General features: G+C 39.1%; 1 protein-coding gene across 5 annotated transcripts; it reads right to left on the bottom strand.

Moving 5' to 3' along the window:
* Positions 1–11,922: 11,922 nt before the first annotated feature.
* On the bottom strand, positions 11,923–69,957 carry LOC117814570 (coiled-coil domain-containing protein 73-like). 5 transcript variants are annotated; one of them, XM_034685970.1, is made up of 20 exons: positions 69,683–69,949; positions 64,639–64,725; positions 61,879–62,019; positions 54,847–54,918; positions 54,689–54,760; positions 54,568–54,603; positions 54,335–54,409; positions 46,952–46,990; positions 45,925–46,060; positions 44,096–44,175; positions 43,830–43,952; positions 43,633–43,692; positions 43,307–43,411; positions 39,222–39,332; positions 23,542–23,734; positions 21,103–22,015; positions 19,243–19,336; positions 19,024–19,133; positions 17,875–17,951; positions 11,923–13,346 (listed from the first exon to the last, which is right to left on the bottom strand). In XM_034685970.1, the coding sequence occupies exons 2-15, from the start codon at positions 64,681–64,683 to the stop codon at positions 23,618–23,620; spliced, it is 1,212 nt and encodes a 403-aa protein (XP_034541861.1). In that variant the 5' UTR covers positions 64,684–64,725; positions 69,683–69,949; the 3' UTR covers positions 11,923–13,346; positions 17,875–17,951; positions 19,024–19,133; positions 19,243–19,336; positions 21,103–22,015; positions 23,542–23,617. The 5 variants fall into 5 exon arrangements, with proteins under 5 accessions (XP_034541861.1, XP_034541862.1, XP_034541864.1 ...); XM_034685971.1 differs by having other exon boundaries at positions 64,639–64,722; positions 69,683–69,893; XM_034685973.1 differs by lacking the exon at positions 39,222–39,332 and having other exon boundaries at positions 64,639–64,722; positions 69,683–69,957.
* Positions 69,958–72,089: the final 2,132 nt, after the last annotated feature.

Genomic DNA, 72,089 nt, shown 5'->3' with positions numbered 1-72,089 from the left:
TAATAAATAGGGGGAGACAACTCAATTTACACGTTTGATAGCAGCTAAAGAAACAATGAACCCTCTCTGCATGGAGATTAACTCTCGTGGCCGCGATTTGTTCAAATGTCACTGAAGGGGCTCCGTAGATCCACTTCTGCCTTCTTTTCACTTCTTTCAGCATGATGTAGGATGCTATATTAGCATTTCCTTGACTATTGGTACTAGGGTTGCAAAGAGGTGGAAAGTTTCCAGTAAACTTCCATGGGAAGTTAAGCTGGGAATTTTGGAAATATTCCAAATTGGACACTTTCCATGGGAATTATGTGAGTGAACTGTGAATTGAGGGTAATTTAATGTAAAGGTATCATATCCAGGCATAAATATTTGCTTTGTTATAAGCAGACATCCATCCACAATAACACAATTTAAACAGATTTATTTGTAAGTAGAACTTTATCAAGTGTTAAATATTTTATTGAACAATCAATTCTTTTATTGAAGAACAAAAACATGAATGTTGAGTTAAATATTACTCATCCCCCCCGACCCATCGCATTCAAAAATTAATAAAAATGCAATCCCAACAAAGTTCCATTCAAAATGTTAAATGTAAAGAGCCACTCTCCCTCCAACAAAGTCCCATTCAACATGCAAATCAAAAAGCATCTCTTCTCAAGCTCCTCAAGCCTCTGCAGGATTCTAGAAATCATGTGTGCATGTGATGGAGGAATGCACAGTGCATGTAGGGGGCGTGGTCTCAATAGCCCTGCAGTAAGCAGTGTGCTATGTGCATGTGATTGAGGAATAGCAGAGATATTCAACTGTACTTGCATGAAATCTGGTTGTTTTAGTCAGGATTATGCTCAAATATAGTTTCCACAACTATATTTAAGTTTCCTATTAAGAGCCAACCTTCAATTTAGTCAATTCCTGCTTTATTCACGTTAATTCCCATAAATTCCTGTTAATTCCCATGGAAAGTTTCCATATTCCAGGAATTTTGCAACCTAATTGGTACACAACAGTTCACCAGGAGTTCGTGCACAGGAGTATCTATGTAGCACCGGCGTCCAGTATCGTGTCCTTTGTTTTGCCGTTCAGGCGGGGATGGGTGGACAGTGTGACTTCAGATAGAGAAGGTCTATACCTTGTGTCTTTGAGGGGGGTCTGATGACTTGACTGAGTGCTGCAGATTCCTGCTGCAGAGTGACCGCGCTGCTCTGCTCACCATGATGGAGATCTAAACACATTCCAACACTTTAATGATAAATGGACTGACAGGGAATATTAATGGCAGGGTATTGGACAACTAATTAAGACTGAAATAGTTTAACTTTGGGGGTTTGTGCTTCAGCCTGACAGAATCTCTATCAAAGAGGAGCTCTGATGTTGGTAAAAAAAAAAAAACCACTTCACTTGAGGGTGTTTTATTCATACACTATTCAAACTGTGGTCCCTGATAAACTTTAAATGAGCTCATTTAAAGAGTCCATGAGACTGTTGGAGGTTGTTTTACCCTCGTCATTTTTTAAAACTGTTTTTTTTCCCCTGTTTTCTTTCCACCAGGACTTTCTTGTGATTCTCAACTTTCTATTTGTAGCTCAACATGAAGGATTGGTGGTGACCTTTGACCTCATTCTCCCTGCTATCTCACAGGTCATTAAAGGCTATACTGAACACCATCAATCAGCAACCAACAGATTACCATCATCCTGCATTATTGCTTCCTGCCAAATAGTTATTCAAAAACAAAAACACGATCTGTCATTCATCAGCCATGGAAACACAACATCCATGTTTATTTTATTGTCTAGATACAACCCTGAAATAGTTCATAAATAAACTTTGGTTGAATGAAGAGGAAAAAAGTTATCTAAAGAATAAATGTTCAATGGCGGCCATGTGGAGGAAAAATAAAGATGAGAAAAGAACAGGTCCAGATTCAAAACACAAACAAGCTGTGAACAAAAGGATCTGAAACGACATCTGAAGCAGCTGAGACAGACCTTTGAAGCATTCATGAACCATATGAGGAGGCAGAGGCCAGAGACGGAGCCACCCGAGACAGAGCTTTTATTCAACGATAGAAATACACAATGCTAACAGCTTTCTGCCCTGACAGACTAACCACACTTAAAGACACAGGCTGTTTCTGAAACCCTCCTACTATACTAGCAGTATGCACCGATTCAGCCAAGATAGAATATGTGAACAAGAGTGAAATGTCTGCCAAAACTCCCCGAGTGTCGTACTGATTCAGACTGTTGTTGAAACCACCTGCATTGCTGGATTTCAGGTTTTCAGAAAGCTGAAGTAAACTATGACCAAGCTGATATATAAACTGCTTCTTTAGCATCACTTCTGATTTAAAAAGTTAAGAAGTGGTTTATATGGAGTTTAATCATTTTCACAGCACATAAAAACCAAGTGCCCCCGTCATAATCAGACAAAAGAAGAAGAAGAATGTTACCAGCTAGCAGGGAATGTTCTCACCACATTGGCTAACATTCCCTATATGTTCTGATTATGTTTCAAGACAAGGTTCTAAGTGCAATATTCAAAAAACACCTCAGGGAAGCTATTGATTTAAATAATGTTCCTTTTTTGTTAACTTTTAATGAAAGAAGAACATTTCATCTTTAACATTCAGAGGATGTTTTGATAATATTCTTTAGGTAACAGACAAAGTTTTGAGTTTAAAGGTGACATATCATGCAAAATGGACTTTTTAATGGTTCTCTACCTGAAATATGTGTCCCTGGCATGTCTACAAACCCCCCAAGAATGAAAAGAATCCATTCTGCCCCGTTCTGATTTCTCCACCTTTCTGTAAATGTGTGTGAAACGAGCCGTTTCAGACTTCAGTGTTTTTGTTACGTAACAACAATATCCGGTCTGTCACGGAGTCAGAGCTCGGAGCTTGTTCAGCCCATAGACTGTATAAAATACAACTCAACCCCTCCTCTGTTTTTCATTACCTGCACAAATGTGTGCTAACAAGGAGCTTAGGAGGGAGGCATGCTAGTTGTAGGCTGTCTTAATAAACACAAAGGTCGGTTTTACTCCCCACGTCTGCAGATTTGAAGATCTAGTGGATGATTTTTATTTTCCATGGAAAAGTGCTAGCGCTAGTTAGCATAGCTACATAGCTACATGTCGTAGCTGTAGCTGTAGCTGTAGCTGTAGCTGTAGCTGTAGCTGTAGCTGTAGCTGTAGCTGTAGCTGTAGCTGTAGCTGTAGCTGTGTACCAAGACACACATCTACTAACAAATAAAACAACAAGAAACACAGAATCTGTGACCAATCCTTCAGAAAGGTCCTGCTGCCTTTCTGGTAGAGGTCGGTTTTACTCCCCACGTCTGCAGATTTGAAGATCTAGTGGATGATTTTTATTTATCATGGATAAGTGCTAGCGCTAGTTAGCATAGCCACATAGCTACATGTTGTAGCTTTAGCTGTGTACCAAGACACACGTCGACATACTGATAAATAAAACAACAAGAAACACTAAATCTGTGACCAATGGTTCAGAAAGGTCCTGCTGCAGGCGCCTCTCCGTCAGGTTCAGATTCTGGATCAGATTCAGAGGGTTGAAGTAACGCGATCTCTGAGCAGCCGTGTATATTCAGCCAACATGTAAACATTAGATCAACGTGCTGGAGAGACCACTTCCTGAGGGGGCGTGGTCAGAGAGAAAACAGAGTGTTCTGAGGAGGACTGAAGAAGAGGGTTTTTTTAGGCAGGCCAAAATCTGATTTCAAAGTGTTTTTTTGAGCATAAACTTTAAAGACATGTTTTGGGGACCTCTTAGACCAATATATATTGATGAAAAAAGCGTGATACGTCACCTTTAATATTCAAAGAACATCTTAAGGATGTTTATCGGTTTAAAAATGTTCCTTTTTTAACTATTAATGAAAGAAGAACATTTCATCTTTAACGTTCAGAGGATGTTTTGATAATATTCTTTAGGAAAAAGATTATTGAATGTTTTCTATAAAGTGTTCCCATGATGTTACTTAATAACAAAGAAGCAACAATCTCAAAGCAACATTTAAAAAATGTTTTCATTATGTTTCTGACGCCTCAAATCACAAAATGTTTTATTTAAGCATTCTGGTGATATTTAATAAGAACTAAGATAGAATGTTTTAACTTTCACATTCAAAGGGTGTTTTGATAACATTCTTTGGGTCACAGATATTGAATGTTTTTAGAGTACGTTATCTGAGAACAAATTGTGCAAATACAGAAAACCTCCTGCTGAGAATGTTTCAAGAACATTAAGTCAATTTAGACCAAATCAGTACCAACTGCTAGGATAGTGGGAGGTTTGAAAAAAGCCCCAGTCTCCCTCGTGTACTGTTTCCCACAATGCACAGCAAGAACCTTCTCCTTCTTTTGTCTGTTTATGCTTGGTGCATTACCACCACCTATAGTTCTTAAGTTTGGACCACAGTTGTAACCAATACTACAACGTTAACATTTAACAGTCTGTTACATTTAAGGTCAAGTAATGTGAAATAAATGCCGGTGAATCTTGTAACTTCCGGTCATTACAAAAGTGATACCCATCTCGCGGGTAACTGTTCGTATTTGTTAAAATGATCAAACTCCATATAAACCACTTCTTAACTTTTTAAATCATAAGTGATGCTAAGGAAGCAGTTTATCTATCAGCTTGGTCGTTGTTTACTTCCACTTTCTGAAACCAGAAATCCAGCAACGCCTGACCCAGCATCCTGCAGACCAGATCCAACAGAACAGACAGACTACAGACTACCTACAAATGCAGTATGTAGTGCCTACTGTAAACTACATTTGAAGGTCAGTGTGGAGCAGGCGGTATCAAAAATAGCCGAAGCCTCCTTTATATAAACCTCCTCATTTGGGTGCCGCGTACGTAACTTTCAGACCCACTGTATAGTGTTGATCAATGCCCTGATCCATATTAAGTGTCCTGAGATGACTTTTATTGAACAGAGCTATAGAACTAAAAGATGACAGACTGATGGTTGAATCAGCCTCATGATTATATTTATGTCATAATCATTGACAGTAAAAAATGAAAAGGACATTGTTCTTCACCTTTTCCCGTTGTACAGAGTTTTTGTGGAAGCCTCACTTCCAGCCAGGCGATCGGACGTCCATTTTTTTTTACAGTCTATGGTCATAATCTGTAATGTATTATTTTTATTTAGATATAAATCAAATTGATTTCAGTATTACATCATCTTTTCTAATTTGATCATGCACTCTTCCCTGTGGTGCCTCTTGTTTTCCTGCTTTTGTGTTTTTTCCAGCTTGTGTGATTGTGTTTCATCATTTCAGACGGATTTCAACCATTTGCCTCAAAGAGGTAGAACTATCCCATCTCCAGGGCTCCTTGAATTGTGTTCTTTTTCAGTACAGTCATGGCCAAAAGTTTTGAGAATGACACAACTATTAATTTTCACAAAGTCTGCTGTTTCAGTTTTTATAATGGCAATTTGCATATACTCCAGAATGTTATGAGGAGTGATCAGCTCAACTGCAATTAATTGCAAAGTCCCTCTTTGCCTTGAAAATGAACTTTATCACCAAAAACACATTTCCACTGCATTTCAGCCCTGCCACAAAAGGACCAGCTAACATCATTTCAATGACACACAGGTGTCACACACATTAACACAGGTGTGGGTGTTGATGAGGACAAGGCTGGCGATCAATCTGTCATGATTGAGTGACTGGACACTTTAAAAGGAAGATGGTGCATGACACCATTGTTCCTCATCTGTTAGCCATGGTTACCTGCAAGGAAACACGTGCAGCCATCATTGCATTGCACAAAAAGGGCCTAACAGGGAATTTTATAGCAGCGAGTAAGATTGCACCTCAGTCAACCGTCTATCCAATTATCAAGAACTTCAAGGAGAGAGGTTCAATTGTTGCCAAACAGGCTCCAGGGCGCCCAAGAAAGTCCAGCAAGCGCCAGGACCGTCTCCTGAAGGTGTTACAGCTGCGGGATCGGGCCACCACCAGTGCAGAGCTTGCTCAGGAATGGCAGCAGGCAGGTGTGAGTGCATCTGCAGGAAGGCTTGTTCGGAGAAGACGAGGTGAGCGCTACCATCAGTCCTGTCTCTTGCCAACAGTGAAGCATCCTGAGACCATTCATGTGTGGGGTTGCTTTTCGGTCAAGGGAGTGGGCTCTCTCACAATCTTGCCTAAAAACACAGCCATGAATAAAGAATGGTTCCAGAACGTCCTCCGAGAGCAACTTCCCCAACCATCCAAGGGCAGTTTGGTGATGAAGAATGCCTTTTCCAGCATGATGGAGCACCTTGCCATAAAGCAAAAGTCATAACAAAATGGCTCGGGGAACAAAACATTAAGATTTTGGGCCCTTGGTCAGGAAACTCTGCAGATCTTAATCCCATTGAGAACTTGTGGTCAATCCTCAAGAGGCGGGTGGACAATCAAAAACCCACAAATTCTGACAAACTCCAAGCATTGATTATGCAAGAATGGACTGCCATCAGTCAGGATTTGGTCCAGAAGTTGATTGACAGCATGCCAGGGAGAATTGCAGAGGTCTTGAAAAAGAAGGGTCAACACTGCAAATATTGACTTCTTGCATGAATTCTGTGTAATTCTCAATAAAAGCTTTTGATGCTTATGAAATGCTTCTAATTGTATTTCATTATACCATAGAAACATCTGACAAAAACACCTAAAAACCCTGAAGCAGCAGACTTTGTGAAAATGTAATATTTGTGTCATTCTCAAAACTTTTGGCCATGACTGTACGTCCATATTTTATACAGTCTATGCTGAGAGTGTGTGTGAGCTTAAAGAACGAGAGACAGCACAGGAGAAGTTGTTAGTTCTTTCATTTTATCATTTTGGTTTTGTTAGTGGGCGTGGTCACAGCCGACAGTGACCAGTTCATAAAGCTCTTGTGTTCACTAATCGGCTTGTCATCATTGCAGAGTCCGGACGGACGTTACAATATTATAAATCATTTTTATCGACCGCGATGAGCCATTTGTTGATTTATGAAAAAACAATGACATTTCTCAGACTGCCTCGGCCCACCTCTCCCCTCCTGCTTGACCTAGGTTATCAAATGTTGCCATTAGAGCTGACAGGAGTTGGAGAGAAGTGAGTGGAAATGGATAAACAACAAAAGCGCAAGGGGGGTGCAGAAAAGCTGCGAGAAACAAATGTCTCAAACTTACTGCTATGTTTGCCCTTGCCACCTCAAGTTGGACTGCGGCAGCAGGTGCGGCCCCTGTCCCCCAGGGGTGTTCCAGGGATGTACCTTTCATTGGTGTGGACTTCACAGGCATGCTTCACATTTGTAAGTTTACTATACTGTATACTGTTGTTATGTGTTCTTACTGACATCCACCTAGATGGTCCTAAAGCCTACTACTTTTACAGAGTGACTGTAATGAATGCAACCATCTATTATTGCATTATTTTAAAGACACCAATACTTTCAATGTAAATGTTTTGAAATAGTCTCATCCTCACTCTTGACCCACTTGTCCTCTCTTTCTCTCCCTTTGGAATGAAGGTTTGCCTTTCCCTGATGTGGAGTTTACATGTGTTCTTTTTCTTTCATTGTGACTTTATTAAATAGTTCTTATTTTAATTCTAGAAGAGACAGTATCAGATGAATCAAGCATATCTGACCTCACCTCTGCTTTCTGTCTCCCTCAGAGCACCAAGGTCCATGCAGCCTTCTGTCTCAGCATGTGTAAGTACAAAATAAGCTGTTATCTCTCTGTTCACCTAAACATTATTTAAACTATACCTTCACTGATCCCTGCTCTCTTTCTTTCCTTTGTCTGCCTGTCTCTGCATCTCTCTCTCTCTCTCTCTCTCTCTCTCTCTCTCTCTCTCTCTCTCTCCCACTTTTACTTCAAGATGGAAATGATGACACTGTGTCCATCTCTCCCAAGATGAAAGTCTCTGTGAGTAGTGAAAGAGCGTATCCATTTTTTAACATGGTTACTCTCTTCCGTGGAGGCTGCTGCGCTTTATTTTAATTTTTGAAACAACACAATGTGCACATACATCCTCTGGTATGTCTTGTGCTTTTGCATATCGTATAAATAATCATGGTGGGCCGCCATGGCCAAAAATGCCAGGGCCAATTTTTGGTCCCAGTCCAGCCCTGGGTGCTACCACATGCAGTGGTACACCTTCAAGGCCATCAACCGAGCTCCTCAGCTCCTCAGCTCCTCATTGACCTCCTCCATACCAAAATACCCACCCGTAGTCTCAGGTCCTCCTCTTCCACCAAACGCACCCTCCCACCTGCTCGCTTGGCCACCATGGGGCCCCTCGGCCCCCTGCATCTGGAACTCTCTCCCCCAGGACTTACAAAATCCCACCTCTCCCACCACCTTCAAATCCCGCCTCAAAACTGACCTTTTCCACCAAGCCTGCTCACTTTAATCTGTCTCTATAGGGGCATTTTGACCGCAGGAACTTTACCCCGGAGCTACGTTCGCTTCGACCGGTGAACCCAGGGTCTAAATTTAGTTCAGGGGTAGATAATCTCCCCCCTTAAAAAGCCCCTGCTAGGGGGGTAGTGCTTTTCAAAGGTCCCGGGACTTTCGGGGGGCAGGGCCTGCAATGCTGAACGTGTCTGATTGGTAGATTAACCGCAGTGTTTTTATTCCTCCCTCCGTCCACAATAACATCACACACATCTGTGATTCTCTTGATTTCTCTTTCTTTCATTAGTTTTATTTGTTCTATCTTTTTTGTATGTGTGTGTACTTTTCAAAAGAAGAAGCTGTGATTCTCTTGATTTAGCAGCTTGTAACAGTAGTCTTCTCTCAGCCCACCGTGAATGCGTCTCTCTCCCGGTGTTACGGTTTTAAAAGTGACCCTGTAAACTGGTGACCTTCAGCTGAACGTGTCAGTGTTTGTGGAGTTTACACAGCTGTTGAAACACAGAGGGAGTTCCTGGGAATGCAAACTAGTTTAGTTTTTATTAAGATTTCAAAATATCCTCATCAGATATTTAATGATGGTCTAAAGACGTTTATGAGGGATGCATCCGGCTGAACGTCTCCAGTTAACAGGGTCGCTGTTTAAACCAAAACACCGGCCGATCTCTGCCACGGCTTTTTGAGTTCAAAAGGATTTTAAAGGCGTGTTGAAACGTCTTTGCTACTCGCGCTTATCTCCTCTCACGTGTTGATTCAGTGAATCCATCTGTGATGAAATATAGCACCATCTAAAACAGACCAGCTGAGTCTCTTCATGCTAACAGGCTAACTGTTGTGTTGCTCATAATGATACCTGCCTGTCCGTCTGCTTCTATGGTGTCATCTGTGATGAATGGCATTCCTCTTTGTTTTACTGCCCTCTACTGGTCTGGTGGTGTAGTGCATTTACTTTTTATTTTCTCCATACGTCACTGGCCTGATTTACACAATCTACCCGGGACTTCAGCCCGCGGTCGAAACGCTGACAACAATGGGGGCACAGGAACCTTTTAGTTCAGGGGAAAGTAGTTCTGGGGGCTAAAATAACCCGGAACTCTTGGTCAAAATGCACCTTTAGTGTGCACAACTTTACAAACGGCGCCCCATACAACCATGCACTTTAAAAGGTTTTTATGTAATCTTACAAACTTGTCGTGCAACCTTTTCTAATCACTACACCGCTCTACTTTTCATCTCCGTGTACTGAGCAGGTGACAGCTGGCTGCTTTTGCATGAAGAGATGCCATTTGCTGTTGTGGACAGGATATGGAAAACTTTTCATTATTAAGCACTCTTCTACTTGGATCAGCCGTTTTTCCAGAGAAGAAGAAGAGAGGAGATATTGGAGGAGATGAAACGTACAGCTGATGTTTGGCTGACTCCTGCAGTGTTGTGAGCTTCATTGCATTCCAAGAGGGTCCTAGCACTGTGAGCCCTTATTACCAGAGTCTGATACAAGTCTTTTCTTCAGAGTTAAGGAGTTAATGGAGCCCAGCACTGATGGTTTATTTTAACATCAAATAACACCCAGTCATAATAAAGAGTGTGTGGACAGGTTGATGAAATGTGAATGTCAGCAGTCTCTTTATTTACCCTCTGTATGAAACACTGGGCATTAATTAACAGGAGGTTACCTCCCTGTGCAGGGAGTAATTGACTGTTTCAAAGCTCCAACACTTCTTAATCCACGCTGTGTAAGTGTTAGAGGAGACACAAACTGAAGGAGAAACCCAACGTGTATATTTGTGTGCATGAGTGCATAAAAAGTGACTCTTTTATAATCAACACCTCCCCCACCTCTCCACTCCTCTGCTCTGCTCCCTCCCTTCTAGATAAGGGTCAGCAATAGTAGACAGGGCCACTCAAATGCTTCAGATTTCTTTATGAGCACATTAACATTCAGGCGTATTCATAATCATTAAATATAATAAGACAGACCAAGCGGAAACCTTATGCCGCCATCAAATGTGGACTGTTAATTATATACTGTATGTGAGCAGAATGATAGGGGCGGCGAGGGAGCAGAGATCTCTATCAACAGCTTCTGATGTTTACAAGGAGAAGCATTTAGAAGCAGAGAATGAACATTTAACAAAGAATGTCTCATTCTCATACTCTCTTTGGATTTATGTTTTATTCTTTTTATTCATCTTATTTTTTTGCTGCTTTGAGTGTAGCCAGAGAAAAAAAACATAACTCATAATAATCCTTTCTTGTAATAAGAAAGATAAACCCATATGAAAAATGCTTGTCATTCAACGTTGCAGAATTTTTTTTGCAATGCTCAGTTCAAACAATCAAGGATCAGTGAAGCAGCCACATAGGTTCATTACGGAATTCTGATTTCAATCTCAGAATTATGAATTTAATCTAAAAATTCTGACCTTCATCTTAAAATTCTGACCTTCTTTCTAAAATTCTGACATTAATCTCAGAATTCTGACTTTAATCTCAGTATTCTGACTTTAATCTTAAAATTCTGACTTTAATCTCAGAAGTCTGACTTTAATCTCAGTATTCTGACTTTAATCTTAAAATTCTCACTTTAATCTCAGAAGTCTGACTTTAATCTCAGAATTCTGACTTTTATCTCAGAAGTCTGACTTTAATCTCAGTATTCTGACTTTAATCTTAAAATTCTGACTTTAATCTCAGAAGTCTGACTTTAATCTCAGTATTCTGACTTTAATCTTAAAATTCTCACTTTAATCTCAGAAGTCTGACTTTAATCTCAGAATTCTGACTTTTATCTCAGAAGTCTGACTTTAATCTCAGTATTCTGACTTTAATCTTAAAATTCTGACTTTAATCTCAGAAGTCTGACTTTAATCTTAGAATTCTGACTTTAATCTTAAAATTCTGACTTTAATCTTAAAATTCTGACTTTAATCTCAGAATTCTGACTTTAATCTCCGAAGTCTGACTTGAATCTTAGAATTCTGACTTTAGTCTCAGAAGTCTCACTTTAATCTCATAATTCTGACTTTAATCTCACAATTTTGACTTTAATCTCAGAAGTCTGACTTTAATCTCAGAATTCTGACTTTAATCTCAGTATTCTGACTTTAATCTCAGAAGTCTGACTTTAATCTCAGAAGTCTGACTTTAGTCTCAGAAGTCTGACTTTAATCTCATAATTCTGACTTTAATCTCACAATTCTGACTTTAATCTCAGAAGTCTGACTTTAATCTCAGAATTCTGACCTTAGTCTTAGAAGTCTCACTTTAATCTCATAATTCTGACTTTAATCTCAGAATTCTGACTTTAATCTCAGAATTCTGACTTTAATCTCACAATTCTGACTTTAATCTCAGAATTCTGACTTTAATCTCAGAATTCTGACTTTAATCTCAGAATTGGCCCTAATCCTCTTCTGTAATTCATAGATAATGTACACATATAGATACATGTGTACATTTAAATTATGCTAATAGGAACACACAGAAATTTAGATATTTTGAATGATTTACTCAACTGTTTATTACAAGATGTAGAAAATAAAAAAATGTTAAACATGAGAGAGAAATTGAAAAGAAACTGCAACAGAGCATCAAAGCCAACATGTCTTACACAACACATGCATTATGACTCTTCTAGTAAGGACAAGTTCACCTGAGTATATGAAGCTGGGTGTTTCAATCCCAAATTGGTGGCCTGGGTCAATATGGCTTTTCAAAATGATCTTATAATGACAGCACATGTACAAAATCTGGGTGTTTGTGTAAATTCAAATCGACACTGCTACAAAAAACAATATTTTGATGATACATTTTAAGGGATCAAGTGTTTGATGAAATAAAAAATGACAAACAGTTTTAATAAATGTTATATAAGTTACTACACACTTGATTTTTATCCATTTTAGAAGGCTGGGTTGTTGTAAAAGGCTGTTTCCACCTGACTGACTCATCAACACATGAGAGGAGTATCTGTGGTCAGACGCTCTGTCCTTTACAATCCTCTGCCAGGGAACATTAACTTAAAGAGGGGCTTGTGTTCACATGTGTTAATTACACTGCTAATTGATTTTTGTTAATTGGGACTGGGAGGGTGTTGTGATTACTGTTTCTTTAATTATATATCTCTAACGAGGGTTATGGTGTTGTTTTCTGTCCGAACTCTTAATTACTCCGACAGAAGCACCACCAGAGGTAACATGGTGTCACTCACAGTAAGAGCTCCTCTGGGACATGAAACCTAGTTATGTCAGGACTCTAATTAAGTTTAATTAGCGTGTTAACAGTTACAAGCCTTTTGAACTGACAACACTGCATGGCCTTTGATGTTTATTTACCTGGCTCAACATGTTGTGAACACATACAACAATATAAACCCAGCCTCACCTCCACATCATATCTGCTACTGCTCCTTAGGTCAGTGAGACAGAGCGGGCCAACCAGAACCAAATAAATACAAGTTAGAACACAGCGCTGACTAACATCTGCTATGTTGAACTGTTGTTAACTGTTGTTAACTTCATAAAACACTTAGGACACTGAAGCAATGAAATATGTCAAAACGTAACACCAGTCAACATTTATCACTCCTGAGCTTTTTAACTTTATCAGACTCACTGAACGGTTAGCACAGACGGATCTTTAAGGTTCTAAAGATTGATCACTTTCAGGAGTCCCAAAGGACGTGCTACAGGAGAACTATAGGAACAGAAGCTTTCCTCCACAGCACAGTAAGCTTTGGTTATTCATTTATCAGTTCTCTGTCGTTTGTGCAGATGGAGCCTGTCTGCATTCAGAAACTGTTCGATTTTGGAGATCTGGGCTCTGAAGGATAGTTTTTCTGTGCTGGCTGAGGAGCAGGAGGGTTCACAGGGTTTTACTGAACTCAGACCTGCTGTTAAGGGAGGAGCTCTGCCATGCCTGCCCGAAAGAGAGACAAAAAGGAGTTACGTCTAAAGATAGAGCTCTCGTTGGTTCACAACATATATCATGTCATATTAATGTCTTAAAACTTGTATATTAAATGTATTTTGTTACCTGTTAAATTGATATTTCAGTGTTTTCGAAGTGGGTTGAACGAGTTAACTGTCACTAGTAGGTGTACGAGAAACAACCGATGCTGCTCAGTTCGACCCCCACATTGAGAAACTGCCCAGAGAAACAGCACGCATGCTAGCCTACATATAGAGCTGGGCGATATTGAAAATGATGTTATCATGATCAAATATTTCAGATCAGTGGATATCGATAATTATCAGGGTAAATATCAAATCATTATTTCATTTAAATATAAAGTCAGATTGTTGCTCCTGAGTGAAAGTTGAAGAAAGCAGACAGTTTGTTCATTTGTATCTGGATTTAGTTTCTGATGAACTTCTTGAATCCATCATTTCTGACGGTGCTAACAGGAAGCAGGTCTTTAATGGAAGATGAGATTTTTGTGATGTTTTGAGTTGTGCTCTCCCCTTTAAGATTACTAAGGGTTACAGGCAGAGTGACATTGTTTCTCTTAGTGCAGTGAATGCATCACGGTTGTTTGGTGTTCAGTTTGCGTATAGTCGCGGTGGACATTAAACGTGTTAGAAATGCAAAGCATGGGGCGCTGGTGGCCTAGTGGTCTAAGCTCCCCAAATACAGAGGCTACAGTCCTCGTCACAGGGGTCGCCGGTTCAATTCCCAGTCAGTCGACCATTTCATGCATGTCCTCCCCCGCTCTATCCCTGTGTTCCTGTCCTTCTTCAGCTGTCCTATCAAGTAAAGGCAAAAAAAAAGAAAAGCAATGCACAGCAGAAGTTGTCTCTGTGCTCTTCCTTTACCCACATCCTGAAAGTAGATTTAATGAAGTGTATGAAGTTAATAGTTAACACAGAGTCGACTCAGTGTCAGACTAACGACTCTGCTTTGAGCTGCTAGGTTTTCAGTTTTCTTCAGTGTCGCTGTCGCTCATTTCAGCTGTGTTTACATTCTGCTCCAAACATCTTTAAGCCCCGCCTACCTCTCATCCTGCGACATGATTGGCTGTTCAATGCAGTCTTCTTCTTCTGTTAAATGTTGGGTAGTAACTAGCGTTTAAGGCTCATTAGCGCCCCCTCCATTTTAAGTGGTTGAGGTGTGTACTTACAAAAAAAGTATTTTCTGTGGTCCATTTTGGAAATGTTAACGATCAATTATCAATTAATCAATAAAAAAAACATTATTATTCTTATGTAAAAAAAAAAAAAGCCAAATACGTGTTTTCCCCCTAAATTATATTTTCTACAGCAACAAAATGCATCTAACTGACAGGATTAAATAAGTGTGCATAATCTCATAATGTGAAGGGACATAATACTAACAGAAAAGTACTTCGGACTCACAGTGTCCAGTTTTCTGTCTACTCGTTCTTACTGAGAAAAAAAAATGTGTATTCGATCAGGTGTCAACCGGGCATACAGTCCAGCTGCAGAAACACGCTCAGACGGGTCTGATGTTGCTGCTCTGCAAACATAGCGTACTAGTTATTCCCACCAGTCAGTCTGCTTTGTATCTAACGGTTGGGAACTGTTCTGTTCAAAGTTGTCAACCTTCGTGTCGTTGGTGTTGTTGGCAGTAGTTGTGCATTGATCCTCTTAAAAAAGCGCATATGGAGATCTGACGCACAGCCAGCTGAGCGTCTCTGCTGTGTGCAACACCTTTAACAGCTGATTCACTGAAACATGCTTTAAACTTCAAACACCGCCCTGATAACTGAACGTAATATGAGACCACATGATGTTTGTTCCACGTGACGAAAAATTGAAAACAAAAATGCGTGTTTTAGCAATCAATTAATCTATACTCGATGAATTGTTTACATCCCTATAACCTATACAACCACACGGCATGCTTACATGATCAAAATAAACTGTGAGAGCTGCCGAAGAGAAGACTGAGCTGATATAACAAACTCTACACACGTCACTGTCTGTCGGGTCATCGTAGGTACTTCCTGCGTCACACAATGCAGAACTGATATATACCATAATATCAAAATACACAACATTTCAGTGACATGTATATTAGCTATAAACTTAAGACTTATCTTTTTAATCTAGCTTTTAATTTGGGATAATTTATTTTTAGCCCTGGACTACATTATTATTATTTTAATCATTGCTTTAATATTTATTTATCTTATTTAATTATTTATTTATTTATTTATTGTACTCATCGGATCTTTTTAACTCTACCTTAATTTTAACTTCTCTTTCCACTCTTACTTATTTTATTAATTTTATTGTATTGATTTTATTTTATTTTTAAGTATTTTATTTATTTTATTTTTCCCACTCTTTTCCAGAGATCATTTCCCGGGACATTTTCAGGACATTTTCAGTGATGATTAAAGCTGCTGTGAGGAACTTTTGTTTTGTATCGATTCTGGCACCCCCCTTGTGGACAAAGTGATACCTCTTATCTCTTGTCCTTTACATGCAAAAGGAGTGTTTTCAACAAAAGCCTTATCCTGTTGTGTTCAACAGTCAACTTTATCAGGCCATGCGATTATTTTCCATGAAAACAGTCAAATAAAGGCTGTTTCTGAAGCAAGATGTCCATCATCTGGTCTGACACCTACCCTCCCAGGGCAGTTTCAGGCATTAAAAATTACAACAGAGAAGGTGCCAGTGTTGCTGCTGATGGACTTGTTTGCTATTGAAGGTTATAAAGAGGCATCAGTATCATTTTCAGTCTGTTTCTCAGCCAGTTCAAAACTCCTCACAGGGCCTTTAAGCTTGTATGACAGTCTAAATTGAGTTCCTAATTTAGTTCCTAAATAGTCTAATATGTTCCTCTCAGTGGAAGTCTACATTGAAAGACGTGCAGTCTGTGGCTATCCATGAAATCATCTCTTACATGCTTAAAAATTATGGTAAATTAATTATAGAACAATTCAACCACAGATGTACAGCACTTCACTTTATTAGTGCAACCAAGTAACAATGATGGGCAACTCTCATCTCAGCTTTCTCTTTTCTTAAAAAATATTAAATTAGCTAAGAAAAAAACAAAAGAGCCAGCAAAGGACTCTGGAAGCTGCCTTACTGAAATACATAATAATAAGAATAATCAGAGGATCAGTGCATAAATTGACCTAAATAGATCTGAATGACAAAAATGGCCACAAATGTGGAATGGGGCTGTGTTTTTTTTAACATTGTCAGGTCGCACGCAGTCATGTTGGAATACTTTTCCATGACAATCTGTTATTTTCCAGGACATTTGACTTTTTCTCCCATTTTCCAGGTGTTTTCCAGTACTGGAAAACTGTTCAACTGTTTTCCAGGTTTTCCAGGTTTTCCAGGATGCGTGGGAACCCTGATGATCATGCCTTTTATAATTTTACCATTGCTGTTGTTTTCTGTCTCTGTTATTTAGTGAAGCACTTTGGGCTGCATGTTTATATGTATGAAAGGTGCTTTATAAATAGAGTTGAGTTGAGCTGTTCAGAGGAGGAGCACGTCTGTGTTGCATCCACTAATAGTGCAATAACAATCAGGCTTTATGGTGTCAAAGTGAAGGGCAAAACAAAAAAAACAGTAGAGCGTACACCTAAACCGAGATGAGTTTAGGTGGAGTCTTTCAAACGTAGCTAAATTGGCAGAAATGGCTGCGTCTGAAGAAACTGTAGCCTAGCTTGCGTGCTGTTTCTCCTGCAGTTTCTCATGAGAGGGACCGATCTGAACAGCATCCGTTATGGCTAGAACATTTACTAGAGATATAAAACTCATACAACCACACTTCAAAAACACTGAAATATCCCTTTAAAGCTGGGGTTGGTAGTCAGATTTAGATCCACTTTTTGTTCTACTGGTTAAAATGATCTTTATGTCCTGATGGTAATCAATACATAATGTGTTCTTAAAAAAGAGGTAAAAAAAGCTGCTATCTACAGCCGGAGTAAACCTGGGACAACACCAACCAATCCCTGCCATCAGGAGCCAAATGATGAAACCAATCAAATCCTGTCCTGCCGTTCTGCCCGCCTCCTGCAGAGCGTACATTTCATGTTTGTTTGTGTTTTTAACTTTCACTATGAGAATGTTTTGGTGTTTTCTTACCGCTGAGTGAGACATGAGTTGATGTAGTGCAAAACACAAACCATGTGCTGAGGACCGGTTTTGAATCAGTCACCATCATATGGTCATGAATCAGCGGCGCTGGTGCATGTGAGCGGGGGGGTCGTTTTGGAGGAGCTCCGAGGGGAGGGGGGGAGGGGTTAGACGGAGTCCTGAGGAAATGCTACATTCAAATTCATGCTAGTTTTCCATGACTACCAACCCTAGCTTTAATATCTAACTCTGTCTTTCCTGATTGTGTATGTTCGTATATTGTCTGTGACTGACACTACCAGACAATTTAATGCAGAGTAGTAAAACTCTAATTCTGATCCAAAGGATGAGGTCATCAGACAAGGCTGAAAAGGACTCACAGTGGGGAGGTTTGGCATGGTAGCCTGCTGGAGGATGTAGAGACTGGAAACGACGTCGACAGAGAAGCTCTCCTCTCCTTTGAAGAAATGACAAAGAAAAAAAAAAGATAAACTGTATAATTATATATGTATGTGAGTGTGTGTTTAAATTAATAAATTAATAAATAAACGTTTATTTATACAGTGGTGGAAAAAAGTGTTGTGACACCCTTAAAATGTTGCACACTCTCAAATGTTGTCATGAAATATTTGTGAAAAAAAAATTGTGTTTCAAGCATTCGATGGACAAAAACAAATACAAACGATATATATTTTTTTGTTAATTGTTTACAAGATAAACTAACAAATCTAAATTCTTGACAGTGTCAATATGTCAGTTCTCAACATTGTCGGTATCAAAGTCAACAAATAACAGAGAATGTGTTCAAAACTGAACAAAGCATAAATCAACCTGGCTGTACTAAAAGAAGGTGCACTTGAAGACCTAAGAGTGATTCTCAATGCAATATTTGGGGTGTCCGAAAACCTTTTCCACCACTGTATGTATATAAAATAAGTGCTTTGGGCCTGACTACAATTCATGTAAAAATAAGACAAATTTTATCCCTCATGCTTTTTGTATCCATGTTGCACACTTTCTTGTAATTGCCAGCAGCTTGATCTTGCAAAACAAACAGTTTCCAGAGAGAGTGAAACAAAGGAAAGATAGAAAGTGAGAGGGAAAATGAAAACAGTCAATAAGAGCAGGACAGACAACCATGAATGTCAGTAAGAGATAGAGAGAGAAGTGACAGGGAGAGAGAGAGAGTGAGCGGATTGAAAGAGGAAGTGCACTGATAATACTAGGTATGGTTTATTCTACAGTTCATTAATTCTCTGTAGGACAACTATGAGTTAAACATACCTCAACTGTGTCATTACACTCAACACCAAACATCTGTCCCAGATTTTTATTTCTGTACAATAAACTCTGTTAATTGTGTTGTCCTGAGCTAACGTTTACTGGAACATAACCATTTAATTTGAGAGGAAAACTCCACTATACTACTTCTAACTTCCTCCTTATGTGTTAGGTGAGTTGGTGTAAACATCATTTTAAGAACCATTTGTGAGATTAAATTGTAAACTAACAGGAACGGTGTAACTGACCACGTCTGCTGTTGCTGACTCTCCCTGCTGGTGACTCTCGATGGACGCTGAAGTCCCAGAGACACAGGAAGCACTTGAAGGATCTGACCCACTGGTGATCAGCAAGGGGACTAAGAGGAATGAGTGACAATGGGAAGATGTGACAATGTAAATGATTACCAAATAATCCACAGTGCAGTAAGAGTGTAGCACATTTTTAATAGGCGACACAACCATCACCTCTGCCTTGCTTGGTTCTCATGGGTGCATGGCAGGAGAGATGTCCAAGGAGTCCACAAGGGTGACTTTTGTTTAGCTCAGACGGAGTGGATTCCTGGAGAAATATATGTTTATGTTAGTCCTACTTTTGAGGAGTGTGTAAGGAGTGTCGTCACCTGACTTTGGAGACATTTCAACACATTTTACTTTATTTTTAGCCGTATTATATCTGTGCTTTGATCAGTAAACATAACCATGAAGCTGTAAAGCTGAAACCTTGTATGTAAAATGTAAAAACCAAATAACCTTTGAGGTTAACTTATAATATGTGTATTATGTTTAATTGTGATATCTCGGCTTAACTGTTCTCAAATGATGGCCTGTAAGCCTTTTTATTATTAGTCAGAGATTACTAAATATCAAGCAGCTAGAGGACTCCTCTGTCCTAGTCTTCCAGTGGTCTTTGCATCTCCTCCTCCTCCAGCTGCCTGTCTTCACTTCAGGTTCCTTGATATTCTCACTGACATTAGGCGTTTTTCAACCGCAGGAACTTTACCCCTGAACTTTGTGTGTTTCGACCAGTGGACCCAGGGTCTAAATTTAGTTCAGGGGTAGATAATCTCCCCCCTAAAAAGCCCGTGCTAGGGGGGTAGTACTTTTCAAAGGTCCCAGGACTTTCAGGGGGCGGGGCCTGCAATCCTGAACGTGTCTGATTGGTAGATTAACCTCAGTGTTTTTATTCCTCCCTCCGTCCACAATAACATCACACACATCTGTGATTCACTTGATTTCTCTTTCTTTCATTAGTTTTTATTTGTTCTATCTTTTTTGTATGTGTGTGTACTTTTCAAAAGAAGAAGCTGTGATTCTCTTGATTTAGCAGCTTGTAACAGTAGTCTTCTCTCAGCCCACCTTGAATGCGTCTCTCCCGGTGTTCCGGTTTTAAAAGTGACCCTGTAAACTGGAGACCTTCAGCTGAACGTGTCAGTGTTTGTGGAGTTTACACAGCTGTTGAAACACAGAGGGAGTTCCTGGGAATGCAAACTAGTTTAGTTTTTATTAAGATTTCAAAATATCCTCATCAGATATTTAATGATCGTCTAAAGACGTTTATGAGGGATGCATCCGGCTGAAAGTCTCCAGTTAACAGGGCCGCTGTTTAAACCAAAACACCGGTCGATCTCTGCCACAGCTTTTTGAGTTCAAAAGGATTTTAAAGCCGTGTTGAAACGTCTTTGCTACTCGCGCTTATCTCCTCTCACGTGTTGATTCAGTGAATCCATCTGTGATGAAATATAGCACCATCTTAAACAGAGCCAGCTGAGTCTCTTCATGCTAACAGGCTAACTGTTGTGTTGCTCATAATGATACCTGCCTGTCCGTCTGCTTCTATGGTGTCATCTGTGATGAATGGCATTCCTCTTTGTTTTACTGCCCTCTACTGGTCTGGTGGTGTAGTACATTTACTTTTTTTTCTCCATAAGTCACTGGCTTGATTTACACAATCTACCCGGGACTTCAGCCCGTGGTCAAAATGCAGACAACAATGGGGGCACAGGAACCTTTTTAGTTCACGGTGAAGTAGTTCTGGGGGCTAAAAGACCCCGGGACTCTTGGTCGAAATGCACCTGTTGTGTCTGTGCATGTTCAGCTCTGTTTCCTGTTTTACACTTTCTTATCTGAGGTTTTCTGAATTTGAGGAAATGTTTGTGTTTCAACAAATACACATTCTTCTTTCAAATGTGAACCACAAATTCTGTTGCTTTGTGATGCTGGTAGAGTCAACCTTTACTAGAGTTGTGTCTGTTTCTGACTCCTGGATTCTGATGCTACTTGGACCTCTGCTGAGTTTTTTCAAAAACTCAATGACTTACACCTCACCTCTTCAGCAGAGCTTTTGACCTCATCCGGACAGAAGGTTTTCAGTTCTTGAACGACAGAATTTGTTGAATGGTTGACACACTGACTTTCATCAGAAGAAGAGATATGCTGCTCTCTGATAATCTCTGTGTTCACATGGACTTTGTCGGCATCCTTTTGGCAGTCTTTCTGAGAGAGACTCTTTAAGTCATCTGAGGGCCTAGAGGCAGTGAGGGGTGGCTCAGCATCCATGAAGTTACTCTCCTCTGTGGTTGGTTTTGTGGTCACCTGGACCACTGTTTGTTCTTTGTTTGGTTCTGTTGTGTCCCTCTGGTTTGTTCCATCTGTCCTCCCTCCCTCTCCCATGTCTCTTGTGTCTGTATCAGGCAGTTTGCTGCCCCCTGTGTCCTCTGCTGGCTGGTGGCTGCTGCCCTCTTGTCTGTCTGTAGTTTGGTTTATGATCATTCCTCTCTTTAGTTCTGAAGTCTCTTCCTCCTCCACATCGTGCTGCTCTGTTTACATTCCTCTCTGCTAGTTGTTCCTTCTTTCACATAATTGTTCATCCTCTGGTTTTCCTCCATCATTCTTCCATCTGCTTCATCCCTTTTGTCTCCGTCTGATGATTCATTGTTAGACTTCTGGTCAGAGCATGGTACAGTGGACGTGTCACTCACACAGCAGGACACAGTTTCACTAATCTGCCGAGCATCTTCAGTAACAGAGGAGCTGGTATAAAGTAAGTCTGAGACTGCATCAGGAGCGCTCTCATGTGTGCTGAAGTGATTTATATCTGTGTTTGATCTGCTGCCTGCTGTCCCATGAGGACTGCTGAGGCTGACACGGTTGTGGTTGGCAGGTTGACGGGTGGATGAGTGTTGGGGGTTCGGCTGCTGGTTCATTAGAAACTGTTGATGGTGATTTGGAACATTTTGCCCTGAAAGAGACCACAACAGAAGCATTATGAAAAATAAAGCTTTGGATCAAGGGTTCAAATTACTCCGTAGCTTCACCTATCTCTGCTTAAAGTCAGGAGCTGGGTTATATTTCTTATCAGGTTTTATATTGCAGAATTGCTGACACCATATGAGCCATCTCCATCCTTAAATCCTCAGGTGGGGAACTTCTGGTCGTTCCAAAGTCGAAGCTCAAATTTTAAGGGGGTCAAGCTTTCTCTGTCAATCAATCAATCAAGCTTTGTTTATAGAGCACCTTTCATACAAATCAAATGCAACCCAAAGAGCTTTACAGCGACTGAAAACAAGAAAGAAGCAGAAATAAAATAAGGGCAAAAAATATTGAAACAAAAATGGATTTTAAAATAGAGACTAATGCACACCAACAACAATAAAATATATGTAATTAAGTAAGTTAAAGCATCAAATTAATATTAAGACTATATAAATAGTTGAAATAAATATATTTAAAAAGGTTAACGATAAGAGTTGAATATAAACTGAGTAGATAAATTAAAATAAATAAATAAATAAAAGTAAAATAATATAAACTGTTAAAATTAATAAAATAATTAAGCAACATTTAAATCAATATAATAGTAAAAGTAAGTAATGCATTTTAAAACCCTACATAAAAGCCAGACTGAATAAATACGTTTTAGTTTATGTTAAAGTCTCAATATCAGCACTTTTTAAATTTGATTTATCTTGTTTATTTTAATCTATTTTTTAACTAATTAATTATTTTAATTGTATTTGATTATTATTATTATTATTATTTTTTTTTTTTCATTTATTATTTTAATGTTCTTAATCTTTCCTTTCTATTCTATAAACTTTTTTATTCTCCTTAAATTATTTTATTTACTTATCTTTTATTTTTCAACCCCTATAACAATGATTTACTGGTCTACTGTCTCATCACTTTATTCTTTTTAACCTATTTGTTGTAATTTGTTTTTTGCACTTTGCATTGTTTGAATTTTCACACTCCTCTCTGTCTGTTAAAGGTTTATTCCGTATCCTCCTGAATCCTGCAAATCTTTGTTTGTCAAAGCACTTTGTAAACATTTGTTTTTAAAAGGTGCTATATAAAATATATATAAAATAACTATAATTATTATTATTATTATTATTATTATTATGTATTATTATTATTAGTATTAGTATTGTTTATTATTATTACTATTATTATTATTATTATTATTAGTAGTAGTAGTAGTAGTAGTAGTAGTAGTAGTAGTATTATTATCATTATTACATACATAGCAATTCACCTTCTTCAGTTTGTTTTGTTGGCCTTTGTTAAACAGGAGCCTTGTTGTGCTTTAGCTCTTCTTATTTATTTAACTTTCTCATTTTGAAAATTATTTGTCATATAAATTTAATTTCAGCCTCTGGATTGGGAACATGTGACTCGAGTCAGTCAAACGTTGCTTAACTAGTAACTAGAAACAGTAGTATCATATATTTTACCCACTGTTTGCCGTATACTTAGCTGCCTGACCTTCAGTTTCTCCGCTGGCTGCTTGTGTTGTTTCTGTATTCTCTGAAAGGTTTCTGGTTTTGGGTCTGATCAGAGGTCAAGTGCTGCAGAGCTGGATGTTCAGAGATGGAGATGGTTTCACTAGAATTTCCTTCCCTATAATCTCCTCCATTGAAGTGGGAGAGGGCTGGTTGGGATGATTGAGGCTTCGTTTCTGTGTGGGGATAAAAAAAGTAACATTTAGGACACCATAAATTGTTTACATGTTCACCAACCAGTGGTGCAGGTCACCATGGCATGTCTCTGAGTGGTGATTAAAAGACCCAGCCAGCATGTCAATGTAGGCCCATGTGGGGTTACAGTTGGGTTACATGGGTAAGGGGTGGGCATGGGCTTCAACTGGGAAAAATGTGTGGGTCCCATATGGATTATGTAGTATAGGACCCACATGGGAAGCCTGTGTGGGCTGACCATGCAGGACCCATACAGAGCCTATGTGGGTCATGTAGGCATAGTCTAGACCTGGGCAGAATTATCTGGGACCCATATAGTTTAACACATATTGGCCTCACTTGGGCAGCCTGTGTGGGCTGCCCAAGTGAGGCCAATATGTAGCCTATGTGGGTTCAGCAGACATAGGCTAGAACTGGGTATTATTACATGGACCTATATGGGTTTTAGTTATATGGGTCCCAAATCACAAGCCCTCATGGGCTGCCCATTCAAGACACATACAGAGCCTATGTGGGTCATGTAGGCATAGGCTAGAACTGGGCAGAATTATCTGGGGACCCATATGGGTGAAGGTATATGGGTCCCAAATCACAAGCCCTCATGGGCTGCCCATTCGAGACCCATGCAGAGCCTATGTGGCGTAAGCTGACATAGGCTAGAACTTGGTTCAGTACATGGACCCATATGAGTTTAGTTATATGGGTCCCAAATCACAAGCCCTCATGGGCTGCCCATTCGAAGACCCATACAGAGCCTATGTGGCTTAAGCTGACATAGGCTAGAACTTGGTTTCAGTACATGGGACCCATATGAGTTTAGTTATATGGGTCCCAAATCACAAGCCCTCATGGGCTGCCCATTCGAGACCCATACAGAGGCCTATGTGGGTTAAGCAGACATCGGGTAGAACTTGGTTTCAGTACATGGGACCCATATGAGTTTAGTTATATGGGTCCCAAATCACAAGCCCTCATGGGCTGCCCATTCAAGACCCATACAGAGCCTATGTGGCTTAAGCAGACATAGGGTAGAACTGGGTATCATTACATGGGCCCCATATGGGCTTAGTTATATGGTCCCAAATCACAAGCCTCATGGGCTGCCTATGGGGTTAAGCAGACAAATTGCAAGCAAATTAATGGGACCAAAAAGATAGTTTAAAGACTGTGGCATCAGTCTGCAACATAACAAAATTAAAAATATGCTAAGCGAGTCTGAATAGTTTCTTAATGAACTGTACAAAAAAACTCTCACTTTTTGAATGCCCATGATCCTTTTCCTTTATCTTCCTTAGGGTGACAAATGTAGTGAAAAGTAGATTTCTGAATTAAAAAATACGTGAGTAAAACAATAAAGACTAATTTGGAACATTATAAATACAAGTATATGACCACTTCTTTTCCCCAGGCACTTCCCTGTCTCTCTCAACTGGACTGTGTGTGGCCTGAAGGTCAGATAATCCCTGCTATTCTTATCTTAGACAGACAGACAGACAGACAGACAGACAGACAGACAGACAGACAGACAGACCACAAAGTGTATGAAGACCAAATTGTAGAAAAATAAAAAGATAAATATTCTCTTAAAATCTTTGATGACTTGTATTTCTTAATTCACTCTATATGATTTTTTTAAAGGAAAAGAGTGCTTTAACTTTGTGCTTTAATTACTTATTTGCATAAACTTTATTTCTTATCTGCTTACACAAACATTTCAATTAATTGAAGTTTTTAAATGCAAGTAAATTGAAGTTAAGTTATTAAGATACATTTATGTAAGTAAATACATTTCGTGATGACCTAGATACATTTTTTTATTTTCCAGAAATGTATACCTTTTAAAAAAAATAATAGTCCAATATTTTATTCTTTCTTCTAAAGTATAGGTTTCAGTATCAGTATCAGTTTACTAACATCAAAGATACCCAAATTGTATGAAATTTAAAAAAAAATAAGAAAAAAGAAAGAAAGAAGAAAGAAAGAAAGAAAGAAAGAAAAGAAAGTATTGCCTATTTCTACATCCTACATGTGAAGCACTTAAAAGTATTCCTCCATTTCACTAAGTAGTGCCAGACCGAACCTTTTGTGTGGTGAAATGTCATCACGTCTGGTGAAGGTGATGGAGGGAGGCTGTGTATTGTGGCTACATCTGGGAGAAATCGGATCAGCCCATCCGAGCTGAGGCATCTGATTTTTCTCAATGCCTACATAATGTTTGCTTGAGTTTGGTTTTGGTTCTGTTCTGTGGATATGTTTGCGTTTTTTTGTTAATTTATGCAATAAAAAAGTTTGATTAAAATACTAAACAAAAGTAAGAATGCTTTTGGTAACAGAATAAATTCACAAAATTAGGCAATTTTAAGGCTTCTCATAAAAAAAAACTGTATGTAAAAGGGTTTTCAAAACAAACTGTTAGTTTTTGCAAAGTTACAATATACGGCTACAAAAGATCCGACGAAAAAGTCGGCTCTTCTTTGTGAGCCAAATCAAAAGAGCCGGCTCTCTGAAAAGAGCCGCACTTCCCATCACTACTAGTTTGGTCCATGGATTGGTCACACGGCCTGACAACCCTGGCGGATGGATATTTTTGAAAAGACGCATTTCAGCGCGAATCTTGGCATCTACCTCATTCTTCCCTTTTCGTTTGCAGAGATATCCTTGCAAAAGGTAAGACAAATTGTTAAACTATTTTGAACAACTGGTTTCCCGTATTATGGTCCATGTTATCGTTGCTTGATTATGTGTGACATTAAGTTTATTATGTTCAGGAGGATCGGAGTTAGATGTGGCATGGTAAGCTAGCTGGCTGAACAGTCTGGCCTTACAGGTGGTGCAGCTAGCAGGTAACATTAGCCACGTAGACCGCGCGGGTTTTTGTAAAGTTGAGAGGATAATGTAATTGAGATAACGACACTATTTCTTGTTTAGTTCCAAATTAGTATCTGAAATAAAGATGAGATGAGGGACGGGTGGTTGACTCCATAGCTTGATTAACGCACGTCGGTGCCAAGGGCAAGATGCCTATTGAGAGGCTGATTCTGGTCTGTAGGTGTCTGACAGTGGCTATAGCTGATGGAGTGGGGCAGCGGGAAAGTGTTATTCAAAGGCTGTGCAGAAATTAAAGGCTGTCTGCGCTAAATCTGTCCGTGGAAATAGATTTCCACAGCAGATATCCTCGTTATAACAAGACTGACCTAGCAACGCATGTTTGTATTCATTTGTGCTGTGAAATTACACAGATGCACGATGTTGATATAAAGCCCAAAACCCACAGGATCCGTGCTGGGTGCGTTCCGTCAGCATCCCGTCCCGGCTCTGCCAGGCAGCGCTCGTCGTTGCGCAGATGCCCGCTGGAAGTGTGTTTGCAGCGTAGAAGCAGCGTAGTAGCAGTGTAGCGCATCCCATGGCAGCTGGGCTCAGTATACAGAAAACAACATACAACAGGTTGATTTGCCTTTCTGCGATCTATTTCCTGCTAAATTTTGATATTATTCTGTGACCGTTGTGCTTCTACTGTATGTGAACAAGCAACAGTGTTTTTAAAATTTCGTTTTTCCAGGTTTATTCCTGTTTAGTAATGTAAACTATGTTCTACTTTACCTGTACCTTCAGACAGAGTTAACAGCTTTAAGTCCTGTTATGGTTGACATGGATCAGGGATAGACCATGGGGTTGTTCTATGTTAATGATAAATCCATAACCAGGGAGTATTTCTCATCTGCCTTAACTAATTAACAGTCAGGAGTCCACATATGGTGTTTATTTTGGAATTCACCGGATGACATGGGCCTCTTCCACGCTTGACTTCCTGTCTGCTCTGTGGAAGCATCAAAGATAGACTCAGGGTGATGCTGTATTGATTAGAATGGGAACGTCTTTACTGCGTAGCATGCAACGTTGACAGAGCGCACTCAACATCCTGTGGGTAAAAAAATAAAATAAATTGATATATATGTGCGTGTGTGTGTGTGTATATATATATATATATATATATATATATATAAAAAGAAAGAAAGAAAAATTACATAAAATAGGACTCAAAAATTTAATATAAGGTGGAAATAAATACAATAATATAAAAATACAATAAATATCAATAAATAGATAAATAAAAGGGCTCTGCGCTCATATTTATTATTTGCTGAAGACACTGTCAGCATGAAATGCAGGGAGGCGGTCCGAAGTGTGTCTTGGGTTGATCAGCATGTGAGTGCAGAGATCTACTTTGCATGAAGTCATGAAAGTCTGCCCTGTGTAGGCTCACATCAGCCTGGTCTGTCCACGATGAATGCTAAACTAAATGAATGCTTAAGTTTTGTGAATATGATGCCTTAGACTGTTCATTCTCATCTCTAACTAGTTGTTAATCTATTTTGTTTCAGATCCAAAATGGATTACCACAGTAGCTCGCGGACTAAACGGAGACGAATTAAAGCAAGAGTTGCGGAGCACTTGCGGATGTTCGACATTATGGTCTCAAAAATAGTGTCTCATCAAATCCAGGCCATGTCATCGAACCAGAAAGCCATATTCAAATGGAAGTGTTGGATTTGCAGGATTTTCAATATGAAAGTGACCAAGAACCGGATTATGACATGTTATCCAGTGACAGCAATGAAGAATTTGATTCTGAGGGTTGCATTGAAGAAACTGACCCTTGCACTGATGTCAAAAGGAAGTTGGCTGATTGGGCAGCAAGTCGCAACATTCACACAGTGCCCTGTCAGAACTACTACAAATTTTAGTGCAGTGCGGCCTGGATCTTCCCAAGATCCAAGGACTCTTTTATCAACTTCAAAACATGTGAAGCAAAGACATTGGAGATGGGTGTTATCATCATTTGGGATATCAAATGCTCTAACTACATTTCTATCACAGCAATCTCAACCTTCAGTTGAGTCTCTAACTCTTCGTGTCAACATTGATGGATTGCCCCTCTTCCGAAGCTCAAAAATGGAGTTATGGCCTATTTTGGCCAAAGTCAAAGAAATTCCAGGATGTAATGTTATTATCATTGTCTGTATGCAGGTCCTACAAAGCTAATTCTGTTGAGGAATACCTGAAGGACTTCATCCAGGACCTGAAGCATGTAACTCAGGTGGGTTTACATTACAATGGAATACATTACAAGATTGCACTTCCTGATGCCTTTATCTGTGATGCCCTGCCCGTGCCTTCTTAAAACGTACCAAGGGTCATTCAGGTTACAGCTCCTGTGAACGCTGTACCGAGCATGGAGTTCGAACAGAGAACAGGGTTGTATTTCCAGATCTGGCTGCACCACTGAGAACAGATGAACAGTTTGAACATATGGCAGATGAGGAACATCATCATGGTGTTTCACCCCTACAAGAGCTAGGCATGGGAATGGTGTCATGCTTTGTTCTTGACTACATGCATCTAGTTTGCCTAGGAAATGTGCGAAAACTTGTGAGTCTGTGGATCAAAGGACCATTACGGTGTAGGGTTTCTGCAGCCACCATTGCAGTTATCTCCAGCCACTTAAAAATAATCAGAGGACATCTGCCGAGGAATTTTGCTCGAAAACCACGGTCACTCATGGAATACAGTCAGTGGAAGGCCACAGAATTCAGACAGTTTCTGTTGTACACAGGCCCCGTGGTTCTTAAAGGACGTTTACCTCCAAGACTATACAAGAACTTTATGTTGCTGTCTGTAGCAATAAGAATTCTTCTTAGCCCAGCTTTGTGTAGCAAATACTGTGATTATGCGGACAAACTATTGAAATGTTATGTGACCAATTTTGCAAAGATTTATGGAACAGAGCACATTGTGTACAACACCCACTCTTTAATTCATCTGGCTGATGATGCAAGGAAGTTTGGTCCCCTAGACAATGTTTCATGTTTTCCCTTCGAAAATTATCTGGGAATATTAAAGAGGCTGGTAAGAAGACCACAAAACCCTGTCCAACAAGTTGTTCGACGCTTAGGTGAAAAACCCAGCTGTCCTCAAGGAAAGATCAAGGAAATGAGGAACAAGCCTCAACCACCACATGCATGTGGTCCAACTCTCTCAAACTTTCCTTCTTGTATACAGTACAAAGGTACATATACGAGGGAAACATTATATCTTGCTCTCAAGGCAACAATGCTTTGATGTTGAGGCCAAAGTTGCTGTTGTGAAGAACATTGTGGAGTCTGCAGCATCTGGAGAAGTGTATGCTGTGTGCCAGTTTTACGAGCGACAAGGATGCTTTTACAATTATCCTATTGACGTTTCTTGTATGGGATCAGAAAGGTGACACAGCTCACTGACAGGCTTCATGGCGTGCTTCTGACTGACTTGACAAAAAAACTGATACTGCTTCCTGTTCAAGATGAAAAAGTGGCTTTTCCCCAGTTACACGACTGTTGATCTACCTAATATTAACTTTGCAGCATGCCCCTCTTCAGCATTGTGGAGTTCAGAGAGGAAGTGTCAAGTGAAGGAAGGGCTCTTGTGGATATTATTCCATCATGTTGGTTCACTGATGAGGACAAGACGGACTGTTTTTGGCCAGCAGGCCACAATCTTAATATCACCAAGGCAGTGAAACAGCGGCAAAGACCGATGCTTCATGGGGGACATACAGTGTGCGTGCACTTGGACATGCAGGTAAAGAAAGGGTTTTTTGGTTGTGGATGGCAGGGGGTAGATGTAACAATTTAGCTGTAACCATATGTTTTGTTTTGTTTTTGTCACTTGACAGACACATATGAGGATGCTCGACGCAAGCTTGCACGAGCAGAGGCTACTTCTGATCTTCAAACAGACAACGATGTACCAAAGAAGAGACAAAGAAGGTAAGTGTACTTAAACACATCAAGTAAAGCACTAGAACTAAATGTCTGTCTAAGAAACTATATTCTCAGAGGCTTATACATTTTTGAGTACTAGCCAGGTTCAATAGTCCTATTTATTTTGTAAGGATAGGAAGATTCCAAGACTGATTCCTTTACCTGAGCTTTGGGTATGGTATCTTCTAGTGGTGTAAAGGTAGGACTTCATACTGTACCAATTTGGTGCAGGTCTCTCGATACGGTACAGACATGTACCGAATAGGTACATGTTGAACAAAGCTCATACACAGATGGAAAACCAGAGAACAACTCACTGTCACACTGTCCTGGCAACCACACTGTTCAGGGTTCAGTTCAGAAGTGGTACAGTTCTATACATGCATACTCAGACCTTTTTAGGGGGGGTCAGGGGCATGGTCCCCTGTAAGAAAATTTAGTACATTTAAAAGTAATACATCAATCTTTTGAGAGTGAAATTAAAGGGCTAAACCTATGAAACAAATTTGTGCTCTAATTTTGAATGTTTCCTGGTCTGACCTGAAAGATTTTAATGATACAAGCCTTAAAAAAGCTGTGATTAATATCAGAAAGCTTTATTTAGCCTTTAATGCATGTTCAAGTTTGTATCCATAATAACAGACTCATTGTCTGCTTAAGTCTTTTGACCTGCATGACCATCTCTGATTTTAACTGAAACAAATTTCCACCAAAAAATTGTCTGTCACAACCCTTTATTCCCGTTTATGCTGGGATTGTGTTTAAATCTGTTATTGCATTATTTATTAACTATTATATTATTCACATACTATTACTATAGATAATTTATTATAAGTAATACTTAATTTAATTTCTGGGTTAAGTTCACATTATACATGGATCAAAATTTTGTTTTTCCTCTTTGCCTAATATATGTATTTTTAAAGATAAATTTCAGTGTAAATGAATCCCAAAGTCAAAGCTGACTCCGCCCACTTACATTTTTGAAAAATACACACAAAATTAGCAATTTGGTACTGAGAGGAGGGAGGGGGAAAAGGACAGGTATTTTCAGATGAGATGGGAGTGACAGTGATGTCCCCTTGCCAGAAAGTGACAAATGGGGCTTTTCCATTACACAATGCTGCTCAGCCTGACTGCAGCCCAGCCCAGCAGAGGATTTTCTTTTTCATGTATGGCAGCATGGTTCGAAATAACTGGGCCTGATGTGAAAACGCCCTAAGTTGGACTGAAATTAAACTAAATGTTTTGAAAGAAGACATTGATTAAACTGAACTGAAGAGCATGAAAAATACTTTTTGAGCAAAAAAGGATTTTAATTTATTTTGTCATTGTGAAATAATTTAATCTATGTTCATTTATTTTGTTGAAATTTTCATACAATTTTGAATAACCTTATCCAAGTCTCCTTGGTATGAATATTTATCAAATTTGTTCTTCCTCTTTTAGATTCTAAAGTTTTCTGAGTTAAATTAACCTTATTATTTCTAATGTTTGTTATGAGTTTATCCTGAACTAAAGTTGAAAGGTTAACTTGTGCTACATGACCTTGAGCACAATTGAACATGATGGGTCCCTGTCGACCCAGAAGTTTACGTTCTGCAGTGATAGCACCCCAGACCTGACTATCCTCCATACTTCATAGGTCCCTTCATCTTAGTTCCCTCTTCTCTTCACCCACACACTGGGTGCGTCTCAAAGCTCTTATCTTCCATCCTCGCATCGTTCACCTCGCGTCTTAGCCCCGCCCACCAGAGATGCAAGGAAATGAAACGAGAGGAGAGAGGAAACGAGGAGATTTGTATTAAGAGAAATGAGACGTCCTTTCCTCCGGAGCGTCAAGTGAAGCGACGTCGGTTTGTGATGACGGCTCTAACAGCTGTTTGTGTCTGCACACATGTTCACTGTAATAACTCTGATAGATATAAACAGTAACAGAGCTCTGTCTCTGTGTTTACCTGTTTAACACACACCTGCACATGAAGACAATCTGCTCTCTGTTTATTTCGTCCTGAAGCATCACGGATCGATTCACCGGTGAAATGCCTCATTATTAAATTATTTATTACTTTAAGAGAAAATATAACCCATGCACCTCTTTTCAAACCCCGTGCTCATTAATGATCAGCCTGATATGAACCTTTATTAACATGACGGGAAATATAACAAGTGTTTTTACTAACAGACAAACTTTACTGTCAGACTTTAATTCTCTTCATGAAGAAAACGAGAACAAACGGGGAAACTAACAGGAGAAATAACTGACCATGAATATATCTATTGTATCTATGATATTAGATGTTATGTCTCTATTTAATCAGACAGTGAATCTGAAATAAACAATCAGATATAAAACTCAGGAGTGATCCTGTTATTTTGATTTTATGTTCAGTATTTCGTGTTTGAAACTCACATCAAACACTTTTTAATCTCAGCTCATCACACACAGACGGATGTTTATGATCTGTTTCAGGGCACCCTTAGTGACTGTTTTAAGGTCCATCTTTTCATTATTATTAAACTCAGCTGAAGTTAAGTTTCAGTTAAGTCCGAGCCGCTGCAGCGTCCAATCAGTGAGAGGTATTTGTTAAGGGGGCGTGTCTGTCAGAGAAAAGACTTCCGTGAAGTCTGCTCCCGTGTCTCCTCGATTATCCCTCCTCCGATCAGTCTCCTCCGTCCTCACTCCTCTCTCCTCCAGCAGCGTTAGGAGCTTTGGGACGCAATTTAAAATGGCGGGTCAGTAACTACTTCCGGTTTGGCAGAGGAGAGAGGAGACTGCAGTTAAGAGCTTTGAGACGCACCCACTGTCCCTGCTTAGCCTGGGTCACAGCCTTAGTGCACCTTACTACCTCCTTCTGTCTATGTACCAGCTCCACTACCAGCCTCCTTCTACCTTTGGGACATGCTTTGTTCCATGCTGGTTGGCCTGAGCTTCCTCCCTGGGAGTCCAGACTCATCAGTAATTTCTAATCTTTCCTCTCCATATTTTCTAAATTGCTCCACCTGTTTACTATTATTAAGGTCCTCAATGAACCATCAGACAAAGACAATCAATTATAACAATTCAACTGATTCCTAAGTTATCAATGCAGCTGACAAAGAATAATCTGCCTTTTATTTATTTGGCATAAGACTTTTAAGACTCATACTTGTGGATAACACCGATAACACCAAGTGAAACGCCTATCAGATACAAATTGACCACATTTTCTTACTATAACCTGACTTTGTTCAGCTGTGTACTTTGATGCTGCGAGTTAATTAGTATTGTTAATTCAACAAATGGGAACAAAAACAGATGGGATGGAATGCAATGCAGTATTTGCATTATGTTAATGTATGTACGCCTAGCACTGTCTTGATAACATTTGAGTAACTTCTCTTTACTTTTATCTTAATGTAGGCGATCCATGAGAGCCCCACCCCTTGAATCAAGTGAAGAGGAATCCGATACATGTGGTGACGATGAAGTGCCTCCCTCTCCTCCCATTGAATTTGGTAGCCATTTTAAAGCATATAAGCCAATTGTAAGTGCGAGAGTAACCAGTCACGATGCTTACTCAGGAAGCACCAGTACACCATACAGAGTAAATGACTATAGTTCCACCCCGACTCTGCAAAGCCCCAGTGCCACCCCGACTCTGCAAAGCCCCAGTGCCACCCCGACTCTGCAAAGCCCCAGTGCTACCCCGACTCTGAGAAGCCCCAGTGCTACCCCGACTCTGAGAAGCCCCAGTGCCACCCCGACTCTGAGAAGCCCCAGTGCTACCCCGACTCTGAGAAGCCCCAGTGCTACCCCGACTCTGAGAAGCCCGAGTGCCACTCCAACTCTGAGAAGCCCGAGTGCCACTCCAACTCTGAGAAGCCCGAGTGCCACCTCATGTGTGAGCAGTGCCAGTAGCGCCTCCTCAAGTCTTAACAGTGCCAGTAGCCTTGGAGAAGCCATGTGTATAAAATTGCTAACTTTACTTGAGGAAGTGAAGGACACACAGAGAGTGCATAGCAAAATGCTTAACACTTTGCTGAAGCAAAGAGAGGCTTCGACGTTGTCAGAACCACCACAGGGAGCAGTGTTTCCGTTAACAACTATTGATGATGTCCAGGCCATGAACGAGAAGCTGTCAGACTTGGAGTTCATGTCAAGGGTTGTAAGTTCAAGTCTCATTAACTTTTTACTGTATTTGCACTTGCTTCTTGTCAGTCACTTGTCAGTAACTCATCTATCAGCTGCTGGTTGCACGTATCATCTATCACAGTGGTTCCCAACCTTTTTTCCTTGGAGCCCCCCCTCCCCGATTTTATTTTATTTATTTTTTGAATAAATTACACACAAAAAAATTAAAAATTGCAGGTGCATTTAGAATTTTTTTATAATTTAATTTAATGAGATCAAAATATTTCAATGTTAATTTTATTTTCTGTATAGCGCCAGATCAAAGCACAAGTAATTTAAGGTTACCTCTCTTATAGATCAGGGCTATACTTTGTTCTTTTGTTTAACAGACTAAATAGCCTTATGTTATTTATCTTATTTACATGACTTATCTACATCGTTGTGCGTTCATATTTTCCTCTGCTCTCTGTATCGCGCACAACAGAGTTCAGCCCCGATGCGCACACAGAAACACAAAAACGTGCATGCACACACACACACACACACACACACACACACACACACACACACACACACACAAACACAGACAGATGAGCACACTCCGTTTAGTGGATATAGAGTCAAGAAAATAATTTCACATCCAGCACAAGAAATGCAGAAAAAGATCTCTCGGTGAAACGACAACAGTGTCCGACAAGTCTGTCCTCATCGTTTATGATGTTGCTTGTGCTGTCATGGTCACAGAGTTTCAGAATTTACAGAGATGTGGTTACTAAATAGCGTCATATTTTATGTGGACAAAATTTGGACAAAAATATATTTCTAAATGGGTTTATTAATATTTTATCTATTAATTGTGCTATTATGATTTTTTTTTTTAATCTAACGTACAAATATAACAACCTCATAGCCTCAGATCATTCAAAGTCTGCCTTTTTCTTTTTCATGACATTCTTTCTTTTTTTTTTTTTTTTACTAAACCTGTATCCCATGGAGAGGAAGACAGAGAGGCATGGGGAAATGAGGATTTGGGGGGCATAGACAGAGGGTAATAAAGAAGAATTATGAAATGGTAGTATCATCCAACTGTTCAGTAACCATAGAATTTATTTTCTGTAACTTTCATTATGTATTCTCAGGTTGCCATGGTTGGAGAAATTGGAGGTTCTTCGATAGATGACGCAACCCGAAGAATGATGGCGTTTATAATGTCACCTGACCTGGCACTGCAATACAACCTCTTTGGACGTCATGGGAAGAAACCCTTCAGGGAGCTACGTCTATTTGATCTTGTTTACGGTAGTTCTCTTTAAAATTAAGTATCTAATAGGATGGACACTTTATGTCCAAGGTTTGAAAAATGATTTAAATGTTAGGTTAAAAGTTTATATTCAAAATTTAATTGGCTTTCAGACTCCAGATATTGATTTTATAAATGCATTTGGCCATGTAAATTGGTTTGCTGTGTGATCAAGCAACTTGACCAAATCCAGTACTCTGTACAAGATTAGGTCCTTACAATGCTGATTTTGACAGCTATTAAAAATGTAGGTGGCTTTCACAATAGAGGCCTGGTCAGTTTATATCAAATGCATTTTTTTTCATGGATTTAATGACTTGAATGCATTGAATTAAACTTATAAAAATCCAAAATACAGGGCTTTATAGACTACCCTATGATGTCATTGTGATTTCAAATGGTAGTTATTGTATTTCATATTATGATGCATGTCATCTTTTAGTTGCCTTGAGTCTATTGCTCTGATTATCTAAGAGAAAATAGATAATTAATTGTTTGTCTGTCAGAATTACTAGGTTGATACTTTTTTCATTTATTTCTAGGAGCACTGAAGAAGAACATCCTTACAAAGGACATAAACCACAAGGATGCGGAGAAGGCTTTCTCAAAATGGTTTACAGGAGCTCGGGACAGAGGGGGCAAGCGGGCCGTCAGAGCACAGAGGGAGTTCAACAGAAGGGGTGAAACACAGGCTCTTCAGTCTCAAGATGAGACACAAATCCAATAGAGGTCAACGATCTGGTACTGGAGGTAAAAGTCTATATACGGACAATTGTTTGTATACGGATTTTAAAAAATGTCAGTTGAGGGTTTGATTGGCAAATTTATTTTCAAAAACTAGAGCTAAAAAAAAGTGGGTGGGCAGCGTTGTGACTGTCCTCCTGTGTGAAGATTTGTGTGGAGTTTTTTTGTTCAAAGTTGGCAATGTTCGTTTTCTGTTCCACCTTGTCACTCTTTTGTACCATCTGTTCTCAACATATGCAGTTTGTGTATTCACTAGTTACAGTGGGGTAGTTTAACTCAGACGGTGATGATGACACTGACTCATAGTCCGCAAGTTGTTCTGCCTATATAGCCCAAAACCTCTTATTCACACTGTTTTAAGTCAAACCAAAGCTCTACAAGGTTGAAATTTATACTTTTTTTAAAAGAACAGTGAAGACCTAACTATGGTAAAAGTAGTTAAAAATAGTTCCCATGCCTGCCATTGTGGTTTCTGTTATGTATTCCATGATATTTTGAGCAGTAAAGCGAAAGCAGCCATTTGCAATGCTTACAATGCCCAATGTTTATGCAGTAAAATGGCTATTTTTTCATGATGGGACAGTTTATATTAAATTCAAGTTTGTTTTAAACACAGCTGTGTGTCATAGTTTTCTTGTGAATCTTAGCACCGTTTTTTTTTAAAGTGCATTATTTTACATTTTTGCCATTGTTTCAGGCTAGGAATCTGCTGACCTGCACCTGATGCAGGTAGTGCTGAAAATTCTCATACAAACCAACTTTCTAGTCTGTACAAATATCTTTAGTTTTACACAAAAGTACAAAAAATGGGTATCTGTTACTGAATACTGACTTAATTAACATGAATTTGTATTGAAAAGAAAATCTTGTACTTAGCATTTTATGACCTGACTTAAATATTTTCTTTGGTGTTTAGGGACCCACATGTAGAGCAGTATGGGAAACCCTAGCCAAATCAACATGGAACCCATTTTGAAACTCTGTTGGCCCCCTCCTTGAGGCTCAGTGAGATCTTTATTTCCAGGCAGTATTTGGGGCCTATATGGGTCTTATATCAATTGCCCAGATAGGCCCCATGTAGAGCTCGGTTAGATCGCAGTTGAGGCCCGTATAGACAATCCTAGGTGGGGCCTCCGTGAAACCTGCAGAGAAACCCACTTAGAACCTATTTTTCAACCCACTTGAGCCCCACACAAGGCCCAGTGAGATATTTGTTCAGGCAGAGATGGGCCCTCTATGATTCCCATATGAATTGCACTGATAGGTCCCATGTCAAGCCCAAGTAGATCCCACTTTAGACCCATATGGGCGATTTAAAGGTGGGGCCTCTATGGAACCTGCGGACAAACCCACTCTATACCCATATTTGCAGCCCACTTGGGCACCACGCAAGGTCCAGTGAGATATTCCTTCAGATAGAGATGGGGCCTATATGGGACCCATATGAAATGCCCAGAGAGGCCCCATGTAAAGCCCGGATAGATTCCACTTGAAGCCCATATGGGCAATTACAGGTGGGGCTTCTATGGAACCCGCGGACAAACCCACTTGGGACCCTTATTTGCAGCCCACATATAATCTATCTGGGGCCCACATGGAAATGCTGGCTGGGGATGAACAGTAACGTCAGTTTCCTTTGGTCCTCTGGTGATCCAGTCCCATCTTACAGACAGGACTCAGTCTGATCTCATCTTAATCCACCATGAGCAGAGCACTTTGCAGCTTTTAGCAAATTACAGTGACAAGGACAAACTTCCTTTAACAGGCAGAAACCTCCAGCAGCACCAGACTCATGTTAGGCACACATCTGCTGAGACCGTGTTGGAGAGAGGGATAGAGGGAGATAAAGAGAGAGAGAGATGATAGTGATAATATGGTATTTGTGTTGGTTTTTGCAACCAACAACAGACTGGTTTGTGTTTCTGGCTCTAACCTTTGACATCTTGACTCTGCAACACCAAAGCAAAACTACAACAGTGTAGGAGGATGCAGAATGCTTGGGGGGGTAGGAGTAGGTTTTGCATCAATCATTCCTGTCATGATGTCTCCACAGACGCAAATTCACATCCCCAGTAAGAAGCTGTTTTTGGTAAATGGACTTGTACTTGGATATCTCTTTTCTTTCTGATCACTCAAAGCTCTTTTACTCGTCACATTCCCCCATTCACACCACATTCACTCACTGATGGTAGAGGCTGCTATAGTGAGGGACCATCAGTGTTAATCTCATTCATACTCATTCACACACTGGTGAACAGAGGGAGCAGTTTGGGGTTCAATGTCCTGCCCAAGGACACTTCCTCATGTGACTGCAGGAGCTGGGATCGAACCACCAACCTTCACATTGAGAGCCGCCCTCCCTTTTCTCAGTAGGTGGGGTATAGAAACATTGTAGAGGCTTATTTACTTCCACATTTTCAGGGTTGCAATGCTGGAGGATGACTTGAGTTAAATGTAGAGGCAAGGAAAAACAGTTTTTCATCATACCGGACCTTTGAGTTTCCGTCTACCTTTTTGTCCCAGCTGGTCTTGGTAACGGTGGAGCTCTCCATCAGTCGGACCGCATTGTTTTCCATGGCCTTGTTTTCCTCCTGCATCATGTCATGTTCCTGCTTAAGGGCCTGCAATAAAATTAATCACCTATAGGATTCTTAATGCAATACTAAATTTTTATGTGCTTATTTAATGTTAATAGGAGTTTTAACAGGGGAGAGAAGGCTTCTCTCTAATACAAATCAGCTGGCTCTTGCCCATTTTAATGATTTTAATATATTAATGAATCGGGTGATTGAAAAACAAATATGTGGTGTAGAGTACAGGAAAGACAAACTATTGAGCTATAAAAGGGAAATGTACACACTAAGTATGATTCAGTTGTAGAGAGGAGCATGAGCTATGTTTTATAAAACTGAATTCATTACATGTCTTGGAAGAAACAAAGGGCCTCGTTTATTTCAGTTCTTGTTTATATTTTCTTCAGTCCTTTAAAGCAGGGGTTCCCAAACTTTTCGGCCCGCGACCCCCAAAATATAAGTGCCAAAGACTCGCGACCCCCACTGTTCCTCAAAGTGATTTAATGTGTCTTCATTTAGCTGGTCTGCAGAAAATGACCCTACCTATATGAGCATGTGTCTGTGTTTCCTGTGATGTTATGAATGAACCTGCTGCTACTGATGCTTTAGATAATGAACTGTTCACTAACTTAGGAGTCATCTGGAAACAAAGAAAGGCAGAAAACTCATTACATTTTATATTTTCAAGGTTTTATTTCAAGGTTAGCTACTATTTTTTGTTGATATTTTTTACTAAAAAAATCTATTTTTAGATAACTTTAAAAAAAAAACATTCTGGAAGACATCTCACGACCCCCCATTTGTGTTTTGCGGCCCCCCAGGGGGTCCCGACCCACACTTTGGGAACCCTTACTTTATAGGGACCCTAAAAAGTCTGATCTGAGTGGGACCTGAAGGTGCTGCTGGGATTTTTATTCATGCACTTTGCATCCTGACTTCCTTTCACTAACAAAATGATATATGTTGAACTTCTTCACTTCACTTTGATAGCACAAAGGAGTGATTCACTCGTTTGGAATGGGGGCAGAATTAGAGCGAAAATGGGATGCAGCAGCTCCAGGTAGAAGAAAAAGGTTATTTTTATGGATGTCCAGTGCCAGGTAGCATAGAAAATGTATCTGGAGTCTTTTGTGTACATTATGAGTAGGAATGTCAATTTTAAATATTCGTGGTCGATCTTTGGAAATGTTAACAATCAATTATCGATTTATCATTAAAAAACATTGAGTTTTCTTACGTCAAAAATAATGCCAAATACGTTGTTTTTCTCCTAAATCATATTTACCACAGCAACAAAATGCCTATAACTGACAGTATTGAATACGGGTACATGTTAGGACTGTGAAGAAGTGGACGGAGGAGTCAAAGCAGGAGTTACAAGCCTACCTCTCTGACCGCCATCAGTTTATCAGCATCAACAACCTCAAGTCACGCACAGCCCCCCTCTCTCATGGTGTCCCCCAGGGTTCGGTGCTTGGTCCCCTCCTCTTCATCATCTACATGCTCCCCCTTGGTCACATCATACGCCGCCATGGCCTCCATTTCCACTGTTATGCCGACGACATCCAGCTTTACATTTCAACCACATCCATCACCGCTGCTTCCCACACCACCCTCACAAACTGCCTCACTGAAATAAACTCCTGGATGCAAACAAACTTTCTCAAACTCAATTGTAATAAATCCGAAATTCTCATCATAGGCCCAAAATCCCTCACTTCCACCTGCCCAGACTTCTCACTCACTATTGATAAATCCACTGTTTCAGCATCCACCCACATCCGTAACCTTGGTATCATTTTTGATCAGTCACTTAACTTTCAACAACACATTAACAATATTTAAAAAAACGCTTTCTTCCACCTCAAAAACATCGCCCGTCTCCGCCCCTCCCTTTCCTTCACAGCAGCTGAAACTCTCATCCACGCCTTCATCACCTCAAGACTCCATTACTGCGATAGCATCCTCTACGGTACACCCAACACCCTCCTCAACAAATTACAATACATACAAAACTCAGCTGCACGCCTCCTCACTCATACCCGCTCCAGAGACCACATCACCCCAGTCATCCAGAACCTCCATTGGCTTCCCATCCCCTTCAGAATACAGTACAAGATCCTCCTCATCACCTATAAAGCCCTCCATAACCTAGCTCCTGCCTACCTCACCGACCTTCTGCAGCCATATAATCCCTCCCGCAACCTCCGCTCCACCAACGCCAACCTCCTCACCCCTCTCACCAAACCCAAGCACCGAACCTGGGGGGACAGGGCCTTCTCTGTCGCTGCCCCCACCCTCTGGAACTCTCTCCCCCAACACCTCAGATTCTCTCCCTCACTCACCAAATTCAAATCCGGACTCAAAACACACCTATTTAGAAAGGCTTTTAAACTAGAATTGATTGATTTTTTTCTTGTTTTGTTTTATTTTGCTGCCTTGCTTTTCTTTGCTTTTTTGCACTGTTTTCCTTTTGCTTTCCTATTGTATAATTGTATTTTCCTGTAAAGCGCTTGGAGAACCTTTTAAAGCGCTTTTATAAATAAAATGTATTATTATTATTATTATTATTGCACTGATTGGAGTGTTTTTGAAGCTGCATCAGAAAACCTCAATGAACTCACTGACACTGTGACTTCATACATCAACTTCTGTGAGGACATGTGTGTGCAGACCAGGACCTTCTGCACATACAACAACAACAAGCCCTGGTTCACACCTCAACTTAGGAAGCTGCGTCAGGCCAAAGAAGAGGCCTACAGGAGTGGGGACCGGGACCTGTTCAAGCAGGCCAGAAACAAACTGACGAGGGAAATCAAGGTAGCTAAGAGGAGCTACACAAACTACAGGAGACCCTCCCCCCACCCTGAAGGTAACAAAAGACTAGCTGACGACCTGAACAGCTTCTACTGCAGGTTTTCACACGCCACACCCGAACACTCTGATTTACCTGGCCCCCCCACATGTAGATATACAATGCAACAATTCTCCAATCAGAATTCCATATTTCTATTTTTTGTATTAATTAACTACTATTTTTATAATGTAAAAACTACCTCTGCAACTCACCACTGCACTTTATCATATTATTTTAGCCTGTACATATTAGTCATGCCTATTTGTTGTTTCTTTGTATTTATAGCTAAGGTTATTGTTATTATATTTTTATTTGATTTTTTATTGTAGTTCTTATTCTTATTCTTATGCCTTGTACAAAGAGAGCACAGTTTACCAAAGTCAAATTCCTTGTGTGTTCAAGCATACTTGGCAAATAAAGCTGATTCTGATTCTGAAAAAAAGAAAGTTTAACACGCTGAATATCAACGATCAGGCTCATAAAAATAATCTCTCTATAAAGTGACCAGCTGATTCACATCCAAACATGCTTTAAACTTAAAACACCTCCCTGGTAGCTGAATGTAAAATGAGACCACATGATGTTTGTTCCACGTGATAGAAAATTGAAAACAAAAACGCGTGTTTCCAGTAATTTCTTAACAATCAAGTATATTGCAGATTATGCCAGACCCATTTGGAACATGTTTAGCCCTATGAGCTGAAATGTCTCGTACTGTTTGAGCTGAATACTATCATTATTACTCATAAAATTATACTGTCACAGATTTGCTTCCAGAGGTCAGCAGTAGGAGTAATGGACAGGTCCTGCTCTCAGTTTATAAAATAAAACCTAATTTACATTTTTTTGTCTTTTTAGGTCAAAATGTTGTATTTTAGGAATGGACGTTTTTTTGTCAACAGAACTGAAATACCTGTAAATTCAGACTTTACATGAAGGTATACCTGAATAATATAAGAGCAGTTTTACATGTTTTAACCTTCATCTAAAGCCAGGGTTCCCAAAGTGTGGGTCAGGACCCCCCGGGGGGTCGATGCCAATGATAGATGCCAATGATTATGGAACAGTATTTTGGCTTGAAATGCCCACCCCTAGTTAGGTCTATGATTTCCTAAATATGAATGATATGAACGGTTATGTCCAGCCCAGCATGATGGACTCTGACCTGGTTCAGCTCTTTCTGTGTCTGCAGCTCCATCTCTACTTTGTTTACAGCCTGTGTCTGGTTCAGCAGCAGCAGCTGGGTGTGCTGCAGAGACCTCATCACCTCCTGTATGAACAAAAGGTTTCCACAATGAAGATCCTCAAATAGACTAAAAATGAACTTGATTCCAGCTTATGTAAAATACAATTTCTACCATCAAAGGGTAAGATGTTTGTTTCAGTGTTACCCCAGACTGAAAAATCACCATTAAAAAAAATCAATGTGACATAGCATCAGGTTTGAACTGGGGCTTACATTTAGTTCCCCTAACATCTATATGTTCCTACCTGTTTTTCAGCCCGGACAGCAAGGTTGTCTTTCTGCAGCTTCTTGTTTATTTCAGTTTCCTACACAAGCAAAGGAAATATAGAAAATGATTTATCCACTGTATCTTTTTGACTGAAATGCAGTTTGACTTTGATAAGGAGGCTAAAAAAACATGGGACAAACATTTTAGTTACTTTAGTTACTGATTGTTATTTACCATGTTCAGTTTCAGGTGCAGCTGCTGTATGGAGCTCTCTGTTGTTGTAAGATTCTGGGTCTTGTCATGTTTAAACGTTACCATGGTGGCCTTGCACAGCTTGTCACCAACTTCCGCCAACTCCTGAGAAACCACCAAACATAAACACATTAAAAAGTGAAGAATTATCCAACTTCTTTAAAAGAACTCAAGTTGGTAAATATGGAATTATATAAACGGTGATACAAAATCTTTCCTCCAATTATCACAAATATTAAAGCACTTACCTTCTGTAAAGACTCAATGGTTGAAACATGTCTTCCATTTGCAGATGTCAGCTTTGTATTCATTTTCATGGCATCATCAACTACAAAAATAACACACCGTAAATTATGAACACCATCAAACATAATGCCATAATAAAGCTCAACAGGTCAAGTCATTGGGCAGATGTTCCAGGCATTATTTGCCTTGTGTATTAAAAACAATTGTAAAAGAAAAACATTTTAAACAAGTACACTACCAGTCAAAAGTCTGGACTCACCTTCTCCTTCAATGTTTTTATTTATTATAATTATTTTCAACATTGTAGATTATTACTGAAGACATCAAAACTATGAAATAATCTGGTTTTGCCATAATCTGGATTACAACAGTAGTCAAATAGGACTATCCATTGTGTACTAACCCTACCTCTGAACAACACAACTGATGGTCTCAAACACATTAAGAAGACAAGTCATTCTACAAATGAACTCTTGACAAGGCTCATGTTCATTAGAAACCATTCCAGGAGACCACTTCATGAAGCGGACTGAGAGAATACCAAGAGTGTGCAAAGCTGTCATGAAGGAAAAAGGGGGCTACTTTACAGAATCTAAAATATAAAACAGATTCTGCTTTGTTTAACACTTTTTTCTTCATTCAATAATTCCATATATGTTCTTGGTTGTTACACACTATGGGGTTGGTTGTCACACACTATGGGGATGGTTGTCACACACTATGGGGTTGGTTGTCAACCAACCCCATAGTGTGTGACAACCAACCCCATAGTGTGACAACCATCCCCATAGTGTGTGACAACCAACCCCATAGTGTGTGACAACCAACCCCATAGTGTGACAGCCATCCCCATAGTGTGTGACAACCAACCCCATAGTGTGACAACCATCCCCATAGTGTGTGACAACCATCCCCATAGTGTGTGACAACCAACCCCATAGTGTGTGACAACCAACCCCATAGTGTGTGACAACCAACCCCATAGTGTGTGACAACCAACCCCATAGTGTGACAACCAACCCCATAGTGTGTGACAACCATCCCCATAGTGTGTGACAACCAACCCCATAGTGTGTGACAACCAACCCCATAGTGTGTGACAACCATCCCCATAGTGTGTGACAACCAACCCCATAGTGTGTGACAACCATCCCCATAGTGTGTGACAACCAACCCCGTGGTGTATGACAACCAACCCCATAGTGTGACAACCAACCCCATGGTGTGTGACAACCAACCCCATAGTGTGTGACAACCATCCCCGTGATGGGGTTGGTTGTCACAATGTGTCAGAGTGTCTCTGATAGTTAATTGCCTCTTTGTTACAATGAGTTGGAAAATGAGAGGGATACACATTTCAAGCCAACACCTTAAGCTTCAATTAAATGTAGGAATGACTATTTAAAGATGTTTTGATGATGAGCAGTCATCAAAACAGTAAAAAGTGTGACAACCAACCCCGTTCTCCCCTACATTTAATTTGAGCTCCTTTAAGACTTTTACTCAAGTGTTTTTTTAATGGGTGACTTTCACTTTTACCTGAGTAGATTTCAAGTAAGATATCTTTACTTTTACTGAAGTATGGCTTTCAAGTACTTTATACACCACTGCTCACCTGTAGTGTTACGTCAAATCTTACCATAGTGTTCTTGTTTTTTTTCCTGCGGATTTGTTTAAAGGTCCTCCTAGTTTCTCCAGTCGTGACATATCTGTGTCATTTTGTATCTTATTTGTTTGTAGTTTTGTCAAACATAAGCTATACATTTTGTGCTGCATAATGTAATTTTCCATGCCACCACCTGCTTTACCACCCTTTGCATCCATGAATTACCGTTCTGCTCCAGTTTCTCATGAGCCTGCTTGACCGTGTTACACTGCCTCAGCAGCGCACTGAAACGTTTCTCCACCTCCCCGAGCTGGTTGAGGTGACTGTCCTTTGACCTGCACTGCAAAGCTATTTTCTGTTCCTGTGAATGGAGAACACACAAATTACTAAAAACGAAGGTCTATTACTATTAATAATTCTTTGTTTTATGGATCAAACTAATTTATGTGAATTAGTGAGCTTTCGGTCTCAGCAGATGTGTGTCTAACATGAGTCTGGTCCTGCTGGAGGTTTCCGCCTGTGTCCTGTCTGTAAGATGGGACTGGATCTTATCCGGTCTTGATGTTGGGTCTTTGTTAATAATAGAACATAGAGTACGGTCTAGACCTGATTGATTGTTTGATTTGAGGTTCTGACTTTAGGTCAGATGCAGGGTAGCGATCACCCCCTGCTTGAATCTTTACTGCCAAGCTAATCTATGCGTTATAGAATTGGCTGAAGGTCTGTATGCACACCAACAGAAGACTTCTGGGGAAACTAAAGTCCGGTGACTAAAAGGTCCATGGTTTAACACAGCTAATGACTGTCTCTCCGTGGGATGTAGGGGTAAACTCAGAGAATACCTCAAAGTGCTTGGATGCTCTTTAAACTGCCATCATAGTTTGATTGTCTGTATCAAGCTGAGCAGATTAGTTCCTCTTTCATTTCCCCAGTCCCTCCCTTCACTCCAATCCTCACTCCCACCTATCCCTCTCTCGAATACACCAGCCCTCTTTGACTCCCTCGTGCTCTGCTGAGCCACTGTTATGTGATGAAGGTTAAACCAGAGCAACGCCGAGTTATAAAATACTTAATCGATGTTTTCTCTGTTTTGCTGGCACTTCAAAGTGTCAAACAGTCCTGATCCATCACTGCTGATGAACTCCTCCCAAACCCATCCCATCTCAGCACCACAACATCATCAACCTTGACTCTTTCCCCCTCCCATCCATCCTCTGTCAACAACTTGTAAAGGTGTAAAATCATTCATTACCAGCTGAACTGCTTTCTTCTCCAAGTTGTATTTTAGCAGCTGTGAAACAGCAGAAAAATAACAGGGGTTATGATTAGTTCACTAGTTATTGATTTGTGAGTCCAAAGAACCAAAGAGGTTGTCATCAGTGACTTACTCCATAATACAAATAATACAACATTGAACCATATATAACTTTACACACACCATCAATATCACTACTGATTGGAACTTTGTGAGACTGATAAGATGGAAGAAATCTCAACCTCCAAGCTAACAAGGTCTTTAGTCTGGGGTAAAATATGATAAAACTTCTGTAATGACTTGGACTTCTGTTTTTACTTCTACTCTACTTTCCCTGCTGAGGTTATACTGTAATGTAATCTTACTGTTTGTCCTTTCATGTGTCATTTAAGAGTCGAGTCGAGGCGGTTACTTTATTGATCCACAGAGGGGAAATTCAATTATTGCAAAAGCACAGTCATGGTAAGCAAGTAAAGACACAATAGACTGTATAAATAATGGACGTAGTATCCGTGACGTCACCCATCTGTTTCTGAGCGCTGTTTTGAAGCCAATCATCGGTGGGTGCCATATTACAAATGCTGAACTCAACCAAACTTCTGTTGAGTTACTGTGAGGTAAAGAGGCGGGCCTTTAGCCTCCTCGCTAACAGCTACAGTGTTCCTGTCAGTCAAGTCAGTCATGTCCTTAAATGGGCAAAAACTCATTATCTTAATATCTTCTGGACTGTCGAGTTATAAAAAACATTCACCCTCCGTACAGTGTGTGCTGATAGAGAAATGAGCTATTCAGAAAACCTAAACTGTTTTTTGAACCAGGCTGTAAACATGTTTATTTCTGCTGTAAATACTTTGAGCCGGGAGGTTGCTGCTTGGTGATGATGGATGATAGAGTACAGAGTAATGATGGGCATTTCAAGCCAACATACTATTAGATAATCATTGGCATCTATTCGAGGAATATTCGAATAATCACTCCCCACACACACACACACACACACACACCTGTCCCATTAACAGCCCGTTTGTGTGGCAGTCACGTTAACCAGCAGCAGGACGAGGTGCTGCTAGTAGCGGGCACTGACAGCGTCTGTCTCCATCTTTATGTGGGTGTTTCTGTGACGCGGCGTGGCGTGTGTGTTTACATGTTACAGCCATGCTCAGTCTCTGAAATACGTGTGTAGTAGTGTGAGATTCAGAAATGGAGAAAATCACTGCGACTGTCGCAAATGTCTTTGAGTTAACCGACTGTAGGGGATGGCACTTCCTGGTTTGAAGAAAAGGCGTGGCCAAAGGCAGACTGGACTTTTATGCTGGTTGGAGCCAAGCGTCAAACTCCGGTCTCAAACTATGAAGCCAATGCGGAAGTGATATAAACTGCAGTACATCGAGAATCCGCTTGAGGCTGGCTGCAGAAACACCAGAAACCACATAGATATGAATGGGAAAAAGACGATCTTTGCAGCATTAATAAACATGTTTACAGCCTGGTTCAAAAAACTGCTTGGCCCTATGAAGCTAATCTCTCTAATGGCATTCACTGTACGGGGGGTGAATTTTTTTCTAACGTGACGGTTCAGAAGATATTAAGATTACGAGTTTTGCCCAAATAAGGACATGACTGACGTGACTCCCGGTCGGGAACACACAGCCATTGGCTAAGAGACTCACACTACGTCACACTCTGCCTAGTTGAGTTCCGCATTACCAATATGGCTGCTGCCGTCGATTTGCTTCAAAACAGCTCTCAGGAACAGATGGGTGACGTCACGGATACTACGTCCATATTTTATACAGTCTATGGTTGGAGCAGACTATGGACTCTGATGTCATTAGAGAGTTTTAGGTTCAGTTAGTGTAACTAATTTAGTTTAGCTTAGTGTCCATTTTGTTTACCCTTTTTGTCTCACAGTGCAAGTTCTGATTGTTTAGTTAACACCTTATATTTTGTCTATTTTATTTAAGTTATGCGAGGTTGACATCTTTTATTAGCCTACTTATTATAACTTTGGTTTGTGAATTTGATTTACTTCATTTGGGTAAAATACAAACACACCTTTCTTTAAAAATTACACCTGTAGTTCCTCATGTAATATACAAATGATGACAATTGTTTTTCATTTTCCACAGATATGTATGTACAGTCCCCTCCAAAAGTATTGGAACAGTGACAGTGAAGCCAATTCCCTTTTTTTTGCTGTAGACTGGAAACATTTGGGTTTGACACCAAAAGATGAACATGAGACAATAGATCAACATTTCAGCTTTTATTTCCAGGTATTTACATCTGGATCTGATACACAACTTAGAAGATAGATTTGTAAAGGAACACCAAATTTTTAGGTGAGCAAAACTATTGGAACAGATACACCTAAAATAAATTAAAGTGAATAAGACTTAATATTTTGTTGCAAATCCTTTGCCTGCAATAACTGCATCAAGCCTGTGACCCATTGACATCACCAAACTTTTGCATTCTTCTTTTGTGATGCTTTTCCAGGCTTTCACCGCAGCCTCTTTCAGTTGTTGTTTGTTTTGGGGGGTTACTCCCTTCAGTCTCCTCTTTAGCAGGTAAAATGCATGCTCTATAGGGTTTAAGTCTGGAGATTGACTTGGCCAGTCTAAAAGCTTCCACTTTTTGCCCCTGATGAACTCCTTTGTTGTTTTTGCAGTGTGTTTGGGGTCATTATCTTGCTGCATGATGAAGGATCTCCCTATCAGTTTGGTTGCATATTTCTTTAAATTGGCAGACAAAATGTTTCTGTAGACTGCCGAGTTCATTTTGCTGCTGCCATCATTTTTATTTTTTTGTTATTATTTTGGGATTGTATTGCCTTATTGTTATCATTATATGACACTGTTAATTAGAAGTATTCAACAAAACTGTCAAATTATGTCCAAAAAGTTATAATAAACAAAGTTCATAAAAAAAACATCACACCTGTTTGTCATGGCTTACTGCTTTGTCCTAAACATGTGACATCTTTTCAATTCAAAGTGTGCTGGTGATCAATTGTTTTGGTGAAGGACAAACTACAAATATTACATGTTTGTATGGAAATAATTTCAGTTTATTAAAAATTAACTATTGTTTTTTAGGTTTGTATGATTTTACAAGGTATGAGAAATATTTTATAAATCTGAAAATATGCTTGATATTCATATGCAACTGATTAATATCTTCACCTCTGATTATTTTGTTGAATTTTCTTTACAAATTCACTTGATTAATGACAGCTCCAAATCTCTTGTTTTAGTCAAATCAATTCAAACATGTCTATTTTGGAATTCAATTAAAATGTAAAACATCAAAAACACTCTTTTAGAAGGCATCAGTTCAGTTATTTAAACTCTTTATTTCTGTAAGAGATATACACTACCAGTCAAAAGTTTGGAATCACCTTCTGATTCAAGGGTTTGTATTTATTGTAATGATTGTAAACACTGTAGATTAATACTGAAGACATCAAAACTATGAAAGAACATATATGGAATTATTGAATGAACCAAAAAGTGTTTAACAAAGCAGAATCTGTTTTATATTTTAGATTCTGTAAAGTAGTCCCCTTTTTCCTTCATGACAGCTTTGCACACTCTTGGTATTCTCTCAGTCTGCTTCATGAAGTGGTCTCCTGGAATGGTTTCTAATGAACATGAGCCTTGTCAAGAGTTCATTTGTAGAATGACTTGCCTTCTTAATGTGTTTGAGACCATCAGTTGTGTTGTTCAGAGGTAGGGTTAGTACACAATGGATAGTCCTATTTGACTACTGTTGTAATCCAGATTATGGTAAAACCAGATTATTTCATAGTTTTGATGTCTTCAGTATTAATCTACAATGTTGAAAATAATTAAAATAAATAAAAACCATTGAATGAGAAGGTGTGTCCAAACTTTTGACTGGTAGTGTATTTATATGCAACTACTTAGTACCTTCACCTCTGGTTCATTTGTTGGATTTTTCTAATTGATACGTCACTCCAGTCCTGAATTAATTCATTATTTAATCAGTTTGCTGAACATAGAAATTGCTCATCACATTCTTTAGTTCCCTATGACTGATTTAAGACAGCTCCAAATCTCTTGATTTAGTCGTATCAATTCAAATACTTTTATTTTTTAAGTTATATTAAAATGCAAACACTAAAAATTATCTTCTGCTTTTGCATTAGTTCAGTTATCTAATTGTTGTATTTCTGTGAGAGATAGATATGTTGTCTCAATAGCTGTTAGATGTGCATTGACACCGTAACACAGGGGTTCCCAAACTTTTCAGCCTGTGACCCCCAAAATATAGGTGCCAAAGACTCGCGACCCCCACTGTCCCTCAAAGTGATTCAATGTGTCTTCATTTAGCTGGTCTGCAGAAAATGACCCTACCTATATGAGCATGTGTCTGTGTTTCCTGTGCTGTTATGAATTAACCTGCTGCTACTGATGCTTTTGATAATGAACTGTTCACTAACCCTAAACTTAGGAGTTATCTGGAAACAAAGAAAGGCAGAAAACTCATTACACTTTCTATTTTCAAGGTTTTGTTTCAAGGTTAGCTACTGTTTTTGTTGATATTTTTTACTATAATGGGTAAAATGTACTATTTTTAGATAACCTTTAAAAAAAAACATTCTGGAAGACATCTCATGAACCCCCATTTGTGTCTCGCGACCCCCCAGGTGGTCCCGACCCACACTTTGGGAACCCCCTTGCGTAACAGAATAAAAGGTTTTCATTCTGGGCCCAGGTTTTTCACTGAAGGGTCTGAAAGAAGCTTCATGGGTTGATTGTGAAGGGGGTAATTTAGCCATTTTCAGCCTTTCTTTTATGATGTCGTGACATAAATGGTAAATGGACTTGTACTTATATAGCTCTTTTCTAGTCTGTCTGACCACTCAAAGCGCTTTTACACACTACTCGTCACATTCACCCATTCATACCCATTGAGGCTGCTATATAGCAGGGACCATCAGTGTTAGCTAATCTCATTCATACAATGTCTTTCTTTTTAATAGGAATGGACAATCAAAAGGAAAAGATTATTGTATTTAAAAACATGTATCTAGTGACTTAAGGGTACAGTAAGGTTAGAGGTATCAGACTGAGAAGCAGTGTGTATAACAGCCTGCCTTCAAAGGCAAGCAATTATTTCACAACATCAAGCAAAACTGTTTTAAAACATACATTTCTTAAATATCGATTAGTGACTCTTTTAATTAACATAATGAATGAATAAAATCTGAATAGAATAATAAGAATAATGAAGCATATATGTCCAAAAAAGGGCAATAGCTTACATTCTGTATTAAAAATATCTACCCTTTTCTGAACTGTAGTCGCGGGCAGGTCATTTACTGAGATTAAACTGCTGTGATGAATTATTTGTATTTAATTATAGACTAATTGAACCACACCGTTCCAATTGACTTCAAACCTGCAATTAAGTGCATTGTCAAGATGAGGCAATTAAATCACTTCAAGGCAAACTGCCCATGATGTGAAAACTTATTAAATTAAAGGAACCCAGCAGACCGCGTCAAAGGTATTCACACATGGGGCCTCATTGAAGCCCAACGCTGCACTCAGTGTCTAACAGATATAATATCAACAACAGTCTTTATTGTCTCTGTTACACGGCTGGGCTGTTAAAGTGCAGCAGACCGTGTGAATGGCTGTATATCACCTCTGCGGTGTCAACCTTCAGGATTAACACTCGTGTAGCCAAGTCTAGGTCAAGCCTATGCAGTATCACCCGGCACTATTAACTCCAGATCGCGAACGCTCTCCGTATTCACTAGTTTCTTTTCACTGTAAAATAATTCATGTCTGATTTTAAAGATCGACTCACAGAAATAAAGACTGTTAGAATTAAACAATGGCATTGATGGTGTGTGTTTGCTATGGGGCGCTGTTTGTAAAGTTGTGCACACTGAAAATAACAGCTCCAATGCTCCAAAACATCATAAAAATGTAGAGTGAATTTTTAAAAGTCACTTCTTAATCACATTTAGAGGAATTTAATTTTGTTATGAAAAATATATATTAACTTAAAATCAATGTTAAATCCAAATGTTAAATATAAAGCTAAATGTACCATATAAATCTAAATGTTAAATATAAAGCTAAATGTTAAATATAAATCTAATTATTAAATATAGATCTAAATGTTAAATATAAATATAAATGTTTAATAATAAATCTAAATATTAAATATAAATGTTAACTATAAATCTAAGTGTTAAATATAAATATAAATGTTACATATAAATCTAATTATTAAATATAAATGTTACATTTAAATTTAAATGTTAAATATAAATCTAAATATATAAATCTAAATGTTAAATATAAATATAATTATTAAATATAGATCTAAATGTTAAATAGAAATCTAAATATTTAATAATAAATCTAAATATTTAATAATAAATCTAAATATTAAATATAAATGTTAAATATAAATCTAAGTGTTAAATATAAATATAAATGTTAAATCTAAATCTAAATATTAAATATAAATGTTAAATATAAATGTTAAATATAAATTTAAATGTCTAATGTTAAATATAAAAATAAATGTTAAATTTTGCTCTGCAACCATAAATATTTAGCTCATATGCAAATTCAAACTGCTGCCTAGCGGAAATACCAAAATAAAAGCTTCATAAAGTGATACAGATATCCTAACCATAGTCTGTCAGTACTGACTCCTACGAGTTACAGCCGGACTGCCGACATTAAATGTTTTAAAGGCGGTTTTGGAGTCCACAAAGAGATTTGACAACGCTCAGAGACAGAAGTGACCCAGTCTATGGGACGGACAAGCTAAGTTACTATTACTAAGTCTGTATCTCTTTATGAAGCTTTTATTTTGGTATTTCCTCTAGGCAGCAGTGTGAATTTACATATCACCTAAATATTTAGGATCACAGAGCAACATTCAATATTTAGACTTAACATTTAACATTTATATTTATATCTAACATTTATATTTATATTTAATATTTAAATTTATATTTTTACATTTAAATTTATATTTAACATTTAGATCTAACATTGAACATTTAGATCTACCGTTGAACACTTAGATCTAATGTTGAACATTTAGATTAAAAATGTAACATTTAGATTTATATTTAACATTTGGATTTAAGTGATTTTAAATTGATATATTTTTTACAACAAAATGAAATGTGAAGATCACAAATATTGCTGTAAATGTGATAAAAAAAGTGGCTTTTAAAAATTCACTCTACATTTTTATGATGTTTCTGAGTTAAATGTTTAGAATAGTAGCTGTTATTTTCAGTGTGCACAACTTTACAAGCGGTGCCCCATAGTTTGCGACATAAAGATGAACACAGAAAGAAAAGGTTTTTCTGAGTACCTGTAGGGACTTGAGCTCTTCCTTTAAGTTGGTCATTTCCTTTTCTTTTAACTCAGCTATGACCTGGTGTTTCTCCTGCATTATTGTGAGTGCCATAAAACAATTAATACTAAATAAAAGCATAAAACAATTCTATGAATGAGATAGTTAAATTGACTTTTCCACATCAGCTGAACTAAATTTATGCAGCTTTATCTGTATTGTCAATATATTATGAAATAAGCTGTTCATACCTTCACCTCCTCAATGCTTCTTATTTTGGCCTGAAACTTCAGGAGGGAGTTCACAAGGTGTTAATGTATCATTAAACCTCTTTATTTCATCATAAACACTGTGATCTTTGGAGAAACATACCTGCTTCTGTGTATTCATGAGCACCTCAGTGTGCTGGTTTGCCATCGTTTTAGCTTGATGTTGTAGAGATTCCTGTTCCACAGAAAATCAAAGCAATCGATTATCAAAGCATAATATAAACTGTATTATTCATCTTGTAAATGTTGACTTAGCCATACCTTCTCCCACTCCAACTCCTGTTTCTCCAGAACAAGTTTACTGATCTGATCCTCAAAAAGTGTCTTTGCATCCTGAATCATTAAAAAGAAGGAGTTACATAAAAGCTGATCTCACTCAGAGTAAACGAGCACACTGTGTCAGACAGAAAACCTGCTAACTTCTAAAAGTAACAGGACAGTTCATTCAGATGGAGCACTGTCTGAGGCTCTGTGATGTCGTCAAGCTGAAAATATAGCCATCTTTTCTTTCTGTTGCAAAAACCCCTGGATGGAGTCGAGCCAGATTTAAAAAGTGCAGTAAGTCTGCTCGGTTCATTACTCTTGTATTTTGCAGAGGCACACTCTGAAAGCGGGACATTAGAAGGGTGGTGATATATGGGAAGAGCTGCCTCTATCCTCCCTTTTCCCCAGAGAAGGCAGGTAAAAGTGGATTGCTCTCTATATCCACAGGACTCTTTTATGTGCACGTGGGAGCTGGTTTACTTGCTGACTTTATTTTATAAGTTCATATTAAACCAAGCCACTAGGATGCACCTCACTTAAAAAGAGAGTGCACAGGAGATAAAGCTGTTAATTATTATTGTTATTGGGGAATAATGAGTGTGTGGATGTGTGTGTGTGTGTGTGTGGGGGTGTATTTTTTTTTATATTATAAAATCCATATAACAGAATTACGCAACTAATCAACTTTGGGCTGAGGATGAAAATATCTGAAATAGTTTTTGCATGAACATTTCCTTCGTCTAAAAGCTAAGTGCACAGTCTAAAGCGCCTGACTCAAAATGTGAGCTGATAAAGGAACGAGAGCTGATAATGTGGTTGGTTTGAATCCTGTTGTGTGCAGAAAAGACTGATGTATAATCATGACTGTTTTTCCACTCACAACATCAATACAATGGTTAAGTTTGCAGATGACATGACTGTGGTGAGGCTGATCACCAAAGGTGATGAGCTTGCATCCAGAGAAGAGGTACAGAGGGGTGCACAGACAATAATTTGACCCTGAATATGATGAACACAGACTAAATCATAATCTATTTAAGGAGGAAGCAGGATGCCCACATGCCACTATACATCAATGGGGAGAGTGTGGAGAGGGTGTCCAGCTTCAAATTCCTGGGCGCACACATTTCAGAGGACCTCCAATCTTCAGCAAACACCAGGGCCCTCCTAAAGAAGGCACATAGTGGCTGTAGTCTGAGAACACTCAGGAAGGTGAACCTGTGGAGACCATAGACTGTAAATATAATGGACAGTGTTGCTCCGCCTTTTCCCATTGTACGGTTTTGATCCCAAAATATCCCGTTCCAGAACGCTGCCATCTTATAATTTTTCTGCAGCCAGAGTCTGAGCAGTAGAGAATTTCTGTGTTGCCACGGTAATTTCTATGTTGCTACAGTAACGATCTCCGCCCTACAGCGTACCGTCCCGAGGTCCTATGGAGTTTCCCTCTACAGCATCTGTCAATCAAAGTAAACCCGGATGTAAAACCCTGTTTTTTAACCTCTAATAACTAACAAAAAAGAAACTTTTCAGACAAAAGAGGCCTTGAACACAAAACAGTCAAATAATAACTACTTATCACCACAGCATACGGATGTGAGAAACATTCGTATGATGTGTATTTATTTTTTAAAGTTGGACTGCAACCCAATTCAAATGAATGGGGCAGACAGAGTTTTTGATCTATACTGCAGCCAGCCACTAGGGGGCGCAGTTTTTGTGGAAGCTTCACTTCCAGCCGAGCGAGCTGCACCCCTGGTGGAGACAGCTCCTGGTGTCAAGTGTTCTCACATATGACATCATGGTGTGGTGTGGTAGCAGCTCCGCAGTCCCTGCAGAGAATCATAAAGACTGCTCAGGACATCACAAACCAACAACTACCTGCCCTGGATAACATCTTCACCTCCTGTTGTTGTTCAAAGAACACACAACATCCTGAAGGACTCACCTCACCCAGCCTGTTGGACCTGCTGCCCTCCAGAGAACACTACAGGTCCATCTAAACACGCACCACAAGAGTTATGAACAGTTTCTAACCAAAAGCCAGCACCATACTGAACTCTGAACTGAAAACACCCCCCTAAATAAAATAAAGCAACAATGTGTAATAACTATGTGAATAACCATGAGCAATGTGGACGCTCTTTATTTTGTTATCCTTTTTAACTGTATACGTTGGGAACGAGTGTATGGTTTAATGATGGCATGTTGTGGGTGCGTGTGTGAATGTGTATTTATTCATTATCTGTCTTTATATGGATGATTGATCCAAGTCTTGAGTGCACCTTCATTTCGTTGTATGTTTTGTACAATGATAATAAAGAATTTTGAGTCTTGAAAATTACTTGATCAAACCTCTTTGGACCATAACCCTCACTTAGCAGGCAGGTTTGTAAAAGGCAGTCAGACACACCATGACAGTGATAATAATAATAATAATAATAATAATAATGATAATAATAATAATAATAATAATAATAATAATAATAATACATAAAATAATTATAATAATAATTATAATAATAATTATAATAATAATAATAATAATAATAATAATAGTAATAATAATACATAAAATAATATAAATAAAATAATAAATGAATTTAAAAATAAATAAATAATAATAATAATAATAATTATACATAAAATAATTATAATAATAATTATAATAATAATAATAGTAATAATAATAATAATAATAATAATTATTATTATTATTATTATTATTATTATACATAAAATAATATAAATAATAATAATTATAATAATAATAATAATAATTATAATAATAGTAATAATAATAATACATAAATAATATAAATAAAATAATAAATCAATTTAAAAATAAATAAATAATAATAATAACAATAATAATAATAATAATAATAATAATAATAATAATAATAATAATAATAATAATAATAATAACAACAAAATAAGAGTTACCAACAAGCTCCGCTGACATCAGGGAGAGCTCTACAAAAAGTATATTTGAAGACGAGATATTAAAAACTGATTCTGATGACTTCCTGTGGCAGCATGTTCCACAGCTGTGAAGCTTTGACTGTTAATGCGCCGTCACTCATAGTTCACACATCACTAAGAACAATATGTCTTCATTTGAATATCCCAAAAGGCTTCTCAGCACTCACCTTTAACACCATACTACCCTTTATGCACTGGCTAACTCTGCCCACCTGGAACAGCGGGCTGAACTGAACCTGCAAAAGGATAAGAGGGCATCCTCTTACTTCTTAATCCTCCCCCTAAAACCTCTTGAATAACACAACTTCAAAGTGCTCCTCTGATAAAAGCAGCGCCTGGGGGGAATCCGACTGATACAGCATTTTGAGTTTGTGTTCCAGTTAACACGACTATAACAATAAAACTGTAATGGCAAGAAATGACCAACACCCCATTCCCCTCACCCTGCTCTTTAAGCACACTTACGATGTGTTTCCAGGTTGAGATTACTCGCTGGAGGGTGGGGAGCAGCATCTTTGACACAACAAATTAACTCATGTACTCTCGTGTGAACATGAGCTTTCAGGCAGTGTGGATCAGATCTAGTTGGCTCCTGTCCTGATGGCCGAACAGAGGATATACCATGAGCTCCCTTACTTCTGTTATATTTGCACTTCTCTTTGGCCCAACAGAGAGTCTTCAGTGTCAAAGGCCCTATTTTAATGATCTGAAGTGGGCAGTCTAAGGCGCAAGGTGCTAAGTGATTTTGAGGACCTTTGCTCATTAAGAAGCATACAAAATGAGCTCTAAGGGAAGCGTAGGGTGCAAAGAGGTTGCATCCAACCGAGTCACAGTGTCTTAGAGACCAGGGCTATTGGTCTGCATATAACTTTTCTCCCTCAACCTTGTCCCAAAACACACACAAGCCACTGAGTTCTGTTACAGCAGGAACTGGTGTTACATCAACTGAAACAATCTCCTCCCACAGTAGAGACAAAAGTGACTTTCCACAAGAAGTGAGACACTAGGTGCATTTGGACTAAGAGTTCCGGGGTCTTTCAGCCCCCAGAACTACTTCACCCTGAACTAAAAGGTTCCTGTGCCCCCATTGTTGTCTGAGTTTCGACCGCGGGCTGAAGTCCCCGGTAGATTGTGCAAATCAGGCCAGTGACGTATGGAGGAAATAAAAAGTAAAGGCACTACACCACCAGACCAGTAGAGGGCAGTAAAACAAAGAGGAATGCCATTCATCACAGATGACACCATAGAAGCAGACGGACAGGCACGAGTAGCAAAGACGTTTCAACACAGCTTTAAAATCCTTTTGAACTCAAAAAGCCTTGGCAGAGATCGGACGGTGTTTTGGTTTAAACAGCGACCTTGTTAACTGGAGACTTTCAGCCGGATGCATCCCTCATAAACGTCTTTAGACGATCATTAAATATCTGATGAGGATATTTTGAAATCTTAATAAAAACTAAACTAGTTTGCATTCCCAGGAACTCCCTCTGTGTTTCAACAGCTGTGTAAACTCCACAAACACTGACACGTTCAGCTGAAGGTCTCCAGTTTACAGGGTCACTTTTAAAACCGTAACACCGGGAGAGACTCATCCACGGTGGGCTGAGAGAAGACTACTGTTACAAGCTGCTAAATCAAGAGAATCACAGCTTCTTCTTTTGAAAAGTACACACACATACAAAAAAGATAGAACAAATAAAAACTAATGAAAGAAAGAGAAATCAAGAGAATCACAGATGTGTGTGATGTTATTGTGGACGGAGGGAGGAATAAAAACACTGAGGTTAATCTACCAATCAGACACGTTCAGCATTGCAGGCCCTGTCCCCCGAAAGTCGCGGGACCTTTGAAAAGCACTACCCCCCTAACAGGGGCTTTTCAGAGGCGCGTAGTTCAGGGGTAAAGTTCCTTTGGTGGGAAACGCCTACTGTGTGCACATTAATGCACCAGGCACAGCAGCATAATTTGAATCACCAGACATCGGTAGCTTTAATTTTGGCTTTAACTTTCTTGCAACCCTCACACTTTGACTTTGAAGAGCTGTTTTAGGGAAATAGGGAAATCAATCAATCTCTGTAACAAACAAAGAAAACTTCTTCACACTTCGGATGAAAATAATACGTTTTCACAATTCTAGCATCAGCTATTTCTGTGCTTTGAAAGTGCATCATGATAACTAAATGCTTGACAGCTATCCACTATCACTCAAACCACGCCCAGACAGGTTCATGCTAGGTTGCTTGACAACATGCTCACAGTGATGCTAAAGTGTGGACTAGCACCAAATAAAGTGTGATGTGTTAAAGTCAGATTGTTTTGTCTGAGAAGCTTTGAAATGTATCTGACAGGACATGATTGTACGAGAGAAAAGACAGGTGATAGGGTGATCAACATTTCACAATAAAGATTAAAATAAAAACTTCAATTGTTTCAGCAATCCTCGCCATCAGCTGAGAATCACTTCCATCATCCATCTTTCAGGCCGTGGAGATGGTTGACCTCCACGAGCAGAGATTCCTTAATTTTTCATGATTTTGAAACCTAATGTTATATAATAAGTGTTTTTTTTAATTATTCAAATTTGTCCAGTTACTGTGGTGGACTCATGGTATACTGCATGTATGCGTTTGCTCGCATCATCATTGTCTACACAATGAGGGTACTTTAAGCTATAGCTGCTGAACATTTTTTGATGGAGAAGTCTCTCAAATTCTGAACTAACCTCAGTGCTGGAAACTATCAAACAGAATAAGAAGACTGCATTGAACAGCCAATCATGTCGCAGGATGAGAGGTGGGCGGGGCTTAAAGACATTTGGAGCATAATGTAAACACAGCAGAGACAACAATAAAGAAAACTGAAAACCTAGCAGCTCAAAGCAGAGTCGTTAGTCTGACACTGAGTCAACTCTGAGTTAACTATTAACTTCATACACTTCATTAAATCTATTTTCAGGATGTGGGGAAAGGAACAGCACAGAGACAACTTCTGCTGTGAACACGTTCAATGTCCACCACGACCGTAGGACAACTGAACACTGAATAACCCTGATGCATTCACTGCACTGTGGGAAACAACAGCACTCTGCCTGTAACCCGTAGTAATCTTAAAGGGGAGAGCACAACTCAAAACAACACTCTATGAACTGATACACAGAATACAGTTTGATATATATTTGTTGTAAATTTAAATCAAATTATGGAAATAACCTAAATCTGAGAAAAATAAGAATCTACAAACTAAAACTTCACAAAAATCTCGTCTTACATTAAAGACCTGCTTCCTGTTAGCACCATCAGAAATGATGGATTCAAGAAGTTTATCAGAAAACGGTTTCTTCAACTTTCACTCAGGAGCAAAAATCTGACTTTAACTTTAAATGAAATCATGATTTGATATTTATCATGATAATTATCGATAACCACTGATATAAAATATTTCATCATGATAACATCATTTTGAATATCGCCCAGCACTAGGAGCGGGTCCCCTTCCACAGAGGCCCCCATCTTGCAATAACATACAGTAGCACAGAACGGACAAACTAGTAGCATATGCGTTTCTGTTTCTAATAAGTGGGTGCACAAAATACACCAGGAAGGAAAGGAAGGAAAAGAAGATGAAGAAAAAAATGTGATGAATTGACTGGAATTTAAGTTGGATATACTTCAAATTGATATCATATTAACACACTAAAATGAGAAAAGATTTGTTAATCCCACTGAAATTCAGTTTGATGTTTTACCCTTGGCAAAGGTCAATTACAGATATATAAACAAAAGGTCTCTAAATACGTTTTGGAATAAGGATCAAAGAAAAATATAAAATTTTGTTCCTCATACGTGAAAATATCTACTAGGAAACTGCATGCATAAAGAATCCAGACCTGACTTCATGCTGTTTATTATAGCCTGTAATGCTCAGTGAGAGAGCTGTGGGGTTGTTTGTTAATGATTATGATTTTAAAAATGTCCTAAGCACTTAATATCTTTAAGATAAAGACAATACAGAAAGCCACACACTACGAGCCAGTGCTCCAGTTACCCTCTGAATCTGCAGCTCCTCCACAAACTCGAGGAGAAGGGTTTTGAACTCCAACAGCTGTAGTGTGATGGTGCGTCCACTTCCTGTCTGACAGAGGCTGCTGGATAGAGATGAGTCCGGCTCAAATAAGGGTCCTCCATTCTGCGGAGGAAAAGTAAACAGTTTCTATTTCACTTTCTTAATAATATACAAATTTTGCAATGTTAATTAATGTCAGAGAAGTTTGGAGGAGCGAGGTTATGGATGGCCTTAAAGGTGAGGAGCAGGATCTTCAAATCGATGCAAGTTTTGATGGGGAGCCAGAGCGTAAAGGCTGATTTATACTTCTGTGTCTCCCTACGCAGCAGGGGCTGACGCAGACATGAGCACCACATACTTGTGCGTCGATGTGTCCGTGTCATGCAGCAATTCTCCTCCGAAACGCTTGAGGGCAGTGTGGTCTCTCTGATAGCCGGTCGCCTGCTTCCGGCTGATCTCTGTTGACTTTTCCACAGAGATTCAGAGCGTGTTATGTTAACCTACAGATGATACATGTTGCTGTTTATTATACAGACATGATAACATGAAGAATAGAGAGGAGGAGATGAAATACACGGCCGATGAGCGGGGATCCCAGAAGTGATGTAAATGCAGGAAATACAATGCCGCTGAGTCACAGGGCTTGTGGTCCACGTCGATTATACAGGTAGTAACATTTTGGCCAGATATGAACGTCAGGGTTCCGTGCGCTCTCTCCAGCTCGGGTGGTGCATGAAAGACGTCAGAGCCCATAATCTGTATCAACACCTCAGACATGAACTTAACTGGGTCTTTACCATCCTCACTGCCCTCGGAGATATTCAAAATGCACAGTTTGGCTCTCCTTGAGCGGTTCTCGAGGTCATCTAGCTGGTCTAAAAGAGACTTCCGCTGAGGCCAGACGTTTAAAGTTGTCTCCAGCCACAGACTCCACAGCGGTAAGGTGATTCTGGAAAGAGTTCACCATTGTCTGTAGCGAGTCCAGAGAGGATTGAAGTGGTTTTGTGGATTCTTGAATAAGAAACGATACGTCTGCTCGAAGTGTAGACCTCTGTTTTTCGAACTCTGCTGCCAGCTGATCCATAGAGATGAGCGTAGTAGTTTTACTTTCCTCGGCTGAAGTCTGGATTTTGGGTTACAACTATTAGCTGCGTACGATACTAGCTTCTCTGCTGCACTCGTAGCTGCACGTGTAACCGTAGCTTGAGTGTTAATGCCTTGTCTGGCACTCTTAAGAGATGCTCTATTTGCTGTGAAATATTTAAAATAAACCAAAAAGAGATGTATATGTCAAAAGGCTAAGGAAAAAGTCCAGTTAAATACAAGATTATTTGAAAGCGGGCTGGGTACTCTCTCGCGCACATGCTCCCTCTACATTGCAGCTGGAAGTCCCCCCGGGTAGTTACATTTTGGAGGAGGTGCACGTCAGCTATGTGCATAGGCCTCTGCATAGGTACGGGATCTACTCAGACCTCCGGCGTAGGCTACGCCGTCGATTCCAGCCAGAAGTATAAATCAGGCTTAAAGGTGACATATCATGCAAAATGGACTTTTTAATGGTTCTCTACCTGAAATATGTTTCCCTGGCATGTCTACAAACCCCCGGTTTGTAGACATTCTGCCCCTGTTCTGATTTCTCCACCTTTCTGTAAATGTGTGTGAAACCAGCCGTTTCAGACTTCAGTGTTTTTGTTACGTAACAACAATATCCGGTCTGTCACGGAGTCAGAGCTCGGAGCTTGTTCAGCCCATAGACTGTATAAAATAATACTGAATCCCTCCTCCGTTTTTCATTACCTGCACACATGTGTGCTAACAAGGAGCTTAGGAGGGAGGCATGCTAGTTGTAGGCTGTCTTAATAAACACAAAGGTCGGTTTTTAGTGGAGGATTTTTATTTGTCATGGAAAAGTGCTAGCGCTAGTTAGCATAGCCACATAGCTACATGTCGTAGCTGTAGCTGTGTACCAAGACACACGTTGACATACTGACAAATAAAACAACAAGTAACACAGAATCTGTGACCAATGGTTCAGAAAGGTCCTGCTGCCTTTCTGGCAGAGGTCGGTTTTACTCCCCACGTCTGCAGATTTGAAGATCTAGTGGATGATTTTTATTTGTCATTGATAAATGCTAGCGCTAGTTAGCATAGCCACATAGCTACATGTTTGTAGCTGTGTACCAAGACACACGTCTACATACTGATAAATAAAACAACAAGAAACACTAAATCTGTGACCAATCGTTCAGAAAGGTCCTGCTGCAGGCGCCTCTCCGTCAGGATCAGATTCTGGATCAGATTCAGAGGGTTGAAGTAACGCGGGTCTGTGAGCAGTTTGTCTATTCAGCAAACATGTAAACATTAGATCAACATGCCGGAGAGCTGAGGCCACATCCACTTCCTGAGGGGGCGTGGTCAGAGAGAAAATCGACTGTTCTGAGGAGGACTGAAGAAGAGGGTTCTTCAGGCAGACCAAAATCTGATTTCAAAGTGTTTTTTTGAGCATAAACTTTAAGACATGTTTTGGGGACCTCTGAGACCAATATATATTGATGTAAAAAGCGTAATATGTCACCTTTAACACAACTGGCTGGATGTTTGTTATCATCAATTTGAAATACACCAGCTGAATTTTATACATCTTTTCATACAAAACTGAAAAAATAAAGGTGAAAGTTAGTCGTTGGAAATCTGAAAACAGTCCACAAATGTGTTATTTCTTGATTAGAAGTCATTACTCACAGTAGAGTGGGTGTGGAATGCCCCAGAATCCTCACTGAGATCCATTGAGTTTCCTTCAAGGCCTCTCAAGGTCCCTCTTGGCCTCTGCTGACAATTAACAAAGAAAACAAAGCTTCAGTTAGGAGCAGGTTCATGGAAGAGGCCGTTACACTTCGCAAGTCCTCTCATAAGCTGGTAATTATTTTCTAATCTGCACCTTTCACTGCTAAATGATTTTAATAGGAATAATCTGGTTGCACATTAAATCCCCAAATGTTTCATGATTACTACAGAGCAACCCGATGGCTTTGAAATGACTCTTACAGTTTTATCTGTCTTTGTTTAACACCACTCCACTAACACATTGATAAGCTCTCTGGGTAAAAATGAACCAGCCCATTGACACTAATAGGGGTCAAAGCAATAACACTGCATGGACAAATTGTGCTGTCAATGCTTTTTAAATTATCTAGGTTATTTAATTTGACCTGTAAATGGTCTTGGTGACTGTCCACCCCCTCATCAAAAGCAGGAAGCTGAGGGACTCACATCCTGCATACACGCAAATACACACCTAGTGGGAAATATGAGCGTTTGAGGGGGAGGTCTCCACCAGCCACTGAGCCCTTAATGGACAGGCCTTTACCCTATTTCACTTGCACCGGTATAAATCGTGTGGGAGAATTAAATGATCCCTGCTAGAATTGGCTACTATCATAAAATGAAAGTGTCACCCCAGGCTGACAGGGGAGGGGGTGCAGACGTAGGTTAGTGTGTCAGAGTGATAGTGTACATGTCTTTAAGTCCTCTCTGTGAGTGTGTGTCTGTGTGAGAGAAAGAGTCCACTGCGTTGGTTTTATCTTCTTCTTCTGTTATTCATTTTAGCAGGTATTAATGACCAAGTTAAAAAGACAATCTCTTTCTGCCCTCGGTCGGGTTACATCACTTTTATAAAGCACTAAAAAGTTCAACCACGGCCTTTAGATTTAATAGCAGGACAGAAAACAGCAATATGGTGGCTGAAGTTCCTGAATTAAATCATTTTTATCATTTAACAACTTGCACAGGGTTATTCATGTCTATGTTTGGTCAAGGTTGGAATTTTGTACTGCCCTTTATTCTGGATTATCACAGGCTTCTGTTCACCAACTTCAATTAACTCAAAAATGCCACAGCCCGACTGATCACAGGCTCAAGAAAATCTGATCTAGGGCAGGGACTTGGCCTCATGGTTGAGTTGCGCGCCCATGAAGCAGTTGGCCCAGGTTCAATTCCAGCCTGCAGCCTCTTTCCTGTATGTCATCTCCACACTCTCTCCCAGTTTACTCCACTATCCACTGTCCTCTCCTTTATAAATAAAGGTGTAAAAGCCCCAATAATATAACTTTAAAAAGAAAATCTGATCTATGCACAAAATAGTGGCAGTCACTGGAGAGAATGTGGGGAAAATGCAGACCTCACACATATATTTTTTACATGCAGAAAGATTCAAACTTACTGGTCAGATGTAATAAGGGAAATCAAACAGATGTTATGTGAAAAAAGCAACGTAGGAAAACAAAATATACTCCTGGGAGCAAATCCTGAAAGACTAAAAAGTGAGTTATACCTCTTCTGTGTATTGAGAATAACAGCACTCAAGCAAATCACAAGAAACTGGGGAAAAAAAATCTCCAAATGTAGAGAACTTTTACTTGATGGAAAAAGTAACTTAAGGTGCATTTTGACCTAGAGTTCCAGGGGCCTTTTAGCCCCCAGAACTACTTTCCCCTGAACTAAAAGGTTCCTGTGCCCCCATTGTTGTCTGCGTTTCGACCGTGGGCTGAAGTCCCCGGTAGATTGTGTAAATCAGGCCAGTGACGTATGGAGAAAAAAAAGTAAATGCACTACACCACCAGACCAGTAGAGGGCAGTAAAACAAAGAGGAATGCCATTCATCACAGATGACACCATAGAAGCAGACGGACAGGCAGGTATCATTATGAGCAACACAACAGTTAGCCTGTTAGCATGAAGAGACTCAGCTGGTGCTGTTTTAGATGGTGCTATATTTCATCACAGATGGATTCACTGAATCAACACGTGAGAGGAGATAAGCGCGAGTAGCAAAGACGTTTCAACACGGCTTTAAAATCCTTTGAACTCAAAAAGCCATTGCAGAGATCGGCCGGTGTTTTGGTTTAAACAGCAACCCTGTTAACTGGAGACTTTCAGCCGGATGCATCCCTCATAAACGTCTTTAGACCATCATTAAATATCTGATGAGGATATTTTGAAATCTTAATAAAAACTAAACTAGTTTGCATTCCCAGGAACTCCCTCTGTGTTTCAACAGCTGTGTAAACTCCACAAACACTGACACGTTCAGCTGAAGGTCTCCAGTTTACAGGGTCACTTTTAAAACCGGAACACCGGGAGAGACGCATTCACGGTGGGCTGAGAGAAGACTACTGTTACAAGCTGCTAAATCAAGAGAATCACAGCTTCTTCTTTTGAAAAGTACACACACATACAAAAAAGATAGAACAAATAAAAACTAATGAAAGAAAGAGAAATCAAGTGAATCACAGATGTGTGTGATGTTATTGTGGACGGCGAGCGGAATAAAAACACTGAGGTTAATCTACCAATCAGACACGTTCAGCATTGCAGGCCCTGCCCCCCCGAATGTCACGGGACCTTTGAAAAGTACTACCCCCCTAGCAGGGGTTTTTAGGGGGGAGAAATCTACCCCTGAACTAAATTTAGACCCTGGGTCCACCGGTTGAAACGTGCAAAGTTCAGGTAAAGTTCCTTTAGTGGAAAAACGCCTCTCTAGAATAAATCAAAAATGTAAAGCTGTTTGAAAAAAGATGGGTGTCTTTCAAAGTGAGGCGAGAATATGAATAAATGTGAAGTTATGTGCAGTAAGTATATGAAAATATTTTTTTGTTATTTATACATTTATTTATGTACTTTTAAATCCTAGTTTTGATTATTTTCATATACCCTACTTTCTTATTTATTTTTTTCTTTTCTTTTCCCTTTTCTTTCTATCTTGTGTTTTTATATAATTTACTTTCTGATTTTGTATGGGTGGAGGGTCCCTAAATTTCAATCAAAATGTTGTGTTAAAAAGTTTTGAACCTGTAAGAATGTATCTGATGTATGTATAATATTGACACAATAAAGTATAAAAAAAAAAAAAGAAAATCAGATCACTCAGACTGGCTTCTTCATGTTGGCTTCCTGTTATTGATTTAAACATTTTATCACTAACTTACAGAGCTCTACACGATCAGGCTCCTTAGTACATCGCTGATGTTCTCACTCAGTGTGAGCCTGCCCTCTCAGATCAGCCGACATGGGCTTGTTGGTTGTTCTCAGGACCCGATTGAAGTCCAAAGGCTTTTTCAGTCTTGGTTCTTAAACTGTGGAATTAAGCCAGGAGCCAGGCCCCACCCTCAGGATGTTTTATGCTAGGTTAAGCCTGATTTATACTTCTGCGTCGAACCTATGGCGTAGCCTATGCTGGAGGTCTGCGTAGCCTATACCTTGGGCCATCTCAAGGTGATAATGAGCACTCTCAACTCGGGGCCGTTTGGTTGTGAGGCGCCAAAAAAAAAAACATTTTTTCAATATACTCCTGGCATGATCATGTAAATCTAGAAAATAAGGTGTAAAAATTGCATTCTTTGATATCCAAGAAAGAAATGTGGCATAGAGTATCCTGACACATAGGGGAAAGTAGCGAAAGAAGATTCTGGTGCTTGCTGGTTTTAGATTCTAAAAAATCACCCACAAAATACACAACAAGACTATAAAAATAGCATCTGTTGGATGAAAACTCATGAGAAATGTATCACTTTTGAGCATTACATGGTTAATGTCACAGCCTCATTTGTACTTAAGAAACTGCCAAACTTTGTAAGCTTCAAATAGAGCTCTTAATGGGCCAAGGTGTAAGCTAACTGGAAATACTAGTGAACAAAAGGTAGCAAAAAACATCCTGAGGGCTGGGCCTGGCTCCCGGCCTAAATCACCTACCAGCTGAAATCCAGTGTGCTACTTCTGTCTCTCACTTTAAATCTCTTCTTAAAACATTCTTTTATAGCTGTGTAAATATGTTGTTCTGATCTTGATGTCTTATTTCAAATATATATATATACATATAGATATATAATTTGTGTTTGTTTGTTTGTTTGTTTTAGAAAAGTGCTATATAAATAAAGATTATTATTATTATTATCATTATTATTACTACTATTATTATTATTATTATTATTATTATTATTATTATTATTATTATACTTTAAACTAAAATAGACCTATCTCCTTGAAGACATGAAAATCAATGATGTTTAAGAGAGACAGAAATAAAGCTAAATCTGATTTAACAGCCTCAGTGACAAAGGTCCTGAGGCTTTTTGTTTTACAACAGATTTTCCCTTAAAACACACTATTATAAATGTGTGCTTTGGTAAAGGCCTGTCACTAAGCACATCATGAGATTGGGTATCAAGGTTTAATTTATTTATTTTTAATGAATATTTAAAAAGTGAAAATATAGCAGAAATTAACCAGCTCTATGAAAATGCTAAATGTTGTTATAAGGACAATATCTGGAAAAGTGAGTACTTTTAAAATACTTTTTTTTCCCACACTTATGTCCCCATCACATTCATATAGTTGTGTTTCTATCAGGAGTGTTAAATACTAATTAAAATGATCCTTTCCAGCCTTGTAATGTAACTCCTCTAATTATTAAAAGTATTAACAGATTTAGCTTGTAGCCGCTTCCATTAAGACTTCATTTGTTTCCTAATACTTTTAACTTTCACCAAAGTCAAATAAATGATGGTCAAAATAAAGTCAAGTTAATGATAAAGAAGATTTCCAGGTCGAATCAAACACACTGACACTCCAGCCCAAATCAAAGCTAGCTTACAGGTACTCAAATCTTAGCTAGCATGCGATTAGCTTAGCTTGCCCATCTTTTTAAGGATAAATAAGTCATATTTAATACATATAATCAGTAACAAGTATGAAAAATTTGTGTTTATAAGTATATGTAAGCATACTTTACCTTTGTTTACTACTGTTAGCCTAACACACAAGGAGAGAGAATCAACAGCTGGACTAGTTTCCTCCTGTAGCTGAGCAGTGATGCTAACTCTGAGTCAGTTACACCAGCCGAGATGAGACAGAGAGAGGAGAGAGGAAAGACGGCTGTAGCCTCCTGATGAATGAATGAATAGATAGATAGATAGATAGATAGATAGATAGATAGATAGATAGATATCCTCTAGTGCAGGGGTTCCAAAAGTGTGGGTCGGGACCCCCTGCAGGGTCGCAAGACACATAGGCCTATGGGGATTCATGAGATGTCTTCCAGAATGTTTTTTATTTTTTAAAGTTATCTAAAAATAGTACATTTAATCCATCATAGTAAAAAAATATCAACAGAAATAGTAACTTAACTTGAAATAAAACCTTGAAAATAGAAAATGTAATGAGTTTTCTGCCTTTCTTTGTTTCCAGATGACTCCTAAGTTTAGTGTTAGTGAACAGATAATTATCAAAAGCATCAGTAGCAGCAGGTTAATTCATATCAGCACAGGAAACACAGACACATGCTCATATAGGTAGGGTCATTTTCTGACACATTAAATCACTTTGAGGGACAGTGGGGGTTTCAAGCAAGCGGCAACCTCCAGTCTCAAAATATGAAGCCAATGTGGAAGTGTTATAAACTGTAATTCATCCAGAATCCACTTGAAGCTGGCTGCAGAAACACCAGAAACCACATACACACCCATTCAAAGAGACAATCTTTACAGCATTAATAAACATGTTTACAGCCTGGTTCAAAAAACAGCTTGGCTCTATGTAGCTAATTTCTCTATAGGCACACACTGTACGATGGGGGGATTTTTTCCTAACGCGACGATTCAGAAGATATTAAGATTACGAGTATTTGCCCAAATAAGGACATGACTGACTTGACTGACAGGCGGGAACACATAGCTGTTGGCTAGGAGGCTCAAACCCTGCTTCTTTACCTCACACTGTTTTTGATGAGTTCAGCATTTCCAATATGGTTGCTGTCGATAATTGGCTTCAAAACAGCGCTCAGGAACAGATTGGTGACGTCACGGATACTACGTCCATTATTTATGTAGTCTATGGTCGCAAGTCTTTGGCACCTATATTTTGGGGGTCGCGGGCTGAAAAGTTTGGGAACCCCTGCGCTAGTGCAACAATTGCTGTTGAGATACCGCAAAAGTATTCAATTTTGTCTCCTTCTCAATCCTGATTTTTAACAATCATGTAAATTATTTAATGGTACCATGTGACCTGAATGCCTGAGGTACTTGTTGCTCACTGTGTTGACTGACTGTACATTCAGATCCATACTCTTATTATCAGTGAACATTAAAGGAGGCAGGAGGGAGGGCTGGGTGTCATCTGTGTGCTCAGAGGTGAACACAGTGTTACTTAGTGATTACTGCCCTCTAGTGATGAATTTTGTAAGTGCTCATCTACAGAAAGGTACCTCTGCCAGGACGTGGATTGTGTCACATCACAGGCAGCTTTGTGGATACTCAGAGGTAGATCCCCTTCAGGCCTCAATTTAGCTTGAAACAGACAGTAGGGTAGTTTATTTGGGTCATACATCAGAGCTATTGTGTTGAATGAAATGAAAACAATTACAGTTAATATTAATATTTTTCCATTGTTTCTTGTTTTTGAATTTGACTTGAATTTTTTTGGGGGAGTTTTGCTTTGACAAGTTGTTGGGTATTTATTGCCCCATTTAAAAAAAAGAGGGTTAATCAAAGGGGTTAATACATTTAAACTCTCTAAAATAATCAAGTAGGCTACATTTTAACAAATTCAACAAGACACATCAAAATCATGTACCTATAAACCTCAACAATGGAGAGCTCTAAACTTAACTTACCTTCAACCAAGGAACAATTAACATATAAATAGAAATTGAATTAATTGTATACTGTAAATAAAAACAAAAACAAACTCAAACAGAGGATTAAATCCACTTACCTTGATACTTACCTGTGGTAGAATCCATCCAGAAACCTGCCTATGTTAAAAAAAAAAAAAAAAAAAGGGAAAAACGTTATCTAAACTCTAGTTTTGATATGCAAATTGTTTATAACTGGGCACAAACTCACTTAAGTACAAATCAAATTTACCCCTTTGATTTACCTGCTATTGTAGGATTCATATCGGGACTTAAACATCCACAAATACACGACCTCCACTCCAGAAGACTCTCCATCAGGTCCCGGTTGGGGAGTCAAAATTTTAAAAATGTTGTGGGAGAGAATAGATTTTTGGAAAATAGAAAACAATACCTATGCCTCTGCCCCTAGTCTCAGGGACTTTGTGGGGAGCTTCCCTGTCTTTATCCATGTGAATTTGGGTTATTTAATTAATTCATCAGTGTGACAGAGGACTTGATCTAAATC

Source organism: Notolabrus celidotus, chromosome 6 (genome assembly GCF_009762535.1).
Source record: "Notolabrus celidotus isolate fNotCel1 chromosome 6, fNotCel1.pri, whole genome shotgun sequence".
NCBI classification, from domain to species: Eukaryota; Metazoa; Chordata; class Actinopteri; order Labriformes; family Labridae; genus Notolabrus; species Notolabrus celidotus.
The sequence above is the reverse complement of the archived record's forward strand: the minus strand, read 5'-3'. Positions and strand labels throughout refer to the sequence as shown.

Excerpts from the sequence above, each read along its gene's own strand:
- LOC117814570 (XM_034685970.1), bottom strand. The coding sequence starts at position 64,683 with ATGGATCTCAGTGAGGATTCTGGGGCATTCCACACCCACTCTACT. Across the intron at positions 54,919-61,878 it reads AGGAGCTGCAGATTCAGAGG|GATGCAAAGACACTTTTTGA; the intron begins GTAACTGGAGCA and ends TTAATGATTCAG. Across the intron at positions 43,693-43,829 it reads TGCACCTGAAACTGAACATG|GAAACTGAAATAAACAAGAA; the intron begins GTAAATAACAAT and ends TTGCTTGTGTAG.